Below are 71,941 nucleotides of genomic sequence, written 5' to 3' on the forward strand. Positions count from 1 at the left end.
CAGAGGGTATTTCAGCAGCAACAACAGTCTACAAGATCTAAAACATGGCCATTACAGTCTGCATCACAGAGAATCCAACCACAGGTTAGCCATGGTGATAAACGTGCCCATTAGGCTTACAAGACAACTTCTAACAAGGAAACATACTTCGGCTCATTGATCAGCAAAATGAGATTTATTAATGCAACATAACCTTTCTTCACTTACACCGTGGGAAATTTCATGCTTTAATGGAGACCCATTAAGTTACTGTGATTTTATGTGCTCATTTGAGTAAGTGCTGGAAAAGAAAGCAAGCTGTTATGGAGGTTGCTTGCATTTACTGGAGCTGTACACGAGAGGCCAACATAAGGAGCTTATCAGGAATTGTTGACATATGATTCCTTCACAAGATTATGTAAAGGCAAAGGCTTTGCTCAAAGAACAAAACATTAGTTTCAGCTTATATGGATAAGGCTCTCTCATGGAAAATCATCAAATCTGAACATGCGAAGGCTCTGCAAGATTATGGTCTCTTTCTATGAAGTTGTTGCAATGTTATGCAGGACGTTTGCTACATGAATGAACTGAATCTTTCCACCATCATGCGAGCCATTTCTACAGAAGCTTCCTCATAAGCTCCGAGATTAATGGCGAAAGGTGGCATATGGTCTACAGGGGAAAAACTAATATTCCCATATGCCAATTTCCCATATTTGGAAATATTCAGGATATTTCGCCTGGTGCAAGCAGAAACAAGAGTACCAAATTACCTCCATCAAAACACAAATTCTTTTTCTACCACAATTGCAGCTACTGTACAACTGGGGCAGGGGGGCACAAAAGGGCCTCAGGCAACAAAACCTGTCCTTTTTGTGAAGGCCATACCTTGGATTCCTCTGATAAGCTCGTCAGAAACACATCTTTGTGTGGAAAAGTTTAACACACAGTTTGTACTAACACAGTGATTGTGTTGAAAGCAACACAAAACGTATTATCCTTAACTAGTGTTCAAAATAACACATCCTCTGTTTTTAAGAGTGCATTGTTGTAGCTTGTTAATGGTTAAATCTTGCTCAATATTAGTAGGAATATCTTATCAAGGCAGTTAGATATATTTTCATACAATGAGATTCCTTTTCTAATGCAAAACATGCTTGACGTATACGGTCCTTCTGAATCTGCAGGTTCAAATTCCCAGAGCGGCTTGATTGCATTTTCCTCAGAAACATCATGCTCTTCATATCAGTGAATTTAAAAAGACGAATCACGATGTTTGGAAACATACTGAGTGGAAATTTTCTGAAAGGACTAAAAAAAATTAATAATGACTACATGAACACGACCAATCAAAACGCAGAAAGCATTCTTGGCTTTTTCTCAACGGCATTCTCTCAACAGTTTCTGGATTAGACATTAAAAGTCTAATAGCATTTGTGCACAGAATATTCGGAGAGTAGTGGAATGTCCAGAACATTTAATACAAAAACAAACAGCAAGCTTAAAAACCACGCTCAACCGCCATTGATCCGCTGAAGCAGTAAATTAATGAAAGTGGGCTTGACATACACCAGCAATGATTCTACTCTCTTCTGTTCCCGATTGAGAGAAATTGACGCCGAATTCGAAGAGTCACTCTTTCTCTTTGCGTTGGGATTTATTTATACATCTATCACAACTTTTAATACTGTCTTTACAAAAATCATTACAGGACAGGTGATGAAATGAAGCAAAGCGATTTTTAAAAAAAATAAATAAATAAGGCACTTCCATGTTATAGTCCTCCTCTTGGAAGGCTCACGAGTTGGAATCTTCTTATGGCCATTTTAGCAAAGCGTTCTCTCTGTATCCCCCTTACAGCTGTTTTGTAATACCCTTCATTTGTTTGTTAACCTACTTTTATAAATTAAGTACATTTTCCTTTATGGGCTTATCGTTCTCCCCAAGTGATTACCAAGCAGGTAAATACTCACACTGAGAGAGTGTGTTGGGAAAATATTTAAAAATCTGTTTTGAAATCAGTCACTGGCTTATAATTTTGCTTAATTGGTGTCAATTATCATTTAATTACATTTTGTAATTTTATTACATGTAAACAGAAATTTTTACAGAATTTGTATTGAGCAGTAACAATCTGGATGTAATATGTGAAAATCGTATGATGCTTTGTGCTATATTGTGATGTACTGTATCGTAATATATACAGTATATGAGAGAGACAACAATACCCAGCCCTTATATAGCCAACATGAAAACAAGAGTACTGGCACACTGACAGGTGAAAAAGACGACAAATTTGATCATAAATGCTTTTCAAGACATGAGCGATGTGTTCTCTTCGTCAGGCTAATGATACCTAGTTAGATCAAACAAAAACACACTTCCTTATCTGTCATTTTCTAGCTGGGGTTGAGTAATAGCTTTTCTTTTTCCTTTTTTTAGGACTACACCACTGCTGCAGAAACTGTGCAAAGCCTTCGTTATTTGCTTAGGGAAATTCAAGTGAGCTCTTAATGGGCTGGTTGAGATTAGTGCATGGCCTTGAGTGACAAAACCATGTAGAAATACCAGTTTCTAACATTTCCATCGGCACGGTTTCTTTTTATATTTTTTGAATGTTGAAGATAAAGAAAATAGTGTCACAGGCAGAAATAGTTTCTTTTCTACTGTACTCCACTAAATCCACCTTCTCTACTTGTACTGCCTTACTTTTTTTTGTGAAAAGTACATTTGAAGTTATTCAAGCTATTTAATTGTACAATAAAAAACTTCTGAAAAACATCTGAAATTAGAAGTTTGAGAGTATTACCAAGCTTATTTGAGTCAGTCGGAAGAAGTAGTAGTCAGACAGGCTTTATTTCAACAAAACGTTATTTAAGAATCCGCTGTGAACCGAGAACTACGCAAGCATCAACAGGTTTGTATCTGTAAAACGTTTGACTTTGTGTAAATACTGTAATTATTTCAAGCATAAGTAGCATAATGTCAGTTTGTTTAACGAGCTGAGGGACACATTTCAAAACATAATCCTATACCACTGTTGAATTCAAATAGAAAAGCAGCTCTGATCAGTAGATCAGACCACGAGGTAAATAACATCACGCCACCCTGTTGTTGATTTTTACAAAAAAATTGTGTAACAACAATCAAGCCTTTAATGTCTTTTAATACAAATCCATTAACAAATCATTTGTAATAATGGCAATGATCTGAGTCATAATTTAGATACAATTGGTGTTTGCAAAATAGGACAGAGTAAAAGTAACATCTACATGTTAAAGATGCACACAATCTATTTAATTTCTTGTTTCAACATAATTGCAGAAAGCAAAAGTGTAATTAAATATATATTTCTGATATATAAACTGGATGTTACTTTTTGTTTTTTGTAATAAATATTAGCTAAGAAATTTAACTAGCTAGTTAACCATGTACAGCCTGATTTTGACCTGACGTAGTGTAACAGTTTGCTGTGCAACATGATCCAGGTGCTTTTTCACATTTGAAATAGATCTCTTTTGCTAAATTGCAAGACACGATAATTATTATTATTTATTTTTTTTAACTATAATTTCCTAATCTATAAGAGTATGGTTCTCCACTTTGCAGGCTGGGCCTGGTTTGTGAAGATCTATCCAGATGGAGATCAGCTGGGCAGGACTGCCCGTTATCACAGCAATGAGGTCCAAGTAGTAGCAGCGGTCGTATGTTGGAGGTGGATTGACCACAAACTGCGCAGAGTTTGGAGGGCTCGTGGGAGCAATTCGGAGCTGTTCAAGGCACAAACCGATATACACGTCCTCGATGAAAATGGGTTTAATGTTTCTCGACACGTGCAGAATCTTTGCTGGGAGGTCCATGGAAATGACGTAGCACATTCCTAAAGGGTATGCCGGATACACCGGGTAGGGATACACCTCAGGAGGGACGTAAAACTTGTTGGATGGATCTCTGATTACTACATTCTCGTACCACACCAGTCCAGTAATGTAGTTCCTCGGATATCGAATGGGGCTCAGCAGCATTTGTGTCAGGGCGCTAACGTTTAGCAATACGTCAGCGTCCACTTTGGCGGCATAATACGCCTGGGTACAGTGATCTCTCAACCACTCCAGCATCACCATCGTTTTAATAGTCAGGTTCTTGTAGGAGTCTATGAAGTCGCTCTGAAGCAGATCCCTATGCTGCTGGTTCTCCTGCTGTATACGGACTTGTTGTGTTTCAGAGTCGCTCTCATTCGGTAAACCCAGCAGGAACAGAACCTGAACATTTCCATCCTGGACCAAGCTGTCATTCCCCCATGTGCTTCTTATGGCATTACGTGCTTCCACTTCGTGAGGTGCCACCGGAACGATGATCACCATAAACGGGTTGTGTTGCTTGCAAGCCTCGGGCTGGTCCAGGTGGAAGCTGTATTTATGTGGGTAAGCCACATAGAATGAATTCACATCGACAGGCGGATTGTATTTCTGTGTGAAGGTAATGATGAAGTGGAATATGCAAATGGCCCCGAATACCAGCAGAAAAGCAACACACCAAAAGCTATAATGGAGCCAAGCACACCTCCGAGTCCCTTTCTGCTGCTTTGCCATACTAAAGAAAGTGGAAAAAGACAGAAAAAAGGCATGATCCAACATCCTTGCAATGTTTTTCCATTATATTGTAAAGCAACAGAAGACAAGTTTACTGAACCATTTTCACTTATATTATGTTAACCATAAATACAGAAGTATGCGTCTGTTTTCTGAAAACATATTCACCATTCCTCAATTCATGTGAATACATGGGCCAATAGACCCAACGTGCACCAGCATGCACACAGAGTTTAAAGTAGAAGTAAAAATATTTTACATGAAGGTCAAGACAAAAGTAGTAATGGCAACTAGTAAGTAAATACCAAAGGTATACTCCAAACATCCTGACTTTGCCCATCTCCCTCTGAGTGTATGACGAGTTCCGTTGTTGACGCACACACCTGAAGCTGACACTACGGTACAATCATGCTTCCAGGTCTGCAGTGATCCGTGTGTTCATTTGCTAATAGGATACATAAACCTTCATCCTGTCAAGGCATATCCGAACCTGTATCCATTTATGTCAGCACGCTTCCTAGTCACGATGAATCGCCGTTACCTTGCTCTGGACAAATGACAAAAAAACAAGACAAAGTTGTTGCAGGTAGATGGTGCTGAACTAGCCTCAACTTGATCAGCACATTCTTCCCTCACACTGCCCAACCTTTGCTGCTCTGGTTCTTTATGTTAAACCCGCCCTCTTTTATGAGGTAGATGGTTGAAATCCCTTCTGCAGAGAATATGTCTGGGCAGGTATTTATACCTTTGTGGAGATAAACAAATGCTTATACAGTGGAGGGGAAAAAAGTATTTGATCCCCTGCTGATTTTGTACGTTTGCCCACTGACAAAGAAATGATCAGTCTATAATTTTAATGGTAGATTCATTTGAACAGTGAGAGACAGAATAACAACAAGAAAATCCAGAAAAATGCATGTCAAAAATGTTATAAATTGATTTGCATTTTAATGAGGGAATTATGTATTTGACTCCCTCTCAATCAGAAAGATTTCTGTCTCCCAGCTGTCTTTTATACAGATAACGAGCTGAGATTAGGAGCACATTCTTAAAGGGAGTGCTCCTAATCTCAGCTCGTTACCTGTATAAAAGACACCTGTCCACAGAAGCATTCAATCAATCAGATTCCAAACTCTCCACCATGGCTAAGACCAAAGAGCTCTCCAAGGATGTCAGGGACAAGATTGTAGACCTACAAAAGTCTGGAATGGGCTACAAGACCATTGCCAAACAGCTTGGTAAGAAGGTGACAACAGTTGGTGCGATTATTCACAAATGGAAGAAACACAAAAGAACTGTCAATCTCCCTCGGCCTGGGGCTCCATGCAAGATCTCACCTCGTGGAGTTGCAGTGATCATGAGAACAGTGAGGAATCAGCCCTGAACTACACGGGAGGATCTTGTCAATGATCTCAAGGCAGCTGGGACCATAGTCACCAAGAAAACAATTGGTAACACACTACGCCGTAAAGGACTGAAATCCTGCAGCGCCCGCAAGGTCCCTCTGCTCAAGAAAGCACATATACATGCCCGTCTGAAGTTTACCAATGAACATCTGAATGATTCAGAGGACAACTGGGTGAAAGTGTTGTGGTCAGATGAGACCAAAATGGAGCTCTTTGGCATCAACTCAACTCGCTGTGTTTGGAGGAGGAGGAATGCTGCCTATGACCGCAAGAACACCATCCCCACCGTCAAACATGGAGGTGGAAACATTATGCTTTGGGGGTGTTTTTCTGCTAAGGGGACAGGACAACTTCACCGCATCAAAGGGACGATGGACGGGGCCATGTACCGTCAAATCTTGGGTGAGAACCTCCTTCCCTCAGCCAGGGCATTGAAAATGGGTCGTGGATGGGTATTCCAGCATGACAATGACCCAAAACACACGGCCAAGGTAACAAAGGAGTGGCTCAAGAAGAAGCACATTAAGGTCCTGGAGTGACCTAGGCAGTCTCCAGACCTTAATCCCATAGAAAATCTGTGGAGGGAGCTGAAGGATTGAGTTACCAAACGTCAGCCTCGAAACCTTAATGACTTGGAGAAGATCTGCAAAGAGGAGTGGGACAAAATCCCTCCTGATGATATGTGTGCAAACCTGATGGCCAACTACAAGAAACGTCTGATGTCTGTAATTGCCAACAAGGGTTTTGCCACCAAGTACTAAGTCATGTTTTGCAGAGGGGTCAAATACTGATTTCCCTCATTAAAATGCATATCAATTTATAACATTTTTGACATGCGTTTTTCTGGATTTTTTTTGTTGTAATTCTGTCTCTCACTGTTCAAATAGATCTACCATTAAAATTATAGACTGATCATTTCTTTGTCAGTGGGCAAACGTACAAAATCAGCAGGGGATCAAATACTTTTTTCCCTCACTGTATAAGGGTAGGAATACAGGACTTGAATACAGAAAAGTGTTTAATACAGAAAAGACTAAATATTTGTTTTTGTGTACTGCGATTAGATTAGGTTTGAAGGTATAAGTGTATGTGTAACCTTGGTTATAATTAATAATAGCGAAATAAAGGTTATTTTATGGTTGAATATTTTCTAGCATGACTTTTGAACCATTAATAATAAAAATAAAAAAAAAAGAAAGAAAGATAAGACTCTGTTTGGTAACTATTTGTTCATGTACTACGCCCTTTAAAAACACGTTTCCCCACCTCACCTAAGCACTGTTAAAACTCAGTTTGTCTTCTAAGATTAATTTGTCAATCTAGACAGAGAGGCTGAGCAAGTGTAACAGGAAATAAATAACGTTTTCACTAGATTTTATTTCATTTTTTTCTTCTTCTCTCATAGCTGTAAACTAAACTGAGGTGACTACAAACTGCAAGGAGTATGTAAAATCTAGTGAATTTAGCGGGGTGAAGCGTAACAGAGCCCTTAATGTTATTTCGCTAGATTTAATTTTATTTCCTCGTCAATTAATATTTCATCTCTCGTGTGGATTATGTAACTTATATTGTTGTTATTCATAATCATGTTTAATCATAAAAAGGGTCAGAAATATAATTAATTTGTTCCCCCCACCCCCGCCTATTGAAACAAAGTGGTTTAATCCAGACAGGCATATCAACTGTTATGCTGCTTTTCGGTCTTTTGCTCTTCTCTCCAGAAAGGAATAGGTAATTTAATTTATGCTCACGGTTTAAAGCCAAGTATTGTTTTATAACAATACTATACACGCATATCACGTATTATATTTAATTATTATTACATTGTACACGGAGTTTATCAAATTATCAGATCAAAACAAGTTTTTAAAAAAAATATTTTATCGATTCAAAATTGAATGCATTTTTACTTATATATTTGTTGAGAGTATTAACCGATGTGAGCTGAAGCTGCAGTGACGGTTTGTACAAAAATATATTCTTTATGCAGGTAGGTATTTGTGGTTTGTATTGTGTTTCTTTAAACGGTCATGAAACCCCCCTATTTTACCTCAACGGTTATGCCCCCCCCCTTCTAGAAAGATGCACCTTAAATGCGCGTGGAAGACTGAGAAGAAGGGAGGGGGCGCGGCAAGGCGCAGTCTGTTAAGAAAACTCATTCGTTTTTAAATACAGGAAAAAATAATAGAAGTAATGCGTGTTTAAGTACTAATAATTGACCATCATTAGCTGCGTTTACATGGACAACAATATCCCACTCTTAATCCGATTAAGACCATACTCTAAGAAACTACCATGTAAACAGCAGTTTTTACTTACCTTAATCTAATCAGGGTCATAATCGAAGTAAACAGTAATCTAAGACAGGTGGAGTACTCCTGTTTTAGTCGCATTATGGACGTGTAGTAGTGACATGTAAACACCTTAATCACATTATGAACATTGTGTGGGAGTTTTCACCGTATTTTGCGACAGGACACGATCACACACGGCATTTTTGCGGTTTACAGCGAACAAGAGAGTTCGGCTGTGTCCCAAATCGCATACTTTCCTACTATAGGCCTGTAGTGGGGAAAAATACATGTATCTCGGCTACTATATAGACGGTAACTACGCGATTTGGGACACACTCGCCGCTTCAAGCAGTTGTCTATTAGCACGTACAGCATGACAAATAATTAACTGCACTTAAAGCGTTCGTAAAAAAAAATGTAATAAATAAAAACACCCAAAACTGTATACGGTACCATAACGAAGATGAACTGTATGTTGATACGTGAAATTCTGGAGGGACGGCGTGGCGCGGTGACGTAATGACGCGGGATGGTAATCTAATTATTTTCTAAAACATGTAAAACGGGAACATGACAGGAGTATTCTAAAAGCGACTCATGTAAACACCTTAATCACATTATCTTACTCAGATTAAGGTCAATAATTAGACTACTGCTGTCCATGTAAACGTAGTCACTGTACCAAAATGGAACAAAATCAGCAGAGATATATATATATATATATATATATATATATATATATATATATATATATATATATAAAAGTATCACCAAGGCACATCGGATCCTTAACATCAGAATCATTGGTATACTTAACAAGTTAAATGTTGACCGGTTATGAGCTGTCCTTTTGGAAAAGGAAAAAAAAAAAGTGAGTATACATCTGTTAAGCATTTCTTTGTGTGTGTGTGTTTTTGAGTCACTGAGCACCGGATGTTAAACTAACCCACAACATGCTGTTGCATTCACCTGTTCGCTTCATCATCTTTCAGTGGTCTTTGATTCATCATGAGTCAGTTATTGCATATAAGAAAGCAAAGCTTTTCGGCATATCCCCCCCCCCACCCCAATTTTCACTTTTTCATATCACACATGCAACAAAAGCAGTACAGCATCTGTTATTTTAACACTTCGCATTCATTCAGTTGACATGCATGCTCGAGCTTGGCTTAGATCATGTTCATGTGAGTCAGGAAGTGTTTTTTTTTTCTCTCAGTAAGCAGACTTGTGTGCTGGTTGCTTAATTAACAGCAGTAGTTTCTATGTACGCTTTAGTTCTTAAAGTTCTGTGTATTCTTATAACTTTTCTTATCTTTTCCTTAACATCTCCATGGCACTCCCAAACTCGATCAGCCATTGCAGCTAAAGCACCCTGTTGGGCGCTCAGATATTGCAGGATCGTGTGGAAGTTGTCAGTGATCAGCACTTCCCGATGACTCTTGATTCTTCCCGCCTTTTCTTCTACTCTTTCCGTTCTTGCTCTTCTCTGGTCCCTGCAGGATCTTTTTATAGTACGGGATGTCTGATCGTTTTCTGAGAGAGGCTTTAGTAATATTCGGGAAGAAGACACCAAGAGTTACAGTTTTGTTTCTGGGTGTAATTTGTTCAGTTGGTGAGAACTCCATGTCAGAGAGAGGGCCGTCTGCAACATTAGACACACTGGTTCTTTATTTTTATTCGTTTTTTCACCCATGTTTTAGAATAAAGATAGTCATCAAAACTCAGGATTAACACAAATGGAACTATGGGAATTATGTTGTGATTTTAAAATCAATCAAAATGATTTAATATTTGAATAGCATCTTCAAAGTAGACTCCCTTTTTGCTGAGAATTTCCAGAAATTCTACTAATGCAAAATATTGTCAGATCTTGTGGGATGGGATGAAATGTTGGCTGTGTGAAATGTATGTATAGCCGAATCGAACGATTAACCAGAAAGCCGCTAAGTAGATTAACGCTGTTTTTGCAAAAACTAGCTGGACACCATAGTTTTGCACTTAAGAAAGCGCCGGCCCGCCGGTGGAGCTTGAAGCAGTTAATTAGCACAAAAGGCAAGTAAAACTATTACGGTTAAAAATTACACACAGATGGAAAATTAAGAGACAGCGTCTTCTCCCAGGATAAGATCACGCAATCTCATGAGTAGTTATAAGACACCGACGCATTATCGAAGTGCTATAGTACGTTGCCACGTCGCTGCCTGTGACACGATGTAGATTTTAAACCGGAGGGGATGAAAATATCGGGGGAAAACCTCAAATTGAACCCATTTTCTCCTACAATTAAAATTAACCGATGCTGACATTGTCTTTTGTGATGTGCGACACGAACACCTCTGTTAAAATCTCAGAAAATGTAGTTTAGTGTTTTGTGGCTCTTTAAATATATTATGTTGTTTTTGAAGCATTACGCCCATGGCGGTTGATCACCATATGTCTAACATACATAAATATCTTGCTGTGTCATGTATGTACGTCATGTATGTGTCATGACGTGTGCATTTGCATGTACTTTCTTTTGTGTTACTCTCTCCTGAAAGGAAGAGTATTAACTGGTGCTTCAGTGACAATTTGTACAAAAATATATTCTTCATGCGGACCCAGAGTGCCGTAGTCCGGTCTCCTTCCAGCACGTCATTTCCATGTAAAAACAACACAACGCAGAGTGAAGAAGCAAACATTTACGCCGGTGCCGTGACCCGTATTAATGTCTATTTTATTGTTTGTTTTTTTGTGTGCGTGTTTTGCAGTCCACTAGACCACTAGGTGCCGACATCTAGAGGAACCATGCTGACTGCTGGAGGAAGCGGGTTCTCCTCGCACAGGGAGTGCAGGGGGATGTGGACGAGGATGGCACGCACCTCCTCAGCAGCCTTCTCCGGATCCAAAGCGACCATGCTGATGTGATCCTGCAATTCGCACAGGTTGTTGATCGAGTCTGATCTGAGGCGCCGGAAAACCCTTTCATAGACTGGGGCATCTTGTTCCACACCTTGGTGAAAAAAATTATCGCTGATTGGATCGTCGATATCTATTGAGGTTTCGGAATCGCCCCCCCGCGGGACCCAAAGCACTTCTTGCGCAGAGCGAGCGCGAGAGGCACAGCTTCGTACTCCTCTCTGTTCGTTTGGGACGGAACCCTCTCCTCGTCCACCAGTATGGCCAGCTCGCCCCTCTGATATCCCATCATGCTCCTGTTGTTAATGTTGGCTGAACCGAAGCTGTAGCAGCGGTCGTCGGCAATCAGCACTTTGCTGTGGATGTAGATGAGCTCTGTGATGGGCGTGTGGCCGAGCTCAAAGTGCGTGTGCACGCTAGATGTACTGTGTCCGTTCGTCCTGCCTCTATTCCTTGAGTTGGGATACAGTGGAGTGCTTTCCATGATTCCACAATTGATTGTACTGTATGTATAGTGCAGTATAGCCCGGAAGGCGTTGCCTGCTCCCTCACTGCTGTCTCCCTCGAATCTAGGCAGGAGAGGAATCACCACATACACACTGTGTGCATGCAGGATCCTCTTGACAATAGCGTTTCCTACGGTGTTGCAAACAGTCTCGGCAAAGCTGATAAAGAACTGGTTCTCTATATGAATGTAGTGCTGGCCAGTCTCGAGGGTGTCTACATATGCATTTTGTGTGGAACATTCACATGTCCTGGCCGGGCAGTGACCCACCAAGCGAAGCACCTGTACAGATGCTTTGGTTGCTCCAGGCACGATGCAGGGAAGCTCATCGGGAGTAGTGTGACTATTGGGCAGCAGGCGCAGGTAAAACTTGACTTTATACTTTCTGTTAAAGTTCTGGGTGAAGTTCCAGTACTCGATAAAGTGGTGTGCAAGGTCCCTGTCTGCCTTCCTGTGAACCACCGCTCTGAGGGCACGCCACGGGATACGAGGCACGTGTATCCAGTCCACGTTATCTTTGAAAGGCTTGTCCAGCTGTGTCCAGTCCATTTTGAAGTTTCTGTAGTTTTTTTTCCTAACCTCAACCTTGTGTTGCAGCTCAAATCCATTTCATCACAATCTTCTCCAGCCACTCCACCAACGTGAGGAGCATTTTAACTGCATCCTCCCCGTCAGTCTATAGAACTGGACGTGCACTGTGATTGGCTGTTTGCCATTCCATGACATCAAACTACCTATAGTTGTTGTCGTCCCATCTCCCAAAGACAAGGTCTAGCCCGCCCATGAAGGCCACTGATTGGTCGATGGTCACCATCTTTTTATGGTGGGCCCACATGTAGACGATGTGATTGGGATGACGCATCACCTTGATGTTTCCGTGCAGGCCCATTGGGTATCTCGTACTGTAGTCGCTGTTAATGCCCAGAGCCAACTTGACCTCTTTATACAACAGCACACACACTTTCACACCTTGCTCTGCTTTGCGCTTGAGGATCTTGCTGAAAGCAGGACTGTTCAGTGTGTATGGTTTCTAAATAAATGTGTAATTTTTATTTATTTTATTTTATTTTATAAACTAATTCCTTTGAGGGGAATGATCAACAATAACTGATTCAGTCTGTTAAGATGGACACAAGTAATTTTGGTTGTGATATAAGAATGAGTTGTGTATATGCCATGTCTTTCTCTGGGTGGGGGAATAGCTAACCTTTTGCCTTTCCAAGTCCTTCAGTGAACAGTGAAACCCTGAGTGTAAGCTCATCTGCAATCCTTTAACTGCTGCTGAATTTGTAAGTTGGGTCAATCTGGTCCAAGCTCTCCTCCTTTATCCTTTTTTTTTCTTCTTAATTTGAAAGCCTTGTGAAAGAGTATGTTTTATTTTTGTTGTTGTTGTTTTTTGGGTGTTTTTTTTTGTAAAGATAAAACCAAATTTTCTTTCATATGGAAGAAATGTTGCGCTTACTTCTACATTGTTAACAATCTGATGCAAGCCAATTAGAGAACAGGCTCAAGTCACATGCTTTTCAAAAGTTTAAGGACCTACATACACACTCATTTGGCCAGTGCCCTGCACTCAGATATAAGCAAAATACAATGTTGATTGTTTTGATATTTTAAATACGTCCTAAAATGACTTCCAGGTGAATTGTACGAGTAAGTAATTTTAGTTCATAATTATTTTGCGATACGTATTTAACTCATGTTGAAGTAGCCGTCTTCTCTGGATAACTTGAAGGGGCTGGCGCCAAAGCCATTGACCAGCCACCACTGGTGGAGGTAGTGTTGGAAAGCTGCGTCCATCGCAGGTTGCCACCGACCACCGGTTCCAACCCGAAAGCGGATTGCTCTACCCGAGCTGGCATCCTGCACCGAGTATAGCGTAGTGGTGGAAACCTCCAAGGTTAGTAAAACGACTGTCCATCGGTGTGTATGTATGCTTTTAGTATGGCATTAGCTAAGCCAGTGGTTCCCAAACTTTTCCAAGGCAAGGCCCCCCAAATGGCATTAACATTTGACCAAGGCCCCCCTTTTGCAAGATGTCTTTAAAACACATTAAAAATACAGACTTTTGAATATATCCCCCTTTTGTTTTTGTTTTTAATTAATAATCACATCTTGCATCTTTACATTACATTAGGAATTGATTGTGTGTGTGGTTGTCTGAGAAAGAGAAAATCATGTATTTATTTATTTATTTTTCCACACCAAATTGTTGAGGCCCCTCGGGCACCCCCTGGCGGCCCCCACTTTGAAAACCACTGGGCTAAGCTATTTTCCAAAGAACTTACTTTTCCAGTAATTAGCTAGTCTTTTCACCAAATGGCTGTGTAACATGACAAAATAGCTGGAATTTTCTGGAAATTAACTGATCAAAAAGCTGTGGAGTGAGCCCCCTCTGTATCTTATTTATTTAATCTTTTTTATAGCTCAGTAATGCTAATTCTTCTTACTAAGAGTGGTTAAAATGCATTAAGGAGTTGACAACATAGCTTCAATATACTGCAGTTCATTTTTCTTAGTAGCTTATAGAATAGCAGTCTACTTTGCCAAATAGCGGTTTGGCTGTAGTTCAGCCATTTTACACCATGAGTAGCTTAAGTTGTGAGCCTGCTAATTATCCTTAAATATGTTCTTAAAGGAGTTCAGGAATTTGGGACTCTTCAGTTACTCTTCAATTAGGAGACTGAAGTGGCGGCATGTGAGGACTCGTTTCAGCCTGAGGTTTTGAGGGGGATTCTTGGCTGAGCGCTGTTGTGTGCACTCTTGCTACAACCCTAATTTAACTCGATTGAATTCCTTATTCAAGGATTTGATGCAAAATAGCTTTTGACTAGTCAAAATAGATTGAGCACCAGCTCATGTCTGCATATCAAAAAGCTTTTATACTTTTACAGCAGATAAACTCTCCTCTCCGGCTCGTTCTCTCAGACGAAGCACTATGTCCAGACATTAATCACTCTTGCACCGTAGATGCAGTGCTTAGGGCTCAGTTTTGTTATGTTTTTACTTATGATAATATTCATAACTTATATTTATATATATTTTGTAGTCTTAAATGATAAACTATGCCCTTATGACTTGAGATAGACCGGTTGTGTAGACCGTTTGGTAAATACACCAGGTGACCTTATTTCCTTTATCGACTGTTTAAAGTAAAATTGGTGAGTTTGAAGTCAACACCAATTAGTGGGGATTGGACGGAGTGTACTATTGCTCGATGCAGCTTTTTACTTCCACCTTGTGGTCACATTTTGCTTGTACCATTTTTAGTGCCAACGCGTTTTTCTCTCCTAATAAAATGTAGTTTCATCTATTGAATTATTGAGTTGGGGACAAATACGTGCAAGTCATCATTAATCTTTTGTACCAAACCCTAAACAAAATCCCAGGGAACATTTCATTTTTCAGCACAAACATTTAAACCATTAGTGGAATGTCTATTTGGTCTATATATCGTTGTGTTTTAGGAAGTAAGATTTTCATTTACGTTAATGGCAGTCGCGCTTATCTTATCCAGAGAGACCTACAATTTCATTTCTACAACTGACTAGTTGAAGGTTAATGGCCTTGCTCAAAGTGTTGGGATGACCTTCAAATCAGAAGTCCAACGTTTTAACCACTGAACTACCACTTTACACTGTCCACTATTTACAGCAAAAGAGATTCAATATGGCGATATTTAAGAAAAAAATAATACTTGAAGTTCTACCTGAAGAAATTTATCCATGGGTTTCCCAACCAGGGGGGTTTGTGAAACTGCTAGTTGTTTGTTGTGGTATTGCATAAATTTGAATCTTCCTCTCATCCTGAAGCCTGTCTGACTGGCTTTTTCACATTTCATTACCACTTGATGAGTAATAAGCGTTTTGATGTCACACCAAAAGAGCATGGAAATGAGTCCTCTAATTCCTGTAGATCATACCACAGTGTGGTATGTTCGTTAGCCAGTCATAATGTCTCAGCTGAAGCTATGAATAATTACTTAGAGATCAGTATACTATTACAACTGGGTATAATGGCCACTGGTCGATGTTCTTGGTCTTTCTCTCTGCAGGTCATCAAAACAAGCTGGGACTACGAATCTTTTAATTTTTTGTGGTGTTATCAGTAGAAATGCTTTTATCCATTTTGCAATACATTGGAGAACACCTTAGTTTTGTTCTGGCTCTCGATTTCTCTCCACTGATATTCTTACTGTGGAAGTATTTATTTAAAAATCCCTTTTAAACAGTTAGATTCAGCAGTTCTGCCTGTGGGTTTGGATCTGATGAGTTTGCTGACTACAGCATAAAGCTGAACTATTAGACGGTGTCTCTATAGAACAAATTTTGGGTTTGTAACACTGCTGTATGATTGTGTGCTTTTGCTCTGTACAATTGAGCACATTTTTAAAAATTTTATTTACAGGACCTTTTGATAAGTTCATACCAAGCTATTTAATTTGCTGTGCTTAATCACACATTGGTACATTTGAAGGAAAAGGTCTAACTTCGCATTGCTAAAAGTGCACTTGTCGTAATATATAGGCTACAGTGGTGCTTGAAAGTTTGTGAACCCTTTAGAATGATCTATATATCTGCATAAATATGACCCAAAACAGCATCAGAAGTCAAAAGTAGACAAACAGAAACCAATAAACAAATGAGACAGAAATGTTCTACTTGGTAATTTATTTAAAATGATCTAGTATTGCATATCTCCGAGTGACCAAAAGTATGTGAACCTCTAGGTTTAGCAGTTAATTTGAAGGTGAGAATAGAGTCAGGTGTTTTCAGGTGTGTGTGAGTGCCCTGTTTTATTTATTTAAAAAAAAAAAAAAAAAACGGGGATCTAGTCAAAGTCTGATCTTCACAACACATGTTTGTGGAAGTGTATCATGGCATGAACAATTACAATTTTTTTTTTTTAAATATCAATGGGAATATACTTCAAATATATTTTTCTCATATGAATTCATAGGGGTGCCAATAATTGTTGCACACCTATATTTAAAATTTATATATAATATACAAACCTGTTTTTGTTTATCCATACGAGCAGAGTATTTTTTTTTCTTTTTTTTCTAACAAAAGATTAGAAGGTCAAACAATAAAGACAATTTTCCACAGCTTTCTTTGCTCATATTTACTAAGGGTACCAATATTACTGGAGGGCACTGTAACAGATGTTGTGAAACCCCTAAATTAGTACTTTCGGTAGGAGGCAAGGTTACAGAGTCCAAATTTTTAGCTTATTTTTGTGTGACATGCAATACACAAACGGTATTAATTTTCCAGAAGACTTTAGTTTTCTTTGTTTAATTTCTTAGAGCTATAATTTTCATCACATCAACACTTTTTAAAATTATTTCTGGAAAGCTTCAGTGATACTTTCAAACCTTTTGTCACCTCTGATTGCAGCTACATTCCAGGTAGGGCCTGGATTGCATTTCAGTGTAGCACGACTGCAACTCAGTGATGAAAAAATGCAGTGCAACATTACCTTCACTTCTGTTTAAAAAAAAAAAAAAGTCGGCATGCAATTCTTAATTTATTATTATTTTTAAATCTGTTCCCTGCTGCTTTGTTTTGTGCTTGAAGAGCTCAATCTGTGAAGGCTTTGCTTTTCAGTGGGTGATGTTTTCTGCATGCTACTAATAAAAAGCGTATTCACCAGTCGGCCAATAAACATACAATCTTTTCATAGAACATCCAGAAATCTTGACATCTTTTTTGATCAATGAAATAAAGAGCTGTGTCTAGAAATATACAGGGTAGAACATGAGCATTTGAGGAAATGCAGATAACTATATTTTTAACTTGTGTATATTTTGTAACAACTTTGCAGATGATTACATCCTTCGTAAACTTTTTAAAGTATCAAATACCTCTCTTTACCCTGTGTAGTCAATCAGCCAAGGCATGTTTTGTGTCAGATGTTTGCCTCTTTAGATTTGCTACGAAAACGGAGTTACAAAATTAATATAGAGGAGAATATGTACTGTAGTCGAAGTCTCTCACTCTAACTTTTATATCAATAGATGTGTCTTAACTTTCCAAATACGTGCTTCAAATTTTCACTTCAAACATTTGAGCTCTGGGGTTGTCTTAAGAATATGCTTTCACGGATGCTGTTGGTAGACCTCTAAGATCGTCTCAGAGATTCCTTTTAAGTGTCCCAAAATCCAGATCGTGTCTTCTCCAGCTCAACTTGCCTTCTAGTTGAGCTGTGGCGTACAGTGTGTAGGACGGTACGTAACACTCGGTTGTCATGGTCTGAAGAACTGGACATGGTATGAGGGATATTTCGCAACACTGGACACCAAACATGCCTTGACTACATTTAGCACAAATGAGAAATTGAGTACAATTCGATTCAAATACAATTGTCTTTGCATACGCATCACACAAACATTCATGTATACTTCACTGTTTTTTGAGGAGTTTGAAAACCTGGAAGAAATCCACACGGACATGAATTTCATGTAAACATTTGACCATGCTTGAAGTCCTGAGCAAGTCTATACAAGCATTGTTGTCTTAGTGCAAAATGTTCTGGCTTAAAAGCTGGGATATTTGAAGAATTTTTATTGCACTCCAAAGACGTATGTAAACGACGTCATGATCTGGATCACACAGCCCTCTTTAGTTGTTGCCAGAATGTTGTTAGCTGCTTTGGGGAGCCGAGGATCGTTGTGATGATCCTGGCGAACTCGCTGCGCTTAAATTCGCCACTGTGATAAGCCTTGAATTTGGACGGGTCGGGAGGGCTCGAAGGTGGGAGGCCCAGTTTTTTTAGACACGCGCCCACGTACGCGTCCTCGATGTTAAATGGCGGTACGTCTTTCGAGACTTTGACGAGCTTCTCTGGAAGATCGCTGGAAAAGACGTAACCCATCCCCAGCAGGTATGTGGGGTAGACGTCATCTGGGTACACTTCCTTTGGCACGTACCACTTGGAATGTTCGTTTCGAACGACAGGCCGGTTCCACATAATCATCCCGGTAATGTAGTTTTCTTTGGGCGTGTTTGGTGCCAGCAGCAAGCTCATGAGATTCTCCAGATTTAAGAACATGTCGGAGTCGATCTTCATGGCATAGGATGCTTGAGGACAGTGTGTGGCCAGCCAGTCCATGATCACCATGGTCTTTATGGTCAGGTTGTTGTACGTGTCTATAAAGGTACTCTGGATCAGGTCGTGGTACTGCTGGCTTTCCAAATTCAACTGCTCTTGATGTTTCTTCCCGTCTTCTCCTCCCTTTAAACCCAGCACGAACAAGACAGTGATGTTTTTCCCTTGAACAACGCTCTCGTTACCCCACGTGCTCCGGATGGAGTTTCGAGCCTCCAATTGTTGAGGAGCCACTGGTACCATGAGGACCAAAAATGGCTTCTGCCGCTCACATATGTCCGGCTCGTCTAGGATGAAATGGTAATTGCGTGGATGTGCTTTATGGTAAGGTGGTGAAAAGTTTGTCGCCTTTGTGTCCCGATCAGTCGACTCCGTGGCATTAAGCCTGCTCGTCACGGTCACTACTACATGTGTGGTATTAGAAATCTCCAGTTCTCCAGATCTTTGTTTGTAGTGTGGATAAGGAGGCTGCTTTATCAGCATTTGATTGCCGATACTTGGAATTATTGGCATGTAAGAGTGAAGATGTCTGGCAACATTTTTGAGCCACAGCTTGGAAGGTTTGAGGGAGATGTCCGACACTTGGACAGACACGAGCCCAATGAAGACTAAGGAGAGCAACATGATGAAGCAGATTTTAAACCTGTGTTGGTTTAAGGAGGCCATCATCTAAGAGAGAGAATAAGACAGGGAGAGAATAGGCCATTTAATGTTAACATTTTAATGGTGTGATTTGTTGAAAATATAAATTCATCTCTATACTGTTGAAAACTTGGTCCTTTAGCTCCATGTCCAGTGCAGTGAAATGTACTGTTTTTATACACTTTTGATTTCACTCTCATTCACAAATAGGTCTGTACCAAAGAACAGGAAGGCAATATACGAGTCTCAAATCGAGTCTATTGCACCTCCATGATTCAAAATCGAATTAGGAGTTGGAATATACAGCATTTAAGACTATATTCTGGCTCTGAACTTGCCTTGTTTTTACTACTTTTCATCTATGCTAGCCTTGTAACTTTCAGCTATACACTTCTCTTTGAGTTTGTAGGATTTGTGCAGGATATTTTTTTGGGATTGTTGTGGGCTGCCCCCCACCCCAATTCCCGCGGAAAACTACTTGGTTTGGTGAAATTACAACTGTAAGAAAATGTTGTCTTTCACAGTGATGTTTGTTGGTAAATGAGACCTTTTTAGCTTTACTCATGTTCAAGGCACGTGAATCGAAGAGGGCTTGGCTGAATGCAGGTCGTGATAACATCACATGACTCATCTTGGCCCAAATCTGCGGAGAATCCGTGGTAATTGTGAGAAATTACAAGCTCCTCCAAACATTTGTGGAGTTTGCCTGATTGTGTGTTAATTTCAGCAATCGCTAAATTCTGGAGGGACTGATATGCTAGTCTGCTATGTTAATTCCAGCAACATGTTAGCGCTATACCGCGTGAAATACAGCTCTGTGCTAGACGTTATATCCCGAATATATCAAAGGTGATTGCATTATCAGCTAGTTTTTAGTCAAATATGCGAACCAAAGCCATGGAAATACGAAAGTCTAGTGTGGTTAAAAACGTCGAGATTCAGTGACCTTGCGATTATTAGTTTTGCGTCATCATATTTTCAACTTCTTGTCTCTTATACTAGATGAAATTTTAAAATCCCTCATCAGTTTTGTTTGCAATCTTGTTGCAGCTTGTTACAGCCAAAAGAACAATGTGAACCCGAGTAGTTCTTACAGGTACGGTGAACTTTTACGATTTTATGATTGTTGAGTTGGTTCTCAAATTGGTGGAAGTGTGCGGGAGAAAATGGAGGACTGGCAGTAATGGCTGCATTTAAAAAATAATAATAAAAAAAAGCTAGAACAATCAACTTTTATGGTGATTTGTGCTGCTAGTTTGTTAAAGTCTCTACAGCAGTAACAGATTTTTTTTTTTTTTCATCAATCAAATATGACCTTGATTTAGAAAATGTGGATGACGGTATATGTTGCAAACAAGAGTGTGAATGCTTGAACAGAGAAAGGACATTTTAAGAAGCTTGGCTAGTTGCTAAGCTCGGGACCCTCAGCCTAGACAACACACTGCAGTTAGACAACTTGACTGGTGCCCGTGAGACTTTTACACAAGGTAACTACACTTTCACTGGCATTCTAAGTCGGGTTAATGTATGTGAATGACCTTTCAAAGTTCATCTCAATTGCCGTTGTGCAGGAGTCTCTTTAAAAATAAAAAAAATAAATAATAATAATCAGTCGCATTTAAAAACAAGGTGTTCCCTTTTGTCTCTCGCAGCCAAAAAGCCAAAACAGCCTTCAGCTGTGTCCTAGCTAGCAGTGTATAGCACTCGAAAAATAAATTTTGTTTTTAATGTTTTGGTTTCATTCTTGGAGGTAACCAGACTCGCCCGTAAACATCCTGTTGTTCTCTGTTGGTATGTTGTTTGTCACTTAAACCACCAGTGATAGCGTTTCTCTGTTTTTCAAACTTCTTGGAAACATCTACATTCTTTAGGTCAACAGCAGAGACTGTGGTTTGCTTGGTTTATACGTTTAAGAGAGATTGGCATGATGAACCACAAACCGTCCAGCTGTCGTGGAATAAAAGGAATAAAACTCAATATCGCATGGAAAATAACTATTTGCTTCTCATCAGTCCACGTCACACCACCCTATCGCTGATTATTTTCCTATAAAAGCACGCTTCCAAGTGAATTATTCCTTACTGAATTGATTTTAAGTTGGACATGGGTGCGATGAGAATCTAACTAACATTTTGGAGTAGACGTGTGCACGACACGAATACTCTCCGTTCAGTATGCATGTTTGGAGAGCATTTTGCTGAGATAAAGAAGTAAAGTAAGACTTGTTGAAAACACAAGTAAGGGAATTGAAACTTGGCTAACATGCCAAACCAATCAGCTGGTATGGTAGTAATGCTCTAATTGTCACCTTTGGGATGGGCACTCAAGTCACACTTGAGTCGCATAAAAATAGACTTTGGACTTCACTTGCAGCTTCGAACTTTTTAGACTCCCGTCTCCTCAACAGTAACTTTTGAACAATAAATCTTTTGCGATTACTCAGACATGGAGTGTGAGAAAGTCGCATGTGTAGTTGTTTTCTTTCGTTTATTTATTTTGTACTACAGCCTCCTCCTGCACTCCCCACCCCCGTATGCATGCATGCATACATACATCTACTCATGCATGCAATTATTTAATTAGCCAAACCTGCGGTTTCTGAACTCTTTCATCAGGATCACAAATTTGCATCCATGCATGCTCTTGTCAGCACCCATCTTGTAATGTCTTTCATAATGTAAAGCCAACCACTCCACCCTGACTCTTAGCCCTCTCACTTGATAGTTAGTTCCTGTGCCTGATCAGTACCCCTGCAGCCATACCCTGGCATGTGAATTGCACAGTTTGTCCTTCCAGCAGCTCTGAACCAAAGAATGATCTGCAACGTGCAATTCAGATGGGGTTCAAAGTCCGCTTAATCCTCAGATGATCCGTGCGAACAGATCAGTGGCGTTGGAGACATTTAACCAGTATTCAAAGTTTATTGACATCTGAGAACCAGTGGATACTGTTCTGGATCATAGTAAGGTCAGGCTCCAATTCACTGAGTTGTTTTGCCGTGTACTTGTCCTTGGTATGGAACGCATGTTGTACATCTCTGAGGAACCAGTCTTGTTCACGTTCAATTGACTTATGTCATTTCACACATATACAGCTGGTACAGTACACCGTGAAACGAAGCAGCGTTCCTCCAGGACCACGGTGCTACATAAAACAATACACTAACTATATGAAACGACACAGGACTAAATAATATCTACACATTTTTACATAAAGAGCACGTGCAGACGTGTGCTAACAGCACAGGACACAGTACTACTAAAACAGGACAATGGGCCCAGTTAGTGACGGTGTAGCGCTGACCAGTACAGTTTTAGTGTGGAAGTGTCTCACAGCTAGTGCAAAAGATGCGTGCCAAGGAGTAACAATATAATTTAAAATTGGTGTAAATGTAAACATAACATGCTATGGCTTCGTGTTCAGTAGATTAGCTTATACCAAATATAGACATGGCAGTTATTGCGATAGCAGCCAGGTAAAGTGTGTAATAGTGACAAGAAATTAAATACAGTATTTTAGCAGCAAAAAAATGCAACAGAGTCAATGCAGGAAAGTGAAAATATTGCAATGGGAGTGGGATGGTGTTCAGTTCAAAGTGTGTGTGTGTGTGTGTGTGTGTGTGTGTGTCAGTCCAGTCTCTGTGTATTGAGGAGTCTGATGCTTTGGGGAAGAAGCTGTTGCACAGTCTGGCCATGAGGGCCCGAATACTTCGGTACCCTTTTCCAGACAGCAGGAGGGTGAAGAGTGAGTCTGAGGGGTATGTGGGGTCATCCACAATGCTTGTGGCTTTGCGGATGCAGCGTGTCGTGTAAATCTCTGTGATGAAGAGAAGAGAGACCCAGATGATCTTCTCAGCGGTCCTCGCTATCCGCTGCAGGTTCTTGCGATCTGATAAGGTGCAGTTTTTGATCCAGACAGTGATGCAGCTGCTCAGGATGCTCTCGATAGTTCCTCTGTAGATCTGAATCTGTAGCCTCAGATTCCTGTTCTTGGCTGACAGTTGTGGAACCTGATGTGGTCTTCAACTCGAGGTGTGATGTTTTGCGTGATTGCTTTTTTGCTCATCACAGTTTTAAAGAGTGATCATTTGAGTCCTTCCTGTTGCCTTGAACCAATCTGGCCATTTTCCTCTGACCTCTCTGATCAACAAGGCATTTCCATATTCCGATGTTTCAGCATATTGGAACGTTTTCAAATACTCTCTTTAGTTGGAGCGACACCGTGTAGTATGAAGACAAATTGGCACGGTTCGCGATTGTGATTCTTTTTCTATATATCTATTGGATGTCTTGAACCGAAATGTAAATCTAAATGTATTGTCGTGTAGCGTTTAGTCACGGCTGGATGAAAGAAGAAGGGATCTTTTGCAACGATTTGTAACCTATAAATTGAAGGACGAAATGAAAATGTAAAGAATAAAAAATATGGGGTTTTGTTTTTTTTTCCCCTTTCCTCTTGGTAGTTAATTCATAACTATAATAAGGAAGTACATTTACTCAAGGCCTTTCCACCTCTACCACTTTCCATATTTACCGACATATCCTGGTTTGAGTCTAGATAACATGAATTGATAAAAAAAAAAAAAAAACAAGCTCCTATGTAAATACAGCCATTTTCAGAGTTATATGGTATGTCCAAACACCACTGGATAAGTTGTAGAAGAGACTCCTATTACAGAGCTCAGACACACACACGCACACAAAACAGTCTTTTGCATACTAAACAAAGTGTGTTCTGATATTACATCAATCATTCAACATAAGCTCTAACGGAAATACGTTCTGTCCTGCCTGCACTTATCTGTTGCTCATTCATTATTCATTATATTGCTCAAGGTGTTCAATATGGCATCTGTGGGGAAATATGTTGAGACTACAATTAAGAAGCTAGTGATGAGGCCAGTGTTGGATAGTAAACCATGTCAGTGCTGGCAAAAGTCAATGTTTAACAAAATGGCAACGTAGCAATAAAGCACGACGGGATCATGTGTGTTTCAGTGTTAGTCAGCGTAACTCCACTCCGTTTTATTTCTCTTCCTGTACCAGCACACTTTATTCCTCTTATAGCACAGCAACTTGCCAACAATTGCATTTTTTCATTTATTAAGGAACACGGTAGTGGTTTGTCCTGCTATACTTGCGTTTAACCGTGTTATTGGGCGGTTGTGGATCAGGTGGTAGAGCGGGTTGTCCACTAACCGAAGGGTTGATGGTTCGATTCTCAGCCCACACGACTCCACATGCTGAAGTGTCCTTGGGCAAGACACTGAACCCCAAATTGCTCCCGATGGCAAGTTAGCGTCTTGCATGGCAGCTCTGTTACCACTGGGGTGTGTGTGTGTGTGTGTGAGTGAACGTGTGAATGAGACACAGTGTAAAGCGCTTTGGATAAAAGTGCTATATAAGTGCGCCATTTATTTTTGTGTTTAACCGTGTGGAAGTTTCGTTCCCGTCATCACTCCTATTATTGGAAAAACCCACCGCACCTTTTTCTGGAATGTCGGAGAGACCATAATTTCCAGAATCTCATATATTCTCTCTCTCTCTCTCTTTCTCTCTCTCTCTCTCACTCAATAAACACAGCTTGTCATCTTAACAAGAACCCTGAAAGATTTCCTGTGCTAGGAAACTTACACTAGAGACTCCTTCAAAAATGTTAAATAAATAAACAAAAACTTCACCACATCGAGTATACACTTTTTTTTTTTTTCTTTGTTAAACAACAACATGCTTTTGAATCAATGTATTATTAGTCTCAGATTATGTGGTGACCAACTCTACAGTCGTGTGAAAACATAAGTACACTCCATGGAAATTGTTGGCGCTTTTTTTTTTTGTGGACACATTTGGAACCGCAAACATTTGACCATCTTTGAAACAGTGCCTATTAATACAGTTGATAATACTTGAACAAAGCCACAATGAGAATTAGCTTTTTCAATCATTTATTCAACAGAAACATCAATAGATGTGATATTCTTCTGTAGGACAGATAAGTTGCACCCTTGGCCTCAGAGTCTACAATTGCTACTTACTGTGCCAAGTGCGACTGTATTTTCCTGCTGTGTAAGAACATAAGACATCTGAGTATCCTGTTGAAAGTACAAAACTCTTCCAGGCATTTGGCAAGAGGGTTCCTCCTCAAGGAACTAGGAGGAAAAAGGCAAACCTGTCCAGAGTTTGTGCTACCAGCATAGAACCAGCATGTGTTAAATTACATGGTGGTTTCTTCCATTATTCCTTACCAATTCTTTGGGTGATGTGACGCCCTTCGGCCAGGGATCTAGAGTTTTGTTTTTGTGTTTTGTTTTCTGAGATAAATCTGCTCGGATTGTCCGTGCTCTGGGTGAGACCTTCTACCTTATTTGCCTCAAGCAGGCCTGTTATTAATGAATACCAGGCTTTCTGCGGTAGTCTGTGTCACCGGTGTTACACGGTGTTCGGCCGCACACCGACCATTCGCTCTAGGTGTCCGTGTTCCAATTTTACATCCGGTCAAACGAACGAGCAAATAACTCAGCTTCTTAAAATGTCATTTCTCTGCTTTAAGCATTCACACTCTTGTTTGGAACATATACATACATCATCCACGCTTTCCACATTAATGTCACGTCATTGAGTGGGCTCGTTTTTACTGTACACTATAACTTTAAAAGTAAAGAATCTAGCTCTAATTGGAAATCTTTTATCTACAGTAACGAGAACTCTTCTAACTAGGCACTTTTAATGCTGTATATTTGTCCTACAGTTATTAGTACAGTTATCGTCACTCTCTTAGAGTAACGTTTACGATACGAGCTTCATTTATCGCCTTAAAAAACTTTCTCCTGTTATGCTGGGAATCGCTTCCTGTCACTGGTTACCAGTCAAATGCATACCAAAGTTTAGGGGTGGTTGTTTATTATTATTATTATTATTATTATTATTATTATTATTATTATTATTTATTTTTTACATCTCTACATGGTAGAGCACCTCTCATGAGAACTCCTCTCATTCGACCTCATCATCTCAGATGGGGATTAAAGATAACCAGGCTTTTTCTATTGCAGTGCAGAGATTTTGGAATTGCTTACATATTTTACCAAAACAACATCATACTCAAGTTAATATAATCATGCACGTCATATCAGTTCTCTGAAGGTAGAGTTGTGCATGTTAATGATTACACTGTGTAAAGAAGCACACAATGATCAGCATGGAAAGGTATTAAAGGTCAGATGGTAAATACTTTTGGCAGTTTCTTATAAATGATATCACAAACTGTTAACAGAGACTGAGAAGAATCATTGACCATTAAAACAAGGATGACGAAACTACAGAGGAAAGAGAGTACATTTGAGTCTTTAGCTGTAGAACATGTGTATTATTATGGTGGAAGTGGAAACTCACCTGAGCTAGCAGTTTCTGCTGCGTCTGTGTGTGAAGGAGAGAACTGAGAAACAGCACAACAACTATGCCCCTGAGATTAATCCTGTGTGATGGTTTTCTCATAGTAACTCAGGTATGACACCTACAGGTGTGACGTAAGGACGAGGGTGGAGCCACAGGTTACCTGAAGTAATACTAGGAACTGCACTGCTCCCAAGAGACCAACCGTTTTTGTTTAATTATTTTAATTGCTGTAACACATACCGACACACTCACGGTGCCATTACATGCAGTGGCAAGTGATTTTAAAATGTGTCTGAATGCACTTCATTATTAACGTGTCCTCAGACAGCAACGCCAACTCAGGTTTCTTCTTTTGTGTTGCTGTAAATCGCTCGAGCCGTGCTTCTCTTTCATGATTGCCTCTTGTACTGTTGGCTGTATTTTGCTTCTTATATTCTTCTAATTCTTTTGTGTGGGCTTCATTCCATTGCTACGAGTTTTTATTTCACCATTTTTACATACTATATGACAACGGATGTTATTTATCTACGTGTGTATACTTGATCTGGTTGAAAACGGACGCTTTTTTTTGAGGAACCCGGTTGCAGGAACCCGAGTGGATTAGTTCCCACCCTGCAGAGCAACCCATAGATTTTAACAGCTCCCTGTTTCTTTAAGGAGTTGAACTCGCTAGCGAAAACAGCACTACATTTTGAAGCCGAGCTACCGTTATGGAAAATGAACCCGACGCCTCTTTGCCAGTCAGAATCATGAATTGAGCCGTGGTGTGGTATAATTCAACATAAAACTCTAACGTTGCTGTTTGCCGCTGCAGTCTGTGGCTCAATTTGTTTCTGCCTTGGAAAAATCCAGACTGAGGTCTCAAAAGGAGAGCAGAACAAGCTACTTTACTGTAAGGCAGATAGATTGTCCATTTGGCTATTCGCTGTGATGTAATGTGTATATATGACTAATAAAGACTCATTATGTATTATATGGCTAATTCAATAGACACCCCTTAATTAAATAAAAACGCAACAGCAAGAAGTGGAGATCACTGACGTAGTGTTTCCAGTTGATGGTAGGTGTGAAACGTGTGACGCTTAGTCACTGTGTAATATGGTTCTGAACGTTGAGCTGTTTATGCAAAACTACTGTAGCTATGAAACGCCTTAAGTGCTGTTGGTGCAGCACTTAAGATAGCTCGGTGATGGCTCGGTTTTAAAGCAGATTGTAGCGGTTGGATTAATGTTAGAAGGAGTTCGTGCAGCCATAGTGGCCTTAAAATTTTAAAAGAACATTTCAGAACCTTAGTAAAGACTGTCCCGGGTAAGCTGACGGTCTGTCGTACTGCCCCGTATTACCAAATGCACGGAATCATCTAGCAGAGTCTTATGAGTGATTTTTATGAGAGCAAATGTGCAGGTAGCAGCTGGTTTTATTTACAGGGGTAGTTAAACTGGGGTAGTTTTAAATGTTAAACTGGGGTAAGAAGGCGAAGCCATGTCGGAAAATCTAAATGGTCAGACTTATCCACTTCAAAATACTGTATTTACAGGACACCGGACGGACTGCGTGAACTCGAGTTCTTTCTTCACCACGCTGTACATCACGGGTGCCAGACATACAGTACAGCCCGCAAGCTGAATACAGGTTCTAATCCTCGTTTAGAACTGAAAATAGTTTCGCAGACGAACTGTAGAACGATTCGAAAACTGAGATGGCGTGTTATTCCTAGTTATTCCATGTTGATTTGACATCCAAAGTTCCCAAGTAGTATTTCCGAGTTCTGGCAGGTCGTTTCCTTTGTTTGTTTTTTCCTCGTCGGAAATTGAGTTGCAACCTTTAGCGGAATGCAGCATTTTACAATAAATACGATGATGCCCTGTATTGTTCTGTACGATGAACTGAATCAAACCAAACAAATACCATACGTTTGATATGAGACTCCCAGATGTTGGTCTCAGCTTTTTGGAGCCTGTGTATGTGTATATGTATGTATGTGTGTAAGGCTCTGGGTTACTGATCGGAAGATCGGGGGTTCAAGCCCCAGCGCTGCTGCTCTTGGGCCCTTGAGCAAGGCCCTTAACTCCCATCGTGACTGACCCTGCACTCTGACCCCAACTTCCTGACAGGCTGGGGTATGCGAAGAAAAGAATTTCACTGTGCTCTAATGTATATGTGACCAATAAAGACTCATTATCATTATCATTATATATACATTCACAGAGCACTTTATTCGGAACACTATGCTAATGATTTTATGCATTGCACTGCTGCCACACAATTGGCTGATTAGATAAGTGCATGAATGAGTGGGTGTACAGGTGTTCCTGATAAAGTGTTCAGTGAGTGTGCATGTAAAGTATTTTTTTTTTCATGTAAACCTGTAGATAAAAAAAGTTTGTGTTTTTTTTTTTTTTTTTTTTTTTTTAAAGGGAAATGTTATAAGATCATTGGTAATGAAAATGACAATAGAAGCATATTCTCTAGTACATGTAGAAAATGGTCACATTACAATAAAACGTGCATCAATACACAAAGTTGTACTCCCAGTAAATCTGTCGCATTTCCTGTTTATTATACGCCTCTGTTTTTATTAGACGCTGCCGGTCTTCGTCGTAATCATAATTGTCAATACCTTGCATGACAATATCTCTTGGAGCTCGCTTTTTTTTTTTAAAGATTCTGCATGCTCATTAATAGAACACATGTCTGGGAAAATATACATATTGGCATACGTGACATTTAACTTCCATTCGTACATACATATAGTGTACAAAACATCCGGAATGCCTAACTCTTACAGGTGTACCTTTTTGCTTAACCAGTTGCACATACACCTGATTTCGGGAAAAGGCTTGTCCTTAGAAGTGACTTCTACTGTAGCATGTCCTATGCAAGTCATGGCAGTGTCCAATGGTCTCTTTCAGTAATAAACCGTTTTCAACGAGACAGCAGGCTGGGTGGATTTACAATCATCCACAAAGCCATATAAAATACTGAATACACCGACGTGTGAACTTGCCATGTGTACTTGGGGCTTTCAGAAAAGGTGTTTCATTGTTTTGAATAAACAACAATCAAATATATATATTTTTTAATGATGTTGACATTTAAAGGCGGATCCAAATTTGAATGTTTGTTAAACTTCAGATCCCATGACCTGTATGGCATGCTTTAATTTAATACATCATGGGAGCGATGCTGTACAGAGCCTTACCTAATCTCTATAGAATTGAGAAAAGTGCTGAAATTGTACTTCCGTGTCTCGTTCAGAAAATGAATAGTCGCCTATCGCGTTATCGCTCGCTGCTGTGAACCTAGGATAGGGTGGAATGAATTTTCTGGAGAATTCCTCACCATTCCACCGTTTAGACAACGTGTTCGAGCTTAACCGGGATACGAGCGTGCATTTTAGAAACGGGGCGCTAATGCAAAGTCTGCGGTTTAAAGAAAGAGACCACTTCAGACTGCCATTACATGCCCAAGACTGGCAACTATCAAATGGCACAGCAATAAACTTGTGATAAAGGCACTTGAACTGGTTACTGAACAATATGATGATGATGATGATGGAGGTAATGACAAAGATTGTGCAAAAACTAATCGGGAGCTGGTCGTTACAGACCGTCGTCTGTGATCATAACGGATCTCATACTGCCTTTGTCAAAGTTTCCTGGAGAAACGTGTCCCTTTGAATGAAAAGAGGAGGGGGAAAAAAAACCCTAACAGCAGAATGATAAACCAACAATGAAATATTAATCCACCTCTATCTCAACACTGGATGTGTTTCGTCTAAAGTTCAAAGGGGAAAAACATGATTGATTTTTGTTCAGGGTGGCCTCGGAGTTAAGTAAATGCTGTCTTTCCGGGTTTGTAGCCTTCGTTTCCATTACGTTGTTTGAGTTCCATCACAAGCTTCTGACGTCACAGCGAGGATGTGCTTACGAGAAGGATCCTGCACAGATGTCGGTACGCACCTGTAAAACACCCGCTTTCCTTTGTTGAGATTATTGTTATCTATATTCTCAGCTCCTTAAAACTCAATCTGTGCCAATCTGATAAAGGCGTACACATGTATACGTAAAACACACACGCACACACACTTGGACAAACAGTATGATTTCTTAACACTGCATCCTGGATTCTGTCTGGTGACTGTGTGACTTTAGATCAAACATATTAAGTCAGTTTGTTCTTGGGAAAGGCAATTTTGCAAGAACCACCTTCTTGTTCAATTAACACACCTGGTTTGGCTTGGTGGACAAATAAATATTTCCTTATTTTAACAGTAACATTGTATTTTAATCCAGGTAAGGATTAGATATATGTCTGAAGGAATGCGAGAATATTTATAGGGGGGGATACTGCAGGTTTCTTACGGTTTCTGCCCAAAATACGCTGTTCTGTTGGGATGTGCTTCGAAAAGTCGGAACGCGTCAAGTAATCAGATTTAAGACTCTTTTTTTTTATAGCTAAATTAGCATGAATCAATGGTGGTTTAAACATTTTAGATTACACCATTAAAAAAAAAACTTCTTCTTTTTTTTTTTTTTTTTTTTTTACAGATCACGTGACTTAGGACATGATCCTGGTCTAGCTGACCACGGCCTGCTTGAGCATCATCATACCCGGCGGGACGAACACCCAGGACAAAGCGTTGCATCCTTCTTCTACCGCCCTATTATCATGGTCATTCTCATCATCACCACCCTTTTGCTTCAAAACCCTTTGCTTAGCCTCCAGCCCAAACGAAGGAAGGAGTAAAGGGTCAAATAGAGGCGTTTTGCCCAGCCCCAGCCCTGGAGCCATGTTATGACGGACCACAGCTTCCACCCCCGTATGCCCTGCAGACATGGAGAGATCAAGTGGAGAGTGACCCAGAGCCATGAGTGGCCCAGAAAAGGCATGCAAGAGAGCCAGTGCAGCCCCAGGCAACACCAGATGAGCTCTTGCTGAAGCGGGAGGGGTCGAAGGATCCGTGGTTGTGATGGGTGGCTCGGCGCCTGTTGAGACAGAGTGGCCGTGAGCCTTGATGTGCTTACGGAGGGAACTGGGATCTGTGTACCGCTTGGGACATCCGGCCATCTTGCAGCAGTAGGGTCTGTCCTCGTAGTGTGTGCGCGTGTGCTTAAAACGGTCGCTGGAGTTGGAGTAGCGCTTTCCACAACCCTCGTACGGACACACGTATGGCTTCTCTCCTGAACAGAAAAAGGTGGATGGGGGAGATAGCGAGGTGTTACAACCACCATCATAATGAACGTGTGTATACACAGTGTTGCCTGAAAGTTTGTGAACCCTTTAGAATTTTCTATATTATCTGCATAAATATGAAAACATCATCAGATTTTTACACAAGTCCTGAAAGTAGACCAAGAGAACCCAAATGAACAAATGAGACACACACAAAAAATTATACTTGATCATTTATTTATTGAGGAAAATGATCCAATATTACATATCTGTGAATAGCAAAAGTATGTGAACCTCTAGGATTAGCAGTTGATTTGAAGGTGAAATTAGAGTCTGGTGTTTTCAATCAATGGGATGACGATCACTGGGACAAGAGAGAAGGCTATTGGAAAAATGTTTTGTGGACGAATGAGACCAAAATAGAATTTTTGGTTTCAATGAGAAGGGTTATGTTTGGAGAAAGGAAAACACTGCATTCCAGCACAAGAACCTTATCCTATCTGTGAAACATGGTGGTGGTAGTATCATAGTTTGGGCCTGTTTTGCTGAATCTGGGCCTGGACGGCTTGCCATCACTGATGGAACGATGAATTCTGAATTACACCAGTGAAGTCTATAGGAAAATGTCAGGACATCTGTCCATCATCTGAATCACTAAGAGAAAGTGGGTCATGCAGCAAGACCCTAACCATAAGCACACGAGTCGTTCTACTAAAGAACGTTTAAAGAAGAATAAAGTGAATGTTTTGGAACGGCCGAATCAAAGTCCTTATCTTAATCCAATAGAAATGTTGTGGAAGAACCTGAAGCGAGCAGTTCATGTGAGGAAACCCACCAACACCCCAGAGTTGAAGCTGTTCTGTACTGAGGAACGGGATAAAACTCCTCCGAGACGATGTGCAGATGATCAACAGTTCCCCCAAACGTTTATCTGCAGTTATTACTGCACAAGGAGTCGCACCACATACTGAAAGCAAAGGTGCACATACTTTTACCACTTACTGTAAATGTAATATCGGATCATTTTCCTCAATAAATAAATGACCAAGTATAATATTTTTGTCTCATTTGTTTAACTGGGTTCTCTTGATCTACTTGTAGGACTTGTGTGAAAATCTGCTCTATGTGCAAAAAATGCAACACTGCCATTAAATACACTAGCACCACCACAAAGGTGGCATGGGATAATCCTGCGTTCAATTCACCTCGGAAGTTGGAATTGTCTACCTCTGTGCGTTTGAGGTATGAAGCAGGGACAGAACATGGCTTTCTGTCTAAAGCAAACATTAGTTTATAGCGTAAAACTCCTTTACAAGTCAAAAAAAAAAGTGCTACTTTGTTTATTGTTACTGTTTACTTTAATCTTGCACCCGGGCAGTTGGTCTCAAGCACTCCTTGAAAATATCAAGCACCCGCTGCCGAAACGTGGCTAGAAAGAGAAAACCCTAAAACACTCAAATAACAGATTTATTTAAGCAAGTGGTGATGAGGACGGTGGATATAGTGTGCTCTAGTTGCGTTGAGTGTTTCTGCAATATTTTAAATAATTCTGATGATAAAAGCAGGCTATTAAGTCAAATTAGGTGTCGGGTGAGCATTACATTAATTCACCATTACGTTTGCTTTCTGTACACAAACATGGGGAGGGAAACCCTTTAGACAACATTCCTTTCATCGTTTTACATTTTAGCTTAACACAAACAATACAAATACTGGAATTTTTTTTTTAAATGATTCGTTGATTTGAGAAACATGTTGTGTCCGTGGGAATTTTGTGTATCAAATTGAGGCGGCGTGACTAAATTCCCGGGCTGCTTTTTGTCTGCCCTTGATGTCACATCCTTCACGGGTTTTAGTTCATTGTTGCATGTGCGTCCTTGTGTAATCGCATAAAACTACAAGGACAGATTGTGATAAAAAGATAATCGTGGCGGACGTAAACTGTGGTATGATGTGTGTTTGTCTCACCTGTGTGCGAGCGGGTGTGTATTTTGAGGTTCTCCAGCCGGGAAAAGCTCTTGCTGCAGATGGGACATTGGTGGGGTTTCTCGTTGGTGTGTGTGCGGATATGTATCAGCATCTTGTACCTACCCAAAAGACACGTATTATCACCTTGGATGTGCGCACACACGCACGCACATTCTGTATGGACTTCCTGCAGTCATACAGTCAGGTCCATAAGTATTTGACAGTTACACAATTTTGTCTCTGTACACGACCACAACAGGATTGAAATGACGCAATCAAGATGGTATTGAAGTGTAGAGTTTCCGCTTTAGTTCAGGGGGATTAACAAAAAAAAAATACCGTGTGAACCTTTTTTTAGCAATTACAGCCATCTTTTTACTCAAACAGAGGCTGTCCATTTTCGCAGGCTCAAAAGTAATTACACAACCATCTGATAAGCTGTTTCATTTCCAGGTGTGGCTTGTTTCATCGTTATTTTTTTTAGTTGATTCTAAGCACTGAATTTGCATTTGGTAGCTTTTCATGGGGAAAACTCAATATGCAGTCCAAATTGGTGTTGATGCAAGCGAAGGAGGCCATCGTTAGGCTGAAAAAAAACTAAACTGATCTATCAGAGAGAGAGCAGAAACTTTAAGAGTGACTAAATCAACAAATTGGGACATTCTTTTAAAAAAAAAAAAAAAAAAAAAAAAAAGAGAAGTGCAATGGCGAGCTCAGCAACACTAAAAGGCCTGGAAGATCACAGAAGACATCTAATGTGGATGAATGTGGATTATTTTCCTTGTTGCTGAAAAAACCCTTCATGGCATCTAGTCAAGTCGAGAACGCTCTGAAGGAGAGTAGTGCATCTTTGTCCACGTTTACAATCAAGAGACACCTTCATGAATGTAAATACCGACAATTTGCCTCACGATGGAAACCACTGGTAACACTCGAGCGGAAAAGCCAAATTAGACTTACAAATAGCCTCTTTTAAAAAATAAAACCTGACCAGTTATGATGCAAGTACCAGAATAATGGGAAGGGACTAGTATGGAGAAGGAAAACAGAAGGACATCAAAACAAGGACTAGTAGATTTAAGAATAGTTTCTTCCCGAAAGCTATTACCATGATAAACACATGTACTGAGTCCACAACATATGTATATAGTGTCTCAAAACTGTGCATTTCATAGTACCTCCCCCATCCACCCCAATATCTATCTTGCATATCTATCTTGCATATATTGTATATCTTGTTTATTTATTTTGTTTATTTATCTTGTTTATTTATCTGTGTATTATCTGTTTATTTTTCTTGTGTATTGAATGTATATGTTTGCACAGAACAAAAAGGAGTGGCTCTTAATTTCATTGTACATATGTATAGTGACAATAAAAGGCATTCATTCATTCATTTAACAAGCAGGTATACCCTGTCTACATCCGGAATTTAAAGCTGCTTTGTGACGACGTCCATGTTAAAACAAATAAAATTTTATTATATTTGTTAAATATACAAATAAAACTGGACTGAATTGAACACTGCACTGGGAAACCATGCTTGTACATGCCTACAACACTGTAGCTACTGTATTTATTCCTCTTTGCAGGTGTAACTGGAGAATACTGAATTACTTCTATCAACAGCACAATAATGGAAGCTTGAACAACGTGATGAAGCACCCTGTGGGATGTGTAAAGATTGGACGTACAGGTGAGGAATAATTATCAGCTTCTCTTTCATGTGCTTTCAGGAACTGGTGTCAGATTAGCAAAAACCAGTCTGACCTGCAGTTAGAGTCCACGCCTGTTAGCCACACAATGTCCATTATTTACTACAAAAAAAAATCTTAGCAGTAAATTGCTTGTCGGATGTGCAGAATATTTGACACGTTATTGCTTCTCGAGAACAGGCTGCATTTTAGTGAACTATGACTAAACAAAAAGCATAACATGCAGCTCTTCAAATAGAATAATTGCTGTTTAAAAATGAATACAGAGAGCACCTAAACTTTCTTTGTGTTGTAGGTGTATTTTATTCTGCTAGGTAATATTAGTTAGCGTGCAGGACCGGTCAATCTGTTAGGTGTCACAGGCAGCTGTTAGGGCATCACCGTATTTGGGGCGCCGCCCCATGAAATAACAATACTAAATGGAGATTGCTGTTCATCGTGTCTTTTTGTTTGGTTTGTTGGTTCTCTCTGTGCTACCATAAGTAAGCAGAGGTGCAGGTGCAACGTGGAGCAGCAGGACACTCCTCACTGGTGGTTTTTTACATATTTACTTTTAAATATAATTAAAAAGTACATCATACTAATTAGTCATCACCGTTGGTGTGCCTGAAGTGTGTGTGTTTGTCAATGATGATGGTTTAGGTTTTTTACAGCATTATGGACGATAATGATCGTGGTATAATTTTTATGCTCACGCTGCTGACGTATTCCCACCAGTAGCAATCAGGAAGGTTGGTTGAGGTGCAAAATGAAGCGACAAAAACCACCGGGAGCGCAATTTTGGAAGAAAAAAAGAAGAGGGAAAGCGTGAACCCCTCCCACCCCCCCATGTAAGCTTATTACATTTTCTATATCATTTGGCGTTTTTGTGGTGTTAAATTGGGCTGTTTAGATAATGGATTTACAATGAAGACTGGGATTGGTTGACTTCCGTCCAACTCTTCAAAACGCTGATGGTTAAGCACATCACGGACTATCTATAACCGCAATTCAGTTCAATTTGTATAGCTATTTTAACGATGGACATTGTTTCAAAGCAGCTTTACAGAAACATATAAACACAGGATAGAGATTTTAAGTGTGTGAATTTATCCCTGTTTAGCAAACCGGTGGCGAAACCTCCTAAGATGTTAAGAGGAAGAAACTTTAAGGGGAACCTGTCCTTATCTGGGTAGCAGTGGATAGTGTGACAGTAAAGGGAAGTTCGTTATGGTTTTTATATCAAGTCTGTTTTGTTGAATTAGTCCACTGTTCAGCTGATAAACTGGAAAAATGAGTACATCTGTCTCAGATCCACAGATGCCAGCTTCAACAGTAATGAGTGTAGAATTAATTATTTTATTAACTGGGAGTCGTCGAGGATAAATCTCACCTACGGCACCAAATGGGTTAGGACCGGCACTCTTAGTACCAATTTTAAACACTTTGAGATGCACTGTAAACGTCTGAAAGTGATGGTCTGTCACCTGGCGTTGAAGCCGCGGCCCTTGCGCGCACACCCCTCCCAGTGGCAGCAGTAGCCTGAGCTCCTTTCTGGCTTTACATGGGACTCGGTCACATGATCCACCAGATCCTGCAGGCACTCGAACAGCAGGTGGCACTACAGAGCCATGCACAAAGGGAAAAAAATTGGAGGGCAGTGTGTTAAAACTGACACCAGGGGTCACTGGAACCTTGTTTTATCGCTGATTTAGGAAGTTTAAATAAAAAATTATGATTGTGTAATGAGCAGTACCATCACTACAGGTATAAAATAGAACCCAGTGTAACCCAAGGTAACTTGTTCTAGGCTGTGTTGGATAATGTTACTCATAGGGATGTGTCCTTAGATGGCATGTTTGTTGGTTGTATTTTTTTATTTTGAACAAATCTGTGAGTAGTCAGTTTATTTTTGCCCACAGAATACCGGTATCAAGTGGTTAATTTAGGCTCTACTACTCCTTAGTTCTCAGAGCAATCGGCTTGCTCACCCGTAGCCAGCGGCAGGCGAGCTGTTCCTCCGCTGGTTCAGGAGAACTCCGTCTGTCCCGGCGCTGAGCAGTCAGTATAGAGCTGGGTGGGAGGAGGCTGCCCCCAGCCCCGATAGGTAGGAAAAACTGGAAACCTGGAGGACGTGGAGGAGGAGAAGCCTCACCTTCTAGGTAACCGATAGTCTCTGAATCCTGTGTGTGAAAGACAAGTTGGTGTCTTTAATATATGATTTATTATTATTATTATTATTATTATTATTATTATTATTATTATATATGTACACACACATGTACAGGTGCATGTCGTGGAAAAGCATAAAGTGAAATATTTCGAGCCTTTTTTTGTTTTAATCTCAATGATTACGGCTCACGGAGATCAAAAATCCAGTATCTCAAAATATTCGAATAAAGACTTTTATAATGGATAAATGTCAACCTGAGAAGGTCTCTAATCAGCTGATTAACTCAAAACACCTGCAGAGGTTTCCTGAGGCTTTAATCTCTCAGTCTGGTTCAGTACACACACACACACAATCACTGGGAAGATGAAAGTAGATGTTGCGTTTCATTTGGAAATCAAGGTTCCAGAGTCTGGAGGAAGAGTGGAGAGGAACAGAATCCAAGCTGCTTGAAGTCCAGTGTGAAGTTTCCACAGTCAGTGATGATTTGGGTTGCCATGTCATCTGCTGGTGTTGGTCCAGTGTGTTTTCTCAAGTCGAGAGTCGATGCAGCGTCTACCAGGAGATTTTAGATACTTCATGCTTCTATCTCCTGACGAGCTTCATGGAGATGCTGATTTCCTTTTCCAGCAGGACTCTGCACCTGCCCACAGTGCCAAAACTTCTAGTAAATGCTTTACTGACCGTGGTGTTACCGTGCTCGATCGTCCAGCCGACTCTCCTGACCCGAACCCCATAGAGAATCTACGAGAGACACCAGACCCGACGATACAGACGAGCTGAAGACCGCTATCAAAGCAAACTGGACTTCCAGATCACCTCAGCAGTGCCACAGACTGATCGCCTCCAACCCACACCGCACCGATGCAGTAATTCATGTGAAAGGGTTAAAACCCTGACCGAGTATCAGTGCATAAATTAACATTACATAAATTACTACACAAGGTCAGCATTTCTGTATGATAAACTCTTTATTCGAATATTTTCAGATACTGGATTTATGATTTCCGTGAGCCGTAATCATCGAGATTAAAACAAAAAAAGGCTCGAAATGTTTCACTTTATGTGTAACGACTCTAGAATATTTGGAAGTTCCACTTTTTGAATTAAATTACAGAGAAAAAATTTTTTACTTTTCCACGATATTCACATTTTTTGAGATGCACCTGTATATACAGTCATGGCAAAAAAATATGGGAACCCCTGCATTTGGAGTTATATAATCTACACACACTGTACATACTATATATATATATATATATATATATATATATATATATATATATATATATATATGTATACGATACACACAACACGAGTTTGCATGTCTTATGGGAAGACATAGGCAAGTTTATTGTAGGTGTAATCTGGCAAAAAGACAACAATACAAAACTTAAATAATGAATAGTAAGTAGTTTACTTCTGCCATTAATCTCTCAGCCCACATACATAAAGACCAGGCAACATTAAAAACTGAGAGGATCCAAAAAAACCAAAAATGCTCCGAGGATATGAAAGAGTCCAGAAGCAATTATGAATGCAAAAAGAATCATAGTGGTGTTAGCACCATGTTGTGGGGATTCTTTTCATCAGCAGGTTAACTGGTTAACATTGAGAGCAAGACGGAGAGAACCGAATGCAGAGAAATCCTAGAAGAAAACCCCGTTCTGGTCTGCAAGAGACTCGAGAGCGTGGCAGAGGTTCACCTTTTAACAACTCAAATCCAAGAACCTGAGTATATTCGAAAAGCCCTGGCTTCAATCTGATTTGAGAATCTCAAGACTTAAACTGCTGTTCGCCAGTGGTTTCCATCCAGTCCGACACAGCTAGAGTAATTTTGCCAAGAAGAATGGGCATAATATCAGGATCCAGATGTGCAACGCTGACTGAGACAAAATCCAGAATACTTGTGGTGGTAATTGCAAAGTATTGACCCGAGGGGGGTTAACATTTAAGCAACCAACAAAATGTCTGCTTTTTGACACCTTCAAATGTTATACATGGTGTGTAAATCAAATAGTAACAATCCCAAATAATTTCACTTCAATTTTCCACGCAACAAAATGTGTAAAATAATAATAATTCAAAGGAGGTGTATTTTAGATATTTAGATAAGACTTTCCCTTGACAGAGGATTTTTTTTTTAGTAAGAAGAGGGGACGTGAATAACAGATTTTTCAAGAGGAATACATTTCTTCAGCAGCACAAACAAATTTGAAGTAGTATCCTTGGTGATTAGCTTTTTTTATTATTTTTTTTTTATTCATAGATATTAAGTATTTTATTATTCCTGCTTTGCTAAAATCTCATCTTCATCTGTCATCTTCTCTGTCTTGCAGTTTTCAAACAGGAAATTGCAACATGCAGAAATGCCTTGTGGGTAAGTTCTCTCACTGAAATCTACACTGATGATTCAATCCCCCAGGCATCCAAGAAACTAACCAATCTAACAAACTTGCCTTCAGCTAAGTATGGGATCTGTCTAGGACACTTCAATGGGCATTCGAGAACAAATTAAGGAGAATGTGTTCGAACCAATATTGGAACACAGCCCAGAAGCGAGTGTGTATAATTTCCCTCTTGTCTGGGATGGGTGTGTGTTAAAGCTCACCCTGGCCTGAGGGGGCGACAGGGGACCACAGCTGGAAGAGGAGTGTTGAGGAGAGGGAGGAGACGAGGAACACGCACTGAGGTCTGGCTTCGAGGATGTGGGAGAGTCTGCAATATCTGCGAACACACAAAGCAGGAATGTATGTACTACATAAATTACTGTTTTAAATCCTATTTGAATTTTAATGAGATTTACATGTTCCAAGGTGGGGGAAAAAAACGACATTTGAATGTTTAAGATCATATTTCTACTCTATTCAAATACATCTTGAATTCAAATACATCTTGCCTAAGTCTAAGCAAAGGGCTCTGAAGAAATTTATCAAATGTATGGCTTATTTTACCATTTCCTGTATAAAATGATATACTTTAAAAATAAATAAAAATTACCCAGTATGAATCCTACACTTGATATTAAGTAATTATAAGTAGTTTAGAATTTCAAGCAGGCACTTCATAGAAAAATATACAGTACTGATTGTTCCATGAAAATGCCCTGTACTTTTTAAGTGAGATAAATATTCATATTTATTAACTGTTAATAAATATTAAAGTATATATACATCCAAACGGAACCAAAAAGGAACACTCCAAATAACAAACAAAAATAGAGATGTCCAAAATGAATTTAAAAAAAAAACACTTCAAATAACACAACATTTTATAGTATTCATTTCACCTCTAGAGGCCGCTCTCGTACTTTATATTGACAGAGGACCCTTCTCAGCCGCTGCAACAACCGGGGAAAACTGTGTGGATTTTTTTTTCTGATAACCGGTAGTTCTAGCGATCGGTTATCGGTGCCGATTGATCAGCAAAACCGATCAATCGGTCGACCTCTAGTGCATGAACGTAAATATTTGTAGTTTCACTCATCTGCCAGTCCGTTATTGGAGAACGGTTTTGAATATCAATATTCCTTTGAAGACTTTTGTTCAGACGGGTCTTAAGATGATGTGAGCCAAATGTGGTGAAGATTGGACAAAATTTGGGGGAGGAGTAACAAAAATGGCAGTTAGATGTAAGCATTTTTAGGCATGTTATTGTTACTTTTGACCAGTGGGTAGTGCTGGCACAAAATGTGTTGCATAGCCTTATCAGGGTCCTGAAATGCCTACCAAGATTTTGTCAGTTCTGAAAAGCAGCCACACTTCCTGTTTGGTGGCTTCGTTGGATGATACGGGCAAACCGTTCTGAATATTCAAAATTCTGTTGATAACTTTTCTGAGGCTTACGCCAGCGATGACGTGCGCCAAACTTGGTGATGATCGGGCAACATTTGTAGGAGGAGCAACAAAAATAAAAAAACGTTTTTGACAAAATCCATTACATTTTGGACATACGGTTCAAAAGGTATGACCGTGAATGTACTTCCAAATTAGGCCCCACTTTGATTGGCCTGATGGTGGCGCTAGATGCTCTCCAATCAGTGTACCAAATTTCACAGCTTTTTACCAGACAGTTAGAAGAAAAGAAGAAGAAGGAAAGGTAGAATAACAATAGGGTTTCAGTGCACTTTCGGTGCTTGGCCCCCTGACTTTGGAATGCCAGATGGGTGTGTACTCAGTTATAATATAGTGCTACTGGTATGTTAATTATAAACTCATTTATATTTAAAACCATTCAGATTTTATCCGAGTACAGTTTAACAGCCCTTAATCTGTGTGTGTGTGTGTGTGTGTGTGTGTGTGTGTGTGTGTGTGTGTGTGTGTGTGTGTGTTTCTGTGCTAACCCGTATCGGAGCTGCGTGTCGGGCGTGGTACCCTTGTTCGGGTGAATCGGAGCGGGGCGCAGATGGACGTTCTGTGTGTTCTGTCCCGGCTCGAGGAGGAGACCTTCAGGTCCAGCGGCTCGTCTAAGGAGAGCATGGCGTGCCTGTGGCAAAAAAAAAAAAGAAAGAAAGAAAGAAAGTAAGAGAAGATTCTAAATGTTTTTGTAAGAACGTCTCTCTCTCTCACACACACACACACACGCATGCATAATGCCCCTCCCTCATTTAAAGGCTGCACGCACACAGCTGGAAAAAGACGTACTAAATTTACTTCAGGCGACTGTAAGTGATTTACATTTCTTTCTGCTAGACGAGTACCAGCTACATACATACACACACACACACACACACACACACACACACACACACACACACACACACAATTACATCCTCCATCACGCATGCTGACGAGGTACAGTTGTCTCGGCATCTGGCCTATATCCACAGACAGCACCAGTGTGTGTGTGTGTGTGTGTGTGTATAAAACAGGTCACTAAGTGCACTATCCACACTACACACTCGTACAGTTTTGCTTTGCAGGGTTTTTATACTGTTTTGCTTCCAGTCAGTGGCACTGCTAGAAGATTTTAGTTCCCAACGGTATCACATGACTCAACCATTAAGCAACACACACACACACACACACACACACACACACACACACACATCACTGAGGCTTTCTCCCTCTCCAAGGAAACTCCCCTCAGTTTAGGAACGCAGACGTTCACGGTCTTGCTGGCCACTCCCTGGAAACACACTCTCTCACATTTTCTCCTCTTTCTTTCTTCTCTATACCCACCAGAAACACACACACACACACACACACACACACACACACACACACACACACACACACACACACACACACACTCACACAGAGTCTCTCTCCTCCCTGCACTTTTCTTCTCCTCCCTCGTCATTCCTCTGTGTTTTCGACAGTAACTTTTCCCCTCCTTTACTTTGCCTCCCTGCTTTCCTACATGCCAGTTCACTCTCTCTCTCACTCACACACACACACACATACACACACACACACACAAAGTAACTGATCCTTTAGTGCTCACTGCTCCCTCACAGAGTCTCAGTCCTAAACATAATACAACTTTGACTACTGATGAAAACGAAATGATATTAAAGTGCTGTAATATGATGTATTTTTTTAATAGGAAAAAGAAATGTTTGCGTTGTGCACGCATCTCTCCGTAGCGCTACGTGTGTTTCTGAATCCTGCGTCCTCCACCCCGGTGATTTCTTTAACCCAGCTCGTGAAAAGCAGCACGCTTAGGAGAAATGTGATGGGTTTGTTGTTGTTCTTGTGGTTTTTTTTTTTTTTTTTTAACCCCTGTCGCCTGTCTCTCTTTCTCTTCTCTCCTCCATGCTAACCTTGTCTCACTCACTTTTCTCCTACACTGTCCGTCTACATCTCTCGTTCCACTACCATCATTCTTTCTCAATCTTTACCCTCCTCTACACCACTGTTCTCTCTTTCATCCTTCTCCTCTGCATATTCCTTCCTTCCCTCCCTCCCTCCTCTACTTCATCATCGCGCGCCAGTTTCTTGCACCAGTAAAATCATTCCCCTGTTCTTTTTCCTTCACCGTCTGCCTTTTCTGTCTCCGACTCGACCACCCTTTCCGAGCTTCATGTCATCTTTCTTTTTGTGGAGCCACCCGTTCGCTCCGGACCCTTCTAGTTTCTTTCTTTCGGCCTTTTTCACCTTTCACCTCTGGATCTCTGTTTCTATAATGATTTTACTTTTCGATTCCCTTTCTCTCTCGCACTGCTGAGGTTTTGTAAATGTTTATCTTTTCTACTTGTGAAGTCTCATATTTAACATTCTCCTGTTTTCTCCCTCCCTCCCTCGGTCTCTTTTACCGGCAGTGACTCCTTCCTTCCAAATCTCTGATGCACTGCCCATATTCAGTCCACACATGCACGCGCACACACAAATGGTCTGTAAGCCACATGCAATCCAAGTGTCTCCTATTATAAAGGAGTGGCTCGCTCACGCAAATATCCACACACACACACACACACACACACACACTTATGCATAACAGGATGAGGTCTGAGCACAAAGCAGAGCTGACTAATGAGCCGCTGATGAGAGAGACACGACAGCTTCCAAAAAAGAGATGAAAATTCACCCCTCCTTCCTTCGGTTTCGCCTGTGGTTTTAATTTTCAGTCCAAACTCAGATGTTTCTCTCTGGAAGGACCAGACATTCTTCCAATCCATGTGGCGGTGAAGCTTTATGAAAGCACGATCTAGCCTAAATATCGCAATCCGTTACATCGCATGCAGTTTTCTCAACGTATCCTCACGGGCATTGTTAGTACACTGACTTCAACATATCGGAGTTGAAATTAAATAATGCCTACGCCCTCAAAGTGCTGCTCAGAGGCTCCACGGCGAGGTGTGTGCTATTCCCCTCACTGTTTCACTTTTTCCAAGTAAGCAGATCGAGTTGACGGTCTAGAATCGACTTCAAGTGTGGCATTTGCATCTGGAATCTGTTAACTCACAATATAAAGTCCAAAGAGCTGTCACTGCCAGTCAGTAGACTGAAGAAAAAAAAAAAAAAAAAAAAACCCAATCCCATCGGAGAGATCACAACAACGTTAGCTGTGGCTGAATCAACCAGTTGGTATGTTTCTTAAAAAGAAAAACACGCTAATGAGCTCAGGAACACCAAAAGGCCTGGAAGACCATGGAAAACAACTGTGGATGGCAAGAATTCTTTCCCTGGTGAAGCGAAGAAAAACCCCTGGCTAGACCAAGAACACGCTTCAGGAGGGAGGCGTATCTGTGGCAAAGCCAGCAATCAAGAGAAAACTTCACCAGAGGGTTTACCACAAGATGTAAACCTGTAAAGCCTCAAAAACAGGAAGACTAGATAAGAGTTTGCCAAAAACTTGACAGATGAGACAGTGAATAACTTGGACCAGAATGATGGGAAGAGAAGCGTATGGAGAAAGGAAGGAACTGCTGATGATTCAAAGCGTACCATCTCATCTTCTGGTGTGGGCGTGTATGGCTGCCCATGGAACAGGTTCCCTTGTATTTATTGTATTTACTGAGTGAGACTGCTGACAAAAGCAGAGGGATGAATTCTGAAGTGTATAGAGATATATATTCTGTTCATATTCAGCTTCAAAACTCATTGGACGGCACTTCACACTGAAGGTGGACATTGATCAGAAACAAACCAGAAAGCAACCCAAGACTTTTTTTTTTTTTTTTTTTTTTTTTTTTTTTTTTTAAGGCAGAGGTCACCAACCCTCTTCCTTGGGGTCTACCTTCCTGGAGGTTTAATCTCCAACCAAAACCCATACACCTGTTTTAGTTGAACAAGAACTTCGTAAGGCAATGATTGGATGGTCAGGTGGGCACGATTATGGCTGGAGCTAAAGTCTTCAGGAAGGTCGATCTCCAGGAACAGGGTTGGTGACCACTGTTTTTAGGTAACGAAGTGGAAAGTTGCGGGGAGGGGGCTTAGTGGTTTGCACATTTGCCTCACAACTCCAGGGTTATGGGTTCACCCTGTGTGTGCAGAGCTTACATGCTCTCCCTTCAGAGATTTCCTTCCTACTCACTTCGGGGGTTTCCTCTGGGTACTCCGGTTTTCTCCTCACCCCCAAGTCCAAAGACGTGTTGTAGGCTGATTGGCGTTTCCAAATTGTCTATAGTGTGTAAATGTGTGCGCGATTGTGCCCTGCGTTGGGTTGGTGCCCTGTCCAGGGTGTCTCCCGCCTTGTGCCCCGAGTTCTTTGAGAAAGGCTCCATTCTTTGGGAATGGATGGAAGTGGAAGGTTCTGCAATGGCCAATCAATCACCTGAGCCGAATCCATTTGACCTCCATTTCACTTGCTGAAAGCAAAACGCCTCAAGAAAAAGCAGGAACTGTGAACAGCTGCAGTAAAGACCTGGCAGAGCACCACCAGTGAAGAACCCCAGTGTCTGGTGAGGTATATAGGTTCCAGTCTTCAAGCAGTCATTAACCCACAATTACTTTTGGTCCTTTAAAGCTGAAAGTCTAAAGCTGAGATAATAACTTTCACAATGTCCAGAAAAGTGTCGGAGTACTTATTTCCTCTCACCGTTCATATCTACTGGGCCTCTTCGAATAAAAAAAAAATTAAAAAAAAGTACTATCTCAGACATGATATTCTGCTTGTCCCTGGCCCTTGGGCTACTGACTTGTCCACTGCTGTGAGTCTCCCTGGCAGGAGCGAGACTATGAAAGGATTTCGATTCGGAAAAGACATTTAAGTGAATGGAAAGTAATGAAAGCCGAACTGAAAACGAAGGAATCGTACCGTATCCGGACCGAGTATTGCTGAGAAGCCGGGTAGCTTGTTCATTTTTATTTATTTATTTATTTTTTTTAACAATCTTGCTTCTTCAGTGTCTATATTTTTTTTAATATATATAATTTTTTTTTCTCCCCGTCTGTTCTCCAAATCTGAACACACACACATTTATATACATTCCTCAGTGTGCAGCGGATTGACTCAATTTGTTTTCAATGTGCTTTTGTGTGTGGAACAGAAATGCAGGGAAATGCGCCAAGCTCATAAACAATAACAAAAACCAGCTGCAGGCCTGACATGCCGAGAGAAAGTGTGTGTGTGTGTGTGTGTGTGTGTGTGTGTGTGTGTGTGTGTGTGTTTGGTGTTGCCTTTACTTCAAGAGGTAAAATAATATAGCCGTAGGTGATCCAGAAATCCTCTGTCATCACACCCTATGTCCTTCTGCCCTGAGAAGGTCTTCACTTGACACTTTTCTCTCTGCCCCCTCTCTCTCTCTCTCTCTCTCTCTCTCTCTCTCTCACACTCACTCAGGTTATATTTTCCATCCCCTTTCTTCCCCCTTACACAGAGGGGGAAAGGAATTCTCTGCATGTTTGTTTTGGAAATACATCACCCTGCAGGGACCGCAACGTGAAAGTGTGTGCGAGAGAGACACACAGAGAGAGAGAGAGAGAGAGACACACACACACAGGAGCTGAGGTGGTTTGATTTCTCACAAGTAAAGAATGTCTTTCTGTGATGCTTTACCAAACCATTAAACTTGATGACCTTCCTAACGTTACTGACTGAGTTGTCACTCACACACACACACACACACACACACACACACACACACACACACACCCACCCACCCACGCACTCTTACGGTCATATAGGCATGTCAAACATCTCTCCGTCGCCTCTCTTTCCCCTTCCCGGCTGCTGTTTTGCACACGCTAGCTTCGCTCTTACACTCAGTTGCATCATTACCGCTTTGCAGTTCTGGCTTATTTTCAGGCCAAGACATGTTGCTAAGGAACCAGCTCTGTCCTGGCGACTGGAAAAACTAAGCTACTATCAAATCGCATACTCCCGTACTAAATAGGACGTCAAAAGGGGACGCCACCTTACTACATACTATCGTATTAAATGGTATGTCGAAAAGTACATTTCCTGCATATTACCAAGCTCAGTGAATAGCATCGTATAGTACGAGATGTCATACTACCATAGAGTACTTTTTCACACTACTACGCTATAGTGTGCTTATAAGAGTATTTCATTTCTTTGCAGATTCCCATACTAAACTGTTACTCGGTCTACACATCCTAAATAGTATGCTACAGTAGCATGCTACCTCCTCAAACAGTACGTAAGATATTACAGGACATACATGGTCAAAGTATGTCAAAATGCTACTCCCTCTCCAATACTTCTGTGCTAAATAGAATGTCTGCTCAATACACGCTACCATACTAACCGCTATGCTCATACTGGTGTACTGAGAGTATTCCACCTCACCTCACACTATCAATGTACACAGCATGTCAAAACAGATGGCTATCCCTGCTGAATAAATCAACAACTACTGTAACCATCAGAAAATTTTTAATGGTTATAATGGGAATTGTTTTGGTTTTAATGGTACGGCCTTTACAATTTATTGCCTTCTATCAGTGCCATGTTATGTCCAGTTGATACCATTCACCACTGAATGGTAATGGTTTTAATGGTTTGTAATTGTACTTGTTGTGCACGGCATTAGAATTTCTGTGATGGTTTCTATTGGGGGGTTTTTTTCCAGCAAGGATGTCGTCGTACCCCCATAGGTAGTGCGTAGTACATAAATACTATACAGTATGCCGTCCGGCATAAGGACTGTAGTACACCATCATGATAAATTCAAGAGATGGTGTACCATTCAGACGTACTGTTAAAGTCACCATGCTATGCCATAAGAGTCGTGATTTGGTTTCGTATCACAGCAGGCTGAAGTGCTTGACTGATTTCCACAACAGCCAATAGCATTCGAGATACTCCATACCCCCTAAACCAGCGGTCACCGACCCTGTTCCTGGAGATCTACCTTCCTGAAGACTTTAGCTCCAATCGTAATCGTGCCCAACTGACCATTTAGGCACCGCCTTAAGAAGTTCTTGATCAGCTAAAACAGGTATGTTAGATTTTGGTTGGAGATGAAACCTGCAGGAAGGTGGATCTCCAGGAACAGGGTTGGTAACCACTGCCCTAAACAAACCTGATATTAGCTTGGTCTATCCATTAATTTTTGGGTGTGTGAATGTGTAAGTGATTGTGCCCTGCGATGGATTAGCATCCTGTCCAGGGTGTACCCCGCCTTGTGCCCGATGCTCCCTGGGATAGGCTCCAGGTTTCCCTGTGACCCTGAAAAGGATTAAGCGGTATAGAAGATGGATGGATGGAGATATCCATCCATTTTCTATACTGCTTATCCTATAGGGGAACCTGGAGCCCATCCCAGGGAGCGTCAGGCACAAGGCAGGGTACACCCTCTGGACAGTGTGCCAATTCATCGCATATCCATTCATACCCTATGGGCACTTTGGACATGCCAATCAGCCTACCATGCATGTGTTTGGACTGGGGGAGGAAACCAGAGTACCGAGTGGAAACCCAGAGGGGAACATGCAAGCTCTGCACACGCAGGGCAGTGGGAATCGAACCCCCAACCCTGGAGGTGTGAGGCGAGTATCTGCAGAGGACTTTTCATCTTTTCACCTTCATATTATACCGTACACTTTTGAGCCGAAGGCAACGTCAATGCCACTGCGGTAACCAAGAGCTGTTAGGTCGTCACATGGAGACAGTCATTTGAGTGGTACTGTAAATAAAATGACATTATTTACTCTTAATGATGTGGAAACCGCTATGCCGTTTAAAGACGGAACTACGTTCTCGTTCAGTCTGAGATAACGACATTGAAAAGCCCGGTACCGAAGTTGCTAAGAACGCATCAACACCATCTGAGACGTCCCGCAATCTTTGAAATGGATAATCTCCAACCAGCAAGGGCTATCTAGTAAAGAGAACAGTACTGACCAGGAAGAAGAAAAAAACAAAACGTCCAAACTAGCCATTATTTGCTGCTAACTGTAGAGCAAGACATGCCCCCAGGGGGTGTGACAAATCTTCTAGAGAGCATTTAACTGGATGAAGACGAGACTAGTATAAGATGACTTATCAATTATAATATATATACATGATGTATATCACAAATATAAATAAAATTTAGTTTGTTCTCTAAGAATATCTCCCAAAAGTTTTTTCTTTTCTTTTTTTCCCTTAAATGTGCTAAGGTGGTAGTGTAAAGTGTGCTAAAAACACCGGTTTTGATTTGAGGGACACTTTTAAGTACTGTGTGAATGTGGGACGTTAGCTTGTAGCTAACGTCTTATGCGCGCGCACCGCGGTTACAAAGTAAATACGTTTAAATCGAACGGCGACCGTTACACCTGTAGCGTTCTCTCGCGTGACTGTACTGTAGATGCATCATGTCACGCGCACACGCTGGTCCACTGAATATACATACCGACGTACAGTATACATGCATGTATATAAATATATGGTGTAGTAGCAGCCTGTGTGTGCAGTTATATAGCTAGCAGAGAGCCGCTTGGAGAGGGATTTAGCCTCAATGTCAGACAGCTGGCCAGATGTTTCTGTTCCAAATTTCCGTTATGACTCAAGATGCTTCATGTGAGACTGTAGCCTACCTTTAATGATTTATTTATTTATTTATTTATTACCTTTGTGGATGGATTTAGTCGGTCAGGTCGCTCCGTTTTGGGGTTTTTTTTTCCTCCAGAGGATTTTGGGGTACTTGATGATGACGACGACGACGATGATGATGATGATGATAATGATGATGATAATTCCTTCTGAAAAAAGGGGGGAAAAAACTCCAGAGATGAAAGAATAAATCGACGAAGAGCAATAAAAGTGACTGAGCTTCTCTTTTAGCTGTCTAATTTACGCTGTCTGGTCGGACACTTGTAGCCTTCTGGTGAACTTGTCAGATTTGTCTAATTTAAAGTCATAATCAAGTTTCATAAAGAGGAAAAAAAAACAACAGAATTTTGCTTTGTTTTGTAGAATAACAGAGTAGCATCGCTCGTGCACGACGCCTGTCAAGTGTGTATGTGTCTGTTTGTGTGTGTGTGTGTCTCTCTCTCTCGCGCGCGGCTGCCGTCTAGCTCTCCTCCCTCCGCGCGCCCTGGACACGTGACCGCTGGAGAAACCACCGGGCCACACTGAACTCGGGCTGAATCCTAAACCCACCCCCCCACCCCCCCACCCCCCCATTACACCATAAAGTGCACGCGCGGAAACCCTACTGTTTTTAATACCCTAAGTAGTGCGCTTAAACAGGTGATAGGGAGCTATTTGAGATGCAGCCGGCTCAAAGGCGCCGCCTTGCGCCCACGTGCGGCGCAACGCTCTCTCTCTATCACGAGCTCGGTGCCGTACTGCGCATGCTGAATAGCGACTAAGTAGTCTACACGGTGGTGTAAAGGTTTGGGACGTAGCCTCAAAGCGCGTCCTTAAATGGTTTTCCTGTTTTTCAGAGGAAATGTGTTTATGATTAATTGATAAAGTATTCTTTACGGGGTTTTTTTTGTTTTGTTTTTTTTAAGTAACGGTTGAAACTTAAATTGTCCCGCGTGAACGCGCGCCACCTGGCGGTTACGGTTCGAAACGCTTTCTAAAGAGAGAGCGCGTGAAACCAATCGACCAATCAGAGGCTGTTCTCCGCTGACATCAGGCGGCCAAATATGGTTGTAGTTATAATAAAATACATATATGTGTGTGTGTGTGTGTGTGTATATATATATATATATATATATATATATATATATATATATATATATATATATATATATATATATATATATATATATACACATATATATACACATACACACACACATATGTATGTTTATTTATTTATTTCCATTTTGAGTCTGGTTCTTCTCCAAGTTTCTTCAGCATGTCGTCTCAGGGAGTTTTCCCTCACCATCGTCTCTGGCATGCTCATTTGGGATAAAATCTTAACCTATATATATATATATATATATAATATTTCAATTTCTTCCAGGTTAGCCTTTCATTCTTCCATAAACTGCCATGACTCCAGTTTAATTTTAGTAATTTAATGGTGCGTTAGGCAAGGTTCATCATATTTTGTTATGATTAGGTCTATTGGGTAAATAGGTGGGATTTAATGAAATTTGAATGCATTTTTTTATTTTTTTTTTTATTCATACGGAGGTTGGAGTGAAGTTGAGGCGTCTATAAAATGACTGACAAGAGACCCATGTAAACACAAACGAGCGTTCTGGACCATAATGCAGTTTTCCAAACACCCACGTAATAAACATACCCTTGTGATACCTTCACCCCTGCCCTGTGAAGGTTGTTGGTGATGTCACTGACTGTTGTTTTGGAGTTTTTGGGTTTTTTTCTTCACAGCTCTCGGAATTTTTCCATCATCAGCTGCTGTTGTTTTCTTCGACCAACCTGTTCGGTGTCTGTTGCTCGGTACACCAGTGGTTTCTTTCCTTTTCATGATCCTTGTATTGAAATGCCCAATGTTTGTGCAGTGCCTCTGATTGATTCTCCCTCTTTTCTCAGCTTCAAAATGGCTCACTTTTCTCCTGTAGACAGCTCCCTGATCTTCATGATGGTTTATCCTTTTTAACAACAAATGCAGTCTTCACAAGTGAAGCTGAAGGCTAAAACCAAGAGTAGCTGTTCAGAGCTATTTATTTTTTAAACAATTAAATCAACTGAGACACACCTGGGTAACAAGAAACACCTGTCGGTCACGTGTTCCAGTATTTTTGCTCTCCTACAAATTGGGTGGTCTGATGCGAAATATGCTATGTTCTAAGTCGTTTAACACGTCTACGTATAAAACACCAGGGAAAAAAAGCTGAAATTCTAAATTCTCTTCTCATATTCAACTTTTGATTTCAAACCCAAAAGTCTTCAGTCTACAGGAAAAATAATAATAATAATTGGCCTTGCTGCTGCAATAGATTTGGAAGGGACTGTATGCTGAGACGGGTTTCTTCTGCGTTGTAAGGTTTCCTCCTACTACAAAAAAATAAATAAATAAGTAAAAAAATTACGATTGGTTCATGAGCTACTCTAAAGTGCATGTAGGTGTGAATGTGTGTCAGTGTGTGCATGGAGCCCTGGCATACCATCCAGGGTGGATTCCCTTTCACTCAGTGTTCCCAGGATAGGCTTCGGATTCCACTGACCAGGATAAAATACTTGCTGAAAGTGTTTCTAGTTGAGTTTTGACCACCCACAGTTTTGTGTGTTCATCTCCATTATCAATCGCTGGTTGAGTTCATGAATCGCCTATCGATCTATTAGTAATCTAAGTGGATTGATAAAACTGGATAAAAAGTGTTACTCATCTGATAGAATTTATTATTCCACAGCACTGTTGAATTCTCAGATCTGATCCAATTGGTCAGAAAGTGTTCAATTTTATTTTAAACACTTCATTTTCTATAGAAGACTACAAATAAAAATGTAATGTAAAATGCTATTCATGTTTACTGCAAACATATACTTGCCGATACGACGCAGTTTTCTGTAAGGAAATGTTTGTTTAACGTTTATGGAAGGAGTCTCCAGTGTCAGCGCTTTGTAACCATCTGAGGTAAAGTCGTAGCTATAAGATTTCCGCCGCTGGAAAGACTTAAGGATCATCTACATCACAGCTTTCCATTAGAATTTTACCTCAGCACGAGGAAGAACCTGCATCCAGAAAACCAGCCTGTTAATGGGATTAGTTTCCTGTATCAGATTTCCTCGCTGACATCTCTATCTCTCTTTCACCTTTCTGCTGGCTCTTTGATTGGCCCAAGCAGCTGCTGTCAATCACACCAGCTGTCATATTTGTGCCCCACCCCCCCTTGTTCCCAAAATGCCCCATGCCCTTCTGAGCGGGTATATATAGCTTGCTTCAGAGGCTTGTCACCCCTGGCAGTCAAAAATGAAGCTCGCGCTGTCCTGCCTGCTCGCCCTGCTGGCCCTCACCACCGCCGGTAAGAACATGTTCTCTCTATTCACTGAGAATAGCAGATATCATATATATATATAGAAAACTCAGAATAGCATCTATAGGATGAGTATTAAAAATGCTACAGACGCTTTCGATTACATCTTAAATTTAAAGAACAGAAGCGAAACTGTGTCCATGTGACTTTGACTTCTTGGTGGAATGCACTCGTTCTGATGTGTTACGTTAGCGTTTCTATAGTAACAGCTCGTTCACAGGGACTTGCGTATATATGGCACATGATTTGCTTTGTAACCGTCGGTAGGTTTTCCACCACTTGAAAGTCTTCCTGCTTTCTCGTTTTTGGTTAACGTGACAAGCTGCGCTCTGAGAGGTTTGTGCGGGAACGCCTGTCATTGTTATAGCGTTATAGTAGTAACAGTGGACGCTCCACAACATTAAACATAGCAACCGGTTCCTCCAGGATTTTGCGACTTTGCGATTGTGTAAATTAACGCAAAAGCAAGCAAACACCTCAAGGAGCTTGCGATTTTTGGGCCAAGACGCATCATGCGATGTGATCACAACGCGCATTCAGTCAAAACCCTCGCCGTTTCACGTGCGTCGAACATGAGTCAGCTAAAACGTCTCATTTATCCACAAACATCACTGCGAAAAACAATTACGTGCAATTGCAATTTCACCAAAAATCAAGCGTTCTTGGCCACAACAATCATAACAAAACTCTGCGAAATAATGTACGGACTGAACGGTGAGCAATGAAGCATCCAAGGAGTTGTTCTTTAATAAATTACAAATTGTAATTGTTGACAAATTGCTGTAACACTGTATAGGAGGATTAAAACACTTCACAAAGTGCTGTTATTAGAAAACAAAGAAATAAAGGGTGGGAACGGTAATTACGTTTCACACCATGCTCTACAAATATGACGGACAACATGAGACAGGAAATTATGTGCACTGCTAATATCACCCAGTTAGCTAGCCCTATTATTATTATTATTATTATTATTAACATTTTATTGTTAAAAAACTTACAAAAAGTTGCAACCAACTTCTACAGCTTAATCAGTAGCTAAAAAAAAAGTAGTATTTAGAAAGATAAAGAATGACCACTAAAGAATAAACCACTGAATCTGTCCTTGACAGGGCAAAGGTCATGAACTGATCAGAAATTTGGGAATACAAATAGTTTTTGAAGCGCCCATGTGTAATTATGTCTTGAAGGACCGTTCACGTGTGACCTGCCCTATAACTTATTCTTATGAAGGCTCATGAATGTATCATAAGCTCTCTGGACGAAACATTTTCCAGACAAGCTTGATATGTCGTGTTGAATGTTGTTTTCTTCTGGATGGAGAGCAGCTTGTTTGGGAGTGTAGTGTTGATTGCAGGCGAATGTCAGACGGCTCATGTTCAGCTGAACTTTCCCTCTCACCTGCCAGTTTATACACAAGTACATTGGCATTAGTGCCGTGTTTTTGTATTGCATATACTGAATATATTAAATACACTGATTTAATTTCCTCTGTACCTTGTGCATTCGCTTTATATTTCCAGCCAACTGGAGATATTTTCTGTAAAAATTTTCAGTCAGCCATTTCCAGCTCTTTTAGCCAGCTAGCTTGTCTTCACCTCAGCAGCTAACAACACTGCTTTCCATTACATGAACTGTGAAAAGAAATGCCATTGAAACTGTCAGTAATTGTTAGCAGATTAGTTATTGTTATTAATATATTATAATTATAGTGATTAGTATATTGTTACAGATGCAAGTTGTCTGAGGTGTCTGTGAAACTAACTACAGACAAAGATTTTCTTGTGGTTTCTGTTTTATGATATAATAGTTAGCCTGGTTAGCTTGCCTGGCAGCGAAGTTGCTAACTGGCCAATTTTAAACTGTGTCATTTGTGTTAGGTAAGTTAGCTAACTAGCTATGGGACTGTCTTTTCACACACAAAATAGTAGTAGGATGTTTTACTTATAAAAAAAAAAAAAAAAAAAAAAAAAAGGCGGGGGGGGGGGGGGGGGGGGGTGTTATATGGAAGAACAAATAGACCATATATGAACATACTTTCACAACTGTCTTAATTTTAATACTAATCATGTGAAATGCCGGCTTGAATGCTGATTGGCTAATGGTGGGCGATTAGTCATAATTAGAAATCCACTTACAGACGATCACAACACTGCAGTACGCCAAACTTGAGTTTAAATCTTAGCTTATACCCCCCCCCTTTGGACATGGATTTGTGGGGGGAAAATAGAGAAAACAAGGATATGTAATTGTGTGAACTGAAACTGTTTCAAAATCGCAGGTCCAAATTTTTGGCCATGCCTCTAACCAAGTCTTACATCAACACCAAACTATGCGCTGAAGAAGAAAGTGGTTCAATGTAAATATGGTGCTGCGACTGTTTTTAACTCTGTGACGTCCTTTTGTGGAGGCGATACGCTTCCCTTTTAGAGTATACCTATTAGCAACTTTAGCTAATGTAGCTCCAGTGCACTCCAGACACCAAACATGTCATGGCTGATTGACTACATTTGGCATAATAATAATCAGCAATATTAGAGTTGGCTTTAGGATCACAAAGGTCACTCCAAAATGTTAGCATTCTCATTAGAAATATTAAAGAAAATAACGTTCACAAAACTGCACATGCTTGACCTCTTTATGACCTCTGACCCCTCAGGATGTGAATGTTTTTGCTAAGCTGTAACAGTTAGTCTGTCCTTGGGCTTGTGTGGTTTGGTCGCATGTAGCGAAACAGCTTTTTGGGAGAAATGATGATGTAGCATGGCCATCCCTCATTCTCACACTCTCAAACCAACCTCCCCCTGACGCACACACCATCCACCGTCCACCGTCTGTGCAGCTGCCATCACTTCAGCACTGTTTATTTCCGTCCCGACGACCTTGTAGGGACATTCTTTACAGGAACAGTGGCGCTAGAGCTGCTACAGTAGGGGCCTGTTTTAGCACTCGGGGTTTTCCCAATATACACACGTTACTGGTTCTGAATTTTCCAACCTTTGCTCCAAAATTCGAATGGCACCAGCCCAACTGTTCGCAACCTTTTTGACTAACGATACCATTTAAAGGGCTTAAATTTCTCTCAACGTCAGTAAAGCCAATTTTACTACAAAAGCATTGCAGCCCGTCTACATTGGTGCATGTGATGTTCCTTTCTGTTTATTCTTGCAGTGGTATAGTAAATATAACTTGCAGATATCTGTAAATATTATAAACATACAGTACATTATCTCATTACCACAGTATACCATCACAAAGTTCTAATTTGTATTAAAAACCATCTGTCGCAATGAACTAAAACAAAACTGTAAACGGTGCCAGAAGCTGTCGCTAGCTTCCATTAGACACCAGACAAGACAGCCACCACCTCCATTTTAATCCCACCAAAATGTCAACCTATAAGGCTAACGTAGCTAACAAATGGTTACAACTGCTAGTTAGCATCATGCAGGCAGAATTCCTAACACACAACCTTACTGATGCGGTTTCTCACTCCATATGACACTGTGATATATGCAAATGAACAAAAATGGTGTCGAAGAGCTAAAAGAAAGCATGTCCTTTGAAGCAAGTGTGACGATTTATCTACAAGTGACCATTACCTTAGCCTCAGAGCTACTGTACAAAAAGAAAGGGACAAACTTCATTACAATTACAAACCATCAGCTATTAACCATTAACATTATTGGTCCTTAATGGTATACCCTAGACATACCATGCCACCAATAGAAGGCAACAAATTACCAGTTGAGAACCTCAGGGACCATCACAGTTTCCATTAAAACCAATACAATTTCCATTATATAATCTTTAAAACCATTACAGTGGAAATACAGCTAGCTAAAGGTTGGGGGAAAAAACAGTATGCTATTAGTGAAAAGTCTTTCAGAATTTTATAACTATATAAATAATAAGCTGAAATGTTGTAAATATAAAAATAACACATGCACAGTATCAGTTAACTACATGTCTAGCTACTCAAGGAATGAATTCGTCCATGAAGGATCGATATCCTTTATTTCAGCTTGAAATCCTTCATTAAGGATTCGGCAGCCATTTGGGCCAAGTTTAGTCTCGAAAAGTGAGTGAAGGTGATAGCACTGGTGTTTCCATGAGAAATAATCTTTTTTTGTTTGTTTGTTTGTTTTGTGAAAAGGGCCTTCATTTTCCTTAATGTTTTCCTGAAGAATTCTGTCTCAATGTACTGAATTAGCATTTTATGCTAAAACGTTACACACACTGCAATGTGACAGGACCCTTCCAGCTACTCACGTCCTCACAGCCTCTCTAAAGTCAACCTAAACCTTTGGGTAATGTGGGAGTGTCCTCCCTCATTCCCTAACCACATTAACTGTAATTTAATTTTCCATTATGGTTGTCTCCAGTGATTCTGCGAAGGTTAACCAACGCTACATCACATTTCCCACAGGGAATAGGCAAGCCCACGAGCCTCCACACTTCAGCAGCGAATAAGTAATTAAAAGCCAGAGTTTATATTTGCACATAATTTCACTCCTAGCTCTCTTTAGGCTAACACTTTCTAGCTCAATTCAATTTTATTTGTGTAGCGCTTTTGACAATGGACATTGTTTCAAACCAGCTTTACAGAAATATATAAACATGGGATACAGTTTTTAAATGTGTTGAATTTATCCCTAGCTAACCTGGCTACTGGTTTTAATCAGAAAATATAATAGTTAGCTAAAAAAAAAATGTTTAATCAAGGCATGGCTAAATAATTTTAGTCACACAATGTATTATTTAGCCTAATGGGAGATTGTGTTGTGAAGAGAAAATGTTTTGGGTGACTTCAATATCTAGCTTAGTCTTGTCACTTTAAATAGAACTGTTTTTGCTAAGTTTTATTCAAATTGAGATGTGAGGAAAATGTGCTTTTCAAGCCACTCTTTGGCCAGCTTTGATATTTTCTTTATTCCACCTTTTGATACGGAAAGTCAAAACGTTGTGTTACTTAGCGATGTGTACATAATTACTGATAGTTAGCCCTCTCTATGTGTGTAGAAATTTCCAGAATTACTAGAACTGCTTAAAGAGGGTAAAATGATTGTATAAAACATATACTTGGCAACGTTTGCATCAAAGCTCCAGTGCAAAGCTAAAGAAACAAACTTTAGATGTTAAACATGGTCTCTGCTGATTGGCTACTTGAGTAGAAGTGCAACTAAAGTAAATATGTATATATTCTCATGTACTGTAAGTAGTAACAGTGATCTGTTTCTACGATACTTTACAAAGTGTGTGAGATGTCGGAAAGGGCGCGTGTGTGTGTATCTGAGGGGGTGTGAAAAACATTTTCCATCAACACCAACTTGACTTCATTCAGTAGAGACTCAAGTCTAAAATTTTTTTTTTATTTTTATTTTTTTTTTTAGTGAGACCATGCTAGCAGAAGACTAAGTGAAGCCCTCTGGTGGAAACCCCCCCCCCCCCCCCCCCCCCCCACCTCTTGTGAAGCATTAGCAACATTAGCATAGATTGGCTATTTCATTATTGGGTGCTGTTGAATAAATTGGGTTTAAATTCTGATTATTTTTTTTCTTTTCCTGTGCATATGTTAATCGGACGTTGTTAGACAAGCTACAGGATGTTTGGTGTCAAGCTTGCTTCTTCAGTTTTGCTAGCAAGTACAGGACGCTTGATTGCTAATAGTTTAACATGTAGTGCAAACTACGTTTAAAGCTACTTGAATAGTTTGAGTGGAAAATTTGAATGATATTGTGTATTTGTTATAGATGTACTATAAAACCCTAGAAGTAACATCAATTTAAATGATAATAATAGTAATAACAACAGCCAGCTACATAACATTATTCTTACATAACACTACTATTACATCACACTACATTACCAAGCTAAGCTATGTAGCTAGCTAGTTTCTAGAAGGCTAGTTATTAGTCATTATTTAAACTTTGCTAAATGCTAAGCAACTGTTTGACATTCAGTAAACAACCGAAAAAATAATTTATCACAATTTGAATGGATCAGTTTTGGATTGATTCAACTGAATTTTTTTTTTTGAGGGGGAGGGTGGGTATGAAGCTAATTGTGTGGGAAGGAAATGAGTTAGCTGCTAGCATTCTCCTCCTTTTTGCTCCTTTTAATCCTTTTTGATTAAAGTGCTCACTTGCACTATATCCTGTGGTAAATTATATATAGTGTATGCTAGATGTCAATTCCTTATATTCCTTAAATGTTTCTGGTTATTCAGGCCGTCAGTGTTGATTTAGTGAAATGTGCTTTGTTTATAGATGACAGTAAGTCATAAGATAAAGATTACTGCGAGATTACTTGTTAGCTGCGTTAGCTTTGTAGCTCCAGTGAAAAACGAAGGCCTTGGCTGATTGAATTTGTTGAGATTGGGTAGAATAGAAATCCGAGGAGATGCTTCAGAGTAACTGATAAACTGATAGCCTAGTGACAGTGTTTGCATCTCAAACGCTAAAGCCGCTGTGGGCCAGATAGCATGTTCTACGCAAACTGTTCTCCAGGTTGTTTTTTTTCCACAAGGAAAGCGTTAATGTAACTCGGTAAGTCTGTAAGACTCGCATTAGCATGTTCATGAGTGTGGGTAATGTTGGGGGCTAAACCTTGCTCTAGTTACCGCTGCACACAAACAGCACCCACTGTTCTCTCGCTGCTATTTCCAGAGCTGATTCATACCAAGGGCAATTTGGTGCCCGTGACGGAACGAGTCATTGCAATTGAATCACCAAGACGAGCGTCGTGTAGGCATTCAACATCAAAGACGCTCTGCTAATAAAGGGAGCGCGGCTTTTGTATCACGGGGCCACGGCTGTGATTGGAAGCCAAATTAAAGCGATTAAAAGACCGCCTCCAGTTAACGTCTTTGATCCTGCATCATTTCAGAAAAAAGGAATTAAGTATTCCTTTGAAAATATTGGGCCGACCTCAATTTCTTTGGTCAAAAGTGGGATATTTTAGTGCAAAAACAAGCTGGTTAACATTTCACGAACCAAATAGAAAATGCCAACATACCAAATGGTTTATCATTAATAACCCTGGAATATGAAGTCCCCGGTACTCTGGTATACTCCCCCGGTCCAAAGACGTCCGTTGTAGGCTGATTGGCATTTACAAATTGTCTGTAGTGTGTGAATGGGTGTGCGGTTGTGCCTTGTGATGGGTTGGGTTGTCCAGGGTCTCCACCGGCCTTGTGCACCGAGTCCACTGGGATAGACTCAAGGCGCCCCTGCAACCGTGTATAGGATAAGCGGTATTGAAAATGGATGGATGGATGGATGGATGTATGGACATTGACATTGTTTTATCTGTTTATAGCTATGATTAATATTGTGGCACATCCATCAAAAAGTAGAAAATTAAGCAATCAGAATCAAAACTAAAGTGGTGCTGCTGTCTCTTGACTTGAAATCCCAGTACCACTACATAGGCAGTGGAATCTCCAAAATGCTTTCCACAGACTAGTCTGCTAGCATCAAACTCCGATTTGGCCGTGAAGTTACTCTGGCAGAGTTGAGAATCAGACTGTCACTATGCAGCAGCGTTCTTTTATAACGCTGGGGGTGAAACTCTAGCTGGTCACACAAGAGAGATCAAGGTCTGTGATCCGGGCATAGCTTTAAGCCACACATACTGCCTCATTCCCTGCTGTCTATCAGAGAGGCCTGGGGTCATTGCACAGTTCCCTGCAGAGCTGCTGTATGTCATGGCATTTAGGAACTACACCGTATCGTGTTTGTCAGTGTACTGTACAGCACTGAGTCAAGTCTAGCACTTTAAAACATTTAACACTGTAGCTGCTGGATTTATCTCCACGTCTGACCAGTGAGCAATACCTGGCGCTTTAATTACCCACGCTAGATAATTCTACGGTTTTGACAGATCATATTATGTAATCCTAATACTGTAATCCCAAAAGACACATTGTCCCAGACCCATGGAATCATTTGGTACACTCTCTTTCATACCATGAGGAAAATCCCATTCTGGCCTGCACACAAGCCATCTATTTTGATCTGAGTCAGATACAAAGACGTCATTGACACAAATGCCAGTAGTCAGGTGATGGTTCCTGCTCAAGGGATTTGACGTTGGCGCCTTTTACACTCCGCTTATCTCTTTCCGCTAGCGTGAACATGCAGAGAGACATTCGCAAGTCGGAGAGCTATTCTTCATGTCATCTGCAGTGACCGACCGTTGACTGAAAAAAGATAGCTCTTAACAAATTCAGCGTTTTTCCTGTCTCTAGACTATCTATTAATCTCCTTCCTTTCTAGATTCGGTGAGTGAGGTGCCTGAAGATGAGGCGCTGATGCGTCTGCAGCTGCAGCCAGAGGGCGACCTGTTCACCTGCTGCGACGGCACAGAGGAGATCAGCCAGAGTTCCTCTAATGACACACCTGCACCTGAGCGAACCGTTTGCCAGCCCTGCAGCACCGGTTCTCAGTTGGTTCCCCCCACCAGAGGGGATGTAACCAGTGAGGAGGAGGAAGATGATGAAGAGGTGATTTTGAGTGAAGTAGGTGAAGGGCAGAGTGAAGAGGATGAAAGCCAGGAGGAGGTATTGGAGGATGAGGAACAGGAGGGAGCAAAACAAGAGGATGTGGCTGATTCAGACTCCATTAATGAAGCAAAGGAATCTCAGGAACAGGAGGGTGATGTGGTCGAGCAAGAAGTCATGAAGAGTCACACCATCTCTGGAAAGTTAATGGCAGACGCTGCACCTCTAGACAAATCCAAAGCTCTAGCAGATACTAAAATTGCTGAAGAACCAGGCGTTGCACAAGCTAAGGAGTCTGTGGAGGTGGAGAAGGTTGTAGAAGAACCAGGAGAGGAAGCATTGACTGATCCTGCTGCCAAGGAGAAGCAACCATTAGCGAAGGACTCTGAGTCAGAGGAGCCAGCACGCAAAAGCTCAGTGAAAGGTGCACCAGTATGATTATCAGGAAGTTTCAAGATTCTGTTCAAGCTATGGACACTTTACATATTTTTTGAGCAGGGTGTATAACCTAATGGTTAGCCTGTTTTAAATATTAGATTTATCTTTTATTTTATGCAATTTAAAGGAAAAAAAAATCTTTTGGCAGGTTTGAGTGATATTGGAATAGGGCACATCAGTCCAAGTCCAAATTATATTCCCTAACACCCCCCCCCCAACTACACAGATTTTTTAAGAGATTTCTTTATTTTCCTCATGGGTGAAACTGAAACCAGCTGGGGTGGGAATAGTACAATAGTACTGTCCTACCTTTGCCCTGTGGACTTAGCATATAGTTTGAAAGTGTTAATGACACTATAAAAGGGACAAGCCTTGTCCTCTCTGTTCTCCGTGTTCTCGAACTCGACACCACAGAGCTCAGGCATAACCCCACTACATAAATAGCTCTACCGGTCCAATAGACCCAGTGGAAAGCTACAACGACGTGTTCCCAGGCCAGCTGCTGCTGCGGAACGGCTTAACATTCCTGCAGTCATGGTTTTAAAATGTCGACATGAGGAAATTAAATGAAATTGGACCGATTCAAAGGACTGGCAGGTTTAAGGATGGAATAAACCACAACAGGGGGGTGCTGTTCTATCAGTGTTGTGATCAGGAATTGACGATTCTACCAACAGCAGAGTTTGTGTTCAATAAAGGTTGCTTAAGCGTAAGTGTTTAAGTCGGTATTAAAACAGAGCCAATGATGACGTTGAGGTGACTTTCCTTTTTTTTTTGGCGTTAGGGAAAACACCTCCAGGGGGTCCTAAGATGAGGGACCGGTCTCACATTGACAACACGCTACGTCTGACTATGACTGACCCTGCTCGGCGCTTTTCAGGTTAGACACACACACACAAACGCACACATAGCAGAACACACTCGTTATGATGTGTGCTTCCTTATGTATGATGATATCCTTATGAGTCTGATACGATTGCCAGTTGATACGATTGCGAAAGCTCGCTTTGCCATTCACCGGATTCAAGTACACGATCAGATGATTGATCACCTCTTCAGGGTTTTCATCCCTGTGTTATTTCTCAGCCTTGTTGGATTTGTCTCTCCCTCTCTCATTTTCTCTAGCCATCGTGAAGAAGCTGCAACACATTTACCACTCAGCCATCAAGCCTTTGGAGGAGGCGTACAAGTACAAGGAACTCAGACAACACGAGGTCTCAGGTGAACATCTACATAGTAAACACGCAAAGTAATCGCAGATGGGGTTACTACCTCAAAGTTGATTTCTTTTTCTAACGATTGCCAGTTTTTCATTTATTAAAGAACAACATTTTATTTGTATCCATTTATAGTTATGCAACATGGCCAAGAACTGGTTTCACAGTAAAGAAGCCATTTGATTGACATTGCATGACATGTAGGCGTGGATGAAATTGCTTCTGGCCAGCTAAATGGCTTGTTTTTTTTAACAATGTACAGAATTACAGTGGACAGCCTAGCTGAATTAAACAGTCACCTGTCATGTACAAATCAAGCAGTTGGTTATAATAAATCAGGTGTGGTGTATTTTATTCTTTTCGCTTTGACACAAAGGTTTTACAAAAGAGTTTTCTGTCTTGTTGATACTCCTGACCAGGGTTTGGGATCATGTAATGACTTTCACTTATACTGATAAAGCCTTAGGATAGCAATAAGGTGAGGATGTGTTAAAACATATAAAGTCATGTGAAAAAAAATAAGTACACTCTATGGAATTTTTTATTTTTTTTATTTTACATAATTAGACAAGCAAACATTTGATCCTCTTTGAAACAGTGCCTATTGATAAAGTTGGTATACTTTATCAAATGACATAAAATTGACATTTTGTAGTTTTTTCCCCAATTTAAATGAACAGAAAAACAGATCAGTCACATGGCAAAAGTAAGTACACCCCGATATAAAATGAGTCAGGTGTTCAAGATTGGGTGCCAGTGATTAGAACCTGCTCAGGGAGTGCAGGTGGAACCGGTCTTATTTATACCCCTCTCATATCTAGTGTCTGGTGTTCCCTTTGCTATTGAGGTGTGTGGTGTCATCATACCAAGATCTAAAAAGTTCTTTAAGGCCTTCAGAAAAAAGGTTGTGGGTGCCTATGAGTCTGGCAAGGGATTTAAAAAGATCTCCAAATTATTTGAAGAAGACATCACTGCAGTGTAAGGAAAATTATCCACAAATGACGCAGATTTTAGACGGCTGCCAATTTGTGCAGGACTGGCCGTCCAAGCAAGTCTCCAAGAACCCCAAAATTTCATCACAGGATCTGCTAGTAAATCTTGCAACTGTTGGGGTCAAAGCGCATGCGTCTCCGATCAGAAAGAGATTGCACAAATTTGACCTGCGTGGGAGAAGTGCCAGGAAAAAGCCTACAGTTTGCCAATTAGCATATAGGCAAAGACCAGACATTATGGAATAATGTGCTCTGCACAGATGAATCAAATATAGAGTTGTTTAACTACAGTAACAGCAGACATGTTTGCTGCAGCTCAAAGACAACTTTTCTGGAGAAGCACCTCATACCATCTGTGAAGCACGGTGGTGGAAATGTTATGGTTTGGGGTTGCTTCACTGATTCAGCTATGAATTCTGCATCATACCAAAGAGTGCTTGAAGATAATGTGAGGCCATCTGTCCAAGAGTTGAACCTAAAGTGGACCTTTCGACAGGATAATCATCGTAAGCACACGAGCAAATCCACCAAGGAACGGCTCAAAAAGAAGAAATGGAGGGTTATGGAACGGCCTAGTCAAAGCCCGGATTTGAATCCCATTAAAATGTTGGTTGGGGGGTTTGAAACGGGCAGAACATGCAAGAAACCCCTCAAACATCGTGCAACCGAAAGAACATTGCATGGAATAGCGGTCAAAAACTCCAGCAAGACTACAAGAAGTTATTTCTGCTAACGGGGGCAATACTAGCTTCTGAGGCCAAGGGTGTACTTTTTCCACAGAAGAATATCACATCTATTGATATTTCTGTTGAATAAATTATTGAAAAAGCTCCTTTTTCCTTGGGGTTTTGTTCAATGATATCAACTTTATTAATAGGCACTGTTTCAAAGATGATCAAATGTTTGCTTGTCCAAATATGTCATAAAAGCCAACGATTTCCAATGGGTGTACTAAATCACAGCGCCAGTTAACGGTACCGAGTTGATATAAAATATAATGTCGCTGCAACAAATGTGGTAGCTACGTCCAACAGAGTATCTAAAATGGAGGTTAGAGATGTCGCCCTCTTATGGCTATTATGGGTGGTGAACGGTCATTTTGTCTGCTTTAATTGTTACTCTCTGGGTTTTAGATGCTGAAATCGCCTCCAAACCCATGGTGCTGTTTCTTGGCCCCTGGAGCGTCGGCAAGTCCACCATGATCAACTACTTGCTGGATCTACATAACAAACCACAAGAACTCTACACAGGTAACACTGGGAATAATTAACGTTGTTTAAGTTCTCTACCATCTACCTTCTTTTACAGTCGTAGATAAGAAAAACTGAATGCAAACACCAGAAATTCGAAAAATCCTGAAATAGTTTCAATATTGGTAGAGACACTGGCACTCTAAAGGATGTATACTATCGGTGGTGTTTATTTATTTCCTTGTTTTTCTCTTTTTCATCTCATCTTTGCCTCTCCTTCCATAACTGCGACTGTCTGTCCACCCCCCCCCCCCCCCCCCCCCCCCCCGTTAGGTGCCGAGCCCACTACCTCAGAGTACACAGTAATAATGCATGGCGAGAAAGTGCGCACCATTGAGGGCATCGTCATGGCAACAGACACCACCCGCTCATTCTCGACCCTGGAGAAGTTCGGCCAGGGTTTCCTGGAGAAGCTGGTGGGCGTCGAAATGCCACACAAGCTGCTGGAGCGGGTCACACTCGTGGATACGCCGGGGATCATCGAAAACCGCAAGCAGCAGGAGAGAGGTAGCGCAGACCGCTCTGTCCTGAAGACTTTCCTGTGGAGTAACGCTTACTTAGCATTACTGAGCGCTAACACTGGAAACTCCTTCCATATGTATTAAATAAATGTCTCTTTACAGAAAACTTACACCACATCAACAAATATACATTTTCCTTTGCTAAATAATGTTTATTATTAGCCACAGATTCCAATCCTTACACTACTCTCTGGTGTCCCCCATCTTTACATTTATAAATTTATAGTATTACCCCTTCACTATTCCACATCTTTTTTTCTTGCTATCGTTCTTCCATTTTTCTGTGTGTTTTATTTCTAGATAGCATAAAGAAAATGAAGTATTAATATTTTGTCCTATAGGTTATCCCTACAACGAGGTGTGCCAGTGGTTTATCGATCGAGCAGACCTGATCTTCCTGGTTTTTGATCCCACTAAGTTGGATGTGGGCCTGGAGCTGGAGACGCTTTTCAGGCAGATGAAGGGGCGCGAGTCGCAAATCCGCATCATCCTGAACAAAGCTGACAGCCTGGTGCCGCAGGATCTGATGCGTGTGTATGGTGCTCTCTTCTGGAGCCTGGCACCACTGATCAACGTGACGGAACCGCCACGTGTCTACGTCGGCTCATTCAAGCCTCAGGACTATGCACTCGATACTGCCCAAAAACTCTTCATTCATGAGGAGATCTCCCTCCTGGAGGACCTAAAGCAGGCCATTGAGAACCAGCTGGAGAACAAGATCGCCTTTCTGCGGCGCCACGCTATTCGTGTTCGCGTTCATGCTCTCCTGGTTGATCGTTATCTCCAAACATACCACGAGAAGCTTGGCTGGTTCGGCGACCCACACGAGGTGATGAAGGAAATCGTGGATGAGCCTGACCGGTTCTACATCTACAAATCGGTGCTGGCCAAAACCAACGTGAGCAAGTTTGATCTGCCAGGGCCAGAGGTGTACCAGGACTTTTTCAATGTGAACGCACTGAGAGATTTCAAGCTGCTGCAGAAGCACTGTGGCTGGAGGGGTGGCTGCTTATTGGAGAAGATGGAGAGCGTCATCACACAGGAGCTGCCCGCTCTGCTGGCCAGCCTCGGCAAAACGGAGGAGGCACCAAATGTGGAGAAGCCCAAGGTAGTGGACAAGCCCAAAGCAGAGGACAAGCCCAAGGTAGAAGACAAGCCCAAGGTAGAGGAAAAGCGCAAAAACCCCTGGAGGAGGCAGTGAAGGATGAGGTGTGGGAGAGGACAGAGGATGGAGGCAGGGATTAATATTTGTGGGTTGCACAACAGCTTTTATTCATACTGGACTCTGGGCATCGAGCCAGTAAAAGTGTGAATACATGAGTAAAGCATTAAATAAAGGCATTAATTAAGAAATAGAAATTGAGTAAAGGAATGAATGAATGAATGAATGAATGAATGAACCGATGGGTGGATGGATAAATGAATGATCAGTGGGTGTACGGATGACTGTTGGATAAAAAATGAACAGGGACCGAGGTCAAAACTTTTCAGTCAAAGGCCACAACCAGTCAAATCAAAATTGAAAACAACTAAAAGACTTTATTTTCAGCTTTTACTGGACTGAAATGTATGACAAATTAATCTTCCAGGTACATTTATACACTGTATGTACAATAAGTTATGAACACAACTCTTGGTCGTTTCTTTTCATTTCAGTTTTCCATCTTATTTCTCACTTTCCATTCACAGAATGCATCAGGATGTTTTGATTTTACTCGTTTTTGTTTAAAAATAAAAAAAATTAGTCTAATCACAGCACATCTCAATTTTCTAACTTCACAATACATTTAGCTCCTGAATGTTTTCGAGTTATTCATTTTGATGAATGTGTGTGGTGCTGCATGTGAAATGTAACTTCTAATTAAAGCTTTCCTGTTCTACAACGCGTCATCATTCTGCAGTATAGAGTTATTGTGTGTGGGTGAATGGACGGCATGTTTACCTGACGTTTTGTTGGACTTAATTTAGGAGTGAGCTAGAAATCTGAACTGTTCATATGATGCTGTGGCATGGAATAGACACTAGGGGGAGCCATGTAGCACCAAAAATTGTTGGCGTAATTAGGAAATAAGACATTTTTGTAGCCTGTATACAAACACGCGCGCACACGCACACACGCTATTGGGAGGGCCTTCCATTGACATAATCATTAATGCAGATAGTTAATGTTGTTCTAAAACTAAACCTAACCTTAACTTTAACCTGTGTTACCAAAAAAAAAGCTATTCTTTCAGCAAAATGTCTCCACAAGATTAAGCTACTCAGATATGGCTATCCTTCTGGGACCATTTGGTCGCTGGTGCACACTTTCCGGGAACTTTATTAGGAACAGCACACTAACCATACTATTACTGGGTAGGACTCTTTGATTTGATCTCAGAACAGCCTTCAAATCTTTGTGGAATGGCCACTGAAGTACACTGAACTCACTGTTGTGGACAAGGTGAGTAAATTTCTTGCTAAAAAAGGGATGCATATGGTCAGCAGCAATACTAAGAAAGGTTGTGGTATTCAAACAATGCTTGATTGGTATTAACGGGTCCAAAACTATGTACCAAAAAAACACATTCCTCATACCATTCCACCAGCACCACCACCAGCATGAACGGTTGACTCAAGATCTTCCATGGATTGGTCCATGGATTCATCCTGTTGATGCCAAATTCTGACCCTACCATCTGCATGTTGCAGCAGCAAGTAAAGTTCATCAGCCCAGGCAACATTTTTTCCAATCTTCACCTCTCCAGTTTTGGTGAGTCTTTGCCCACTATAACTTTAGATTTCTGTTATGGGCTGACAGAAGTATAACCCGATGTGGTCTTCTGCTGTTGTAACCCATCCTCCTCAAGGTTCGCTGTGAGTTCTGAGATGCTTTTCTGCACACCACAGTTGTAAAGAGTGGTTACTTGAGTTACCATAGCCTTCCTGGCAGCTTGAATCTGGCAATCTGGCCGTTCTCCTCTGTACTCTCTCATCAACAAGGTGTTTCTTCCCCAGAACTGCTGCTCACTGGATGTTTTTATTATTATTATTTCTTTTTCCACAACTTTTGATTATTGTGCATGAAAATCTCAGATCAGAAATGTTTGAAATATTCCACCCAGCCAGTCTGGCCACAGGTCAAAGTCACATTCTGATGTTTGATGTGAACATTAACTTAAGGTCTTGACCTTCTATCTGCATGAGTGTATGTAATGTGCTGCTGCCACACGATTGGCTGATTGAATAATTGCATGAATAGCTGGAATTCGTGGAAATCGTTTCAAACTCAAACATTTGGCTGGATTTATATAAGAAATGTGTTAACCTGGACTCATTTTGCGAAAGTATTTAAACTGAAACTGGGACATGCATGGTGAATTCAATTTGATCTCTAGAGCTCTAGACCCCAAGTGCCAGGATAGCCACCAGGACAAAACTAGGGGTAAAAAAGTTATCAGATTTAAACAAATTATTCATTTATTGGTTTATAGCTAAGTTCTGCAAATACTGCTATGACAGTGCTGTAATAGCCTAGTACTGTGTACCTATGTGATGGAAAATACCTCAGACACTTTTTGTCTCCTCTCTTTTACACACTCTGACAGCATGCTAGGTCAGGGGCTCTCTCAGTACAGATTTTATTGTTCGGGGGTTTAGCAGGAAGCATGGCTGCCTCACAGCTCCAGAGTCTTGTTTGACCTCCAGGGTCTTGGCTGTTTCCCTGGGTCTGCCATGGGTTTCCTCTGGGTTCTCCGGTTTCCTTCCACCTCTCAAAAACATGCCAGCAGTCTGTGCATGTACTGTAGAATGTGCATGTGTTATACCCTGTGATGGATTGGTGTGTCCTCATCTCACACATGGGGTGCTTCTCATTTCTGCGTCCTCGTTTCCTTTCCTTGCGTCTTAGCTCCACCCCCTTAGAATGTGATTGAAGGATACAAGGATGAGATGCCAGGAGAGAAGACTTGAACCTCACTGCGTTTGAACAATGAACAATTCATAAATGATTGCATCTTTTGCGCAACTTTGCGTATCCGAAAAAACACGCAAGGATCAATTAATTACAATTCTCATTGTAAGCATAAATTATTATTTAATTATATTTCACACCAAAGTCCATCGCATCATCAAAGGACTTTCTGTCTGAGCTTGTGGCAGACGTAAAGGAGGAGGGGAATTTATACACGCGTCAGGTTTTTCGACAAGAAACACTTCCGCTTACGATACACCTCCCCGTTCCTCTCCTTCTTGTGGGGCAGTTAGAGAACTGATATGTCCTTCAAGATGGTTGACAGTCGATTGATTTCTGGGTCACGGGCTGGAGGGCGGAGGAGCGAGGAAACGTGCAAGCGTCAATTTGAGTAAAGAGAAGCACCCCGTAGTATTCCCAGGATAGGCTCGGGATCCACCACAATCCCTGACCAGAGAAGAACTATTAGGTCCTTCTGTTAAACTTCTGAACGTTTTAAAGATTTATGAACATTATTTCAGAGAGCCATGTCCATTAAAAAAAACCTTTTAGTGCATGGTTTTGCAATCAATTTTATGGAGTGGTGGATTAGCATTACTCTGCTTGCCGCCATTTGGAGTCTGACGTGACGTGACGTGACGTGATATGACATGACGTGAGCGCCCCCTAGAGGTAAGTTTTTGCATGATTTCCCTGATTGTTTTAATATTTAGCCTACACCGGGCAGCACAGGAAGTGATTATTTTGGTGCTTTCTTTTTAATTAATTACATTAAATAAATAATAATTTAAAAAAACAATAACAACATTGATATGTCACAGCTACAGGCTAGTGTGAGTTGTGGGTGTGACCGAGCCTCTGATCAGTCAGTCCAATCTGGCAACCCTGTACCCTCTCATACTCACCAAATATATATATATATATATATATATATATATATATATATATATATATATATATATATATATATATATATATATATATATATATATAATGTGTGTGTGTGTGTGTGTATTTTAATATAGCCTACATACACACTCTCAACTCTCCCTCCCATGAAATGTTAGTAGTACAGCCAACTTGTGCACCAAGTCCAGCTAAGAACAGGCGATTATTTTCTTGTCCCACTCGTTCAGACTATGATGGCGGACACCAAGAACGACGTCGTGCTCGTTTCTGTCGTGACAGAGGGGGGACACCAAGCCGAGAAAACACCACAAACGCAAACTCCGACGCTCCGTGTAGCCTCCCTGAGCAGGGAAGAAGAAACCCCTGAGCGGGCGGAAGAGGAGTCCCTGGTTGCCAGATCGACAGCAGATCCCCGAGTCAATCCAAGCCAAAAATTTTAACATCAGAGCGAAATGGCTACAGCGGAGATGCTGATCTCATTTGGACAATTCCCCCCCAAAAAATGTATGACCTATTTCAGTTGAATTAAAAGGAACGAAAAAGC

At 40.8% G+C, this 71,941-nt stretch overlaps 4 protein-coding genes, 1 long non-coding RNA gene and 1 pseudogene across 6 annotated transcripts; 2 read left to right on the top strand and 4 right to left on the bottom strand.

Annotated features, from left to right (window-relative positions):
• Window positions 1-3,127: 3,127 nt before the first annotated feature.
• On the bottom strand, window positions 3,128-5,223 carry LOC108259433 (beta-1,3-galactosyltransferase 2). Of its 2 annotated transcripts, none has more exons than XM_017458949.3 (2): window positions 4,955-5,223; window positions 3,128-4,572 (listed from the first exon to the last, which is right to left on the bottom strand). In XM_017458949.3, the coding sequence occupies exon 2, from the start codon at window positions 4,569-4,571 to the stop codon at window positions 3,555-3,557; it is 1,017 nt and encodes a 338-aa protein (XP_017314438.2). In that variant the 5' UTR covers window position 4,572; window positions 4,955-5,223; the 3' UTR covers window positions 3,128-3,554. The 2 variants fall into 2 exon arrangements, with proteins under 2 accessions (XP_017314438.2, XP_017314437.2); XM_017458948.3 differs by having other exon boundaries at window positions 4,877-5,222.
• Window positions 5,224-10,970: 5,747 nt separating this feature from the next.
• Window positions 10,971-13,536, bottom strand: LOC108259171 (phospholipase D1-like; annotated as a pseudogene).
• A 2,793-nt stretch (window positions 13,537-16,329) lies between these two features.
• LOC108259427 (beta-1,3-galactosyltransferase 2) lies at window positions 16,330-26,925 on the bottom strand. The gene is made up of 2 exons (XM_017458943.3): window positions 26,818-26,925; window positions 16,330-19,453 (listed from the first exon to the last, which is right to left on the bottom strand). Exons 1-2 carry the CDS (start codon window positions 26,917-26,919, stop codon window positions 18,284-18,286), a joined length of 1,272 nt encoding a protein of 423 aa, XP_017314432.2. The 5' UTR covers window positions 26,920-26,925; the 3' UTR covers window positions 16,330-18,283.
• A 2,434-nt stretch (window positions 26,926-29,359) lies between these two features.
• Window positions 29,360-44,248, bottom strand: glis2a (GLIS family zinc finger 2a). The gene is made up of 7 exons (XM_053676530.1): window positions 42,596-44,248; window positions 42,170-42,312; window positions 40,439-40,554; window positions 37,649-37,840; window positions 37,145-37,278; window positions 33,964-34,082; window positions 29,360-32,003 (listed from the first exon to the last, which is right to left on the bottom strand). Coding segments are annotated over exons 1-7 (1,311 nt in total). The 5' UTR covers window positions 42,598-44,248; the 3' UTR covers window positions 29,360-31,398.
• LOC108259463 (uncharacterized) lies at window positions 39,419-47,293 on the top strand. Its single transcript, XR_008393597.1, has 5 exons — window positions 39,419-39,830; window positions 39,975-40,058; window positions 40,167-40,207; window positions 40,293-42,347; window positions 47,053-47,293. It is a non-coding gene; the product is annotated as an uncharacterized LOC108259463 (long non-coding RNA).
• A 6,178-nt stretch (window positions 47,294-53,471) lies between these two features.
• wu:fb80c09 (sarcalumenin) lies at window positions 53,472-68,419 on the top strand. The gene is made up of 7 exons (XM_053676531.1): window positions 53,472-53,603; window positions 61,895-62,542; window positions 63,341-63,436; window positions 63,682-63,777; window positions 65,899-66,015; window positions 66,289-66,522; window positions 66,878-68,419. Exons 1-7 carry the CDS (start codon window positions 53,552-53,554, stop codon window positions 67,735-67,737), a joined length of 2,103 nt encoding a protein of 700 aa, XP_053532506.1. The 5' UTR covers window positions 53,472-53,551; the 3' UTR covers window positions 67,738-68,419.
• The last annotated feature ends 3,522 nt before the right edge of the window (window positions 68,420-71,941 follow it).

The sequence above is a fragment of the Ictalurus punctatus genome, chromosome 27 (genome assembly GCF_001660625.3).
Source record: "Ictalurus punctatus breed USDA103 chromosome 27, Coco_2.0, whole genome shotgun sequence".
NCBI classification, from domain to species: Eukaryota; Metazoa; Chordata; class Actinopteri; order Siluriformes; family Ictaluridae; genus Ictalurus; species Ictalurus punctatus.

Coding starts and splice junctions, on each gene's coding strand:
- wu:fb80c09 (XM_053676531.1), top strand. CDS start 53,552: ATGAAGCTCGCGCTGTCCTGCCTGCTCGCCCTGCTGGCCCTCACCACC. Junction 63,437..63,681: donor CCCTGCTCGGCGCTTTTCAG/GTTAGACACACA, acceptor CATTTTCTCTAG/CCATCGTGAAGAAGCTGCAA. Junction 66,016..66,288: donor ACCACAAGAACTCTACACAG/GTAACACTGGGA, acceptor CCCCCCCGTTAG/GTGCCGAGCCCACTACCTCA.
- glis2a (XM_053676530.1), bottom strand. Junction 40,555..42,169: donor GACACGCAGCTCCGATACGG/GTTAGCACAGAA, acceptor GTGTGTTCGCAG/ATATTGCAGACTCTCCCACA. Junction 32,004..33,963: donor ACACACCCGCTCGCACACAG/GTGAGACAAACA, acceptor TTTTCTGTTCAG/GAGAGAAGCCATACGTGTGT.
- LOC108259433 (XM_017458948.3), bottom strand. CDS start 4,911: ATGGGCAAAGTCAGGATGTTTGGAGTATACCTTTG. Junction 4,573..4,876: donor ATGTTTGGAGTATACCTTTG/GTATTTACTTAC, acceptor CACTTTCTTTAG/TATGGCAAAGCAGCAGAAAG.
- LOC108259427 (XM_017458943.3), bottom strand. CDS start 26,919: ATGAGAAAACCATCACACAGGATTAATCTCAGGGGCATAGTTGTTGTG. Junction 19,454..26,817: donor AGCAGAAACTGCTAGCTCAG/GTGAGTTTCCAC, acceptor TCTCTCTCTTAG/ATGATGGCCTCCTTAAACCA.